Source organism: Ranitomeya variabilis, chromosome 2, assembly GCF_051348905.1.
Source record: "Ranitomeya variabilis isolate aRanVar5 chromosome 2, aRanVar5.hap1, whole genome shotgun sequence".
Lineage (NCBI taxonomy): Eukaryota > Metazoa > Chordata > Amphibia > Anura > Dendrobatidae > Ranitomeya > Ranitomeya variabilis.
The window spans coordinates 622,549,890-622,621,101 of NC_135233.1; the positions used below are offsets into that span (position 1 = coordinate 622,549,890).

Genomic DNA, 71,212 nt, shown 5'->3' on the forward strand with positions numbered 1-71,212 from the left:
TGCCTGGGGCCACTGTGCTCTGCCTGGGGCCCCATATGCTGCCTGGGGCCCCATATGCTGCCTGGGGCCCCTGTGCTCTGCCTGGGGCCCCTGTGCTCTGCCTGGGGCCCCATATGCTGCCTGGGGCCCCTGTGCTCTGCCTGGGGCCCCTGTGCTCTGCCTGGGGCCCCATGTTCTGCCTGGGGCCCCTGTGCTCTGCCTGGGGCCACTGTGCTCTGCCTGGGGCCCCATATGCTGCCTGGGGCCCCTGTGCTCTGCCTGGGGCCCCATGTTCTGCCTGGGGCCCCTGTGCTCTGCCTGGGACCACTGTGCTCTGCCTGGGGCCCCATATGCTGCCTGGGGCCCCTGTGCTCTGCCTGTGGCCACTGTGCTCTGCCTGGGGCCCCATATGCTGCCTGGGGCCCCTGTGCTCTGCCTGGGGCCCCATATGCTGCCTGGGGCCCCTGTGCTCTGCCTGGGGCCCCTGTGCTCTGCCTGGGACCACTGTGCTCTGCCTGGGGCCCCATATGCTGCCCGGGGCCCCTGTGCTCTGCCTGGGGCCCCATATGCTGCCTGGGGCCCCTGTGCTCTGCCTGGGGCCCCATGTTCTGCCTGGGGCCCCTGTGCTCTGCCTGGGGCCACTGTGCTCTGCCTGGGGCCCCATATGCTGCCTGGGGCCCCTGTGCTCTGCCTGGGGCCCCATGTTCTGCCTGGGGCCACTGTGCTCTGCCTGGGGCCCCATAGGCTGCCTGGGGCCCCATAGGCTGCCTGGGGCCCCATAGGCTGCCTGGGGCCACTGTGCTCTGCCTGGGGCCCCATATGCTGCCTGGGGCCCCTGTGCTCTGCCTGGGGCCCCATAGGCTGCCTGGGGCCCCTGTGCTCTACCTGGGACCACTGTGCTCTGCCTGGGGCCCCTGTGCTCTGCCTGGGGCCACTGTGCTCTGCCTGGGGCCCCATATGCTGCCTGGGGCCCCAGTGCTCTGCCTGGGGCCCCATAGGCTGCCTGGGGCCCCTGTGCTCTGCCTGGGGCCCCATAGGCTGCCTGGGGCCCCTGTGCTCTGCCTGGGGCCCCATAGGCTGCCTGGGACCCCTGTGCTCTGCCTGGGGCCACTGTGCTCTGCCTGGGGCCCCATATGCTGCCTGGGGCCCCATATGCTGCCTGGGGCCCCTGTGCTCTGCCTGGGGCCCCTGTGCTCTGCCTGGGGCCCCATATGCTGCCTGGGGCCCCATATGCTGCCTGGGGCCCCTGTGCTCTGCCTAGGGCCCCATGTTCTGCCTGGGGCCACTGTGCTCTGCCTGGGGCCCCATAGGCTGCCTGGGGCCCCTGTGCTCTGCCTGGGACCACTGTGCTCTGCCTGGGGCCCCATATGCTGCCTGGGGCCCCTGTGCTCTGCCTGTGGCCACTGTGCTCTGCCTGGGGCCCCATATGCTGCCTGGGGCCCCTGTGCTCTGCCTGGGACCACTGTGCTCTGCCTGGGGCCCCTGTGCTCTGCCTGGGGCCCCATATGCTGCCTGGGGCCCCTGTGCTCTGCCTGGGGCCCCATGTTCTGCCTGGGGCCCCTGTGCTCTGCCTGGGGCCACTGTGCTCTGCCTGGGGCACCATATGCTGCCTGGGGCCCCTGTGCTCTGCCTGGGGCCCCTGTGCTCTGCCTGGGGCCCCTGTGCTCTGCCTGGGGCCCCATGTTCTGCCTGGGGCCCCTGTGCTCTGCCTGGGACCACTGTGCTCTGCCTGGGGCCACTGTGCTCTGCCTGGGGCCCCATATGCTGCCTGGGGCCCCTGTGCTCAGCCTGGGTGTAGGACACTGGTGACGTCACTTATCTCCGGACATTAGCTCCGGACAAAGCCACGGAAGTTGGCACAAATTGCAGGAAGTAGTATTCTAGGCAATTAATCTCCGGACATTAGCTCCGGACATTAGCTCCGGACATTAGCTCCGGCCAAAGCCACGGAAGTTGGCACAAATTGCAGGAAGTAGTATTCTAGGCAATTATATATTAGATTACATTACAAACCAGACGTTTGCAGCTAGAATAAATGTACCACATTAACAATGTATAGAGTGTATTCCTGAATCATTTAATGTTAGCTTCATTGGAAAAAACTGCTTTTCTCTCAAAAATAAGGAAATTTCTAAGTGACCCTAAACTTTGGAACGCTAGTGTATATATGTACAGCCGGTATAACCTGGGCATCTCCTGTATATAATTATACATGTACAGCTGGTATAACCTGGGCATCTCCTGTATATAATTATACATGTACAGCCGGTATAACCTGGGCATCTCCTGTATATAATTATACATGTACAGCCGGTATAACCTGGGCATCTCCTGTATATAATTATACATGTACAGCCGGTATAACCTGGGCATCTCCTGTATATAATTATACATGTACAGCCGGTATAACCTGGGCATCTCCTGTATACAATTATATATGTACAGCCGGTATAACCTGGGCATCTCCTGTATATAATTATATATGTACAGCCGGTATAACCTGGGCATCTCCTGTATATCATACATGTACAGCCGGTATAATCTGGGCATTTCCTGTATATAATTATACATGTACAGCCGGTATAACCTAGGAATGTCATAATTATATATGTACAGCTGGTATAACCTGGGGATCTCCTGTATATAATTATACATGTACAGCCGGCATAACCTGGGCATCTCCTGTATATAATTATGTGTACAGCCGGTATAACCTGGGCATCTCCTGTATATAAGTATATATGTACAGCTGGTATAACCTGGGCATCTCCTGTATATAATTATACATGTACAGCCGGTATAACCTGGACATCTCCTGTATATAATTATACATGTACAGCCGGTATAACCTGGGCATCTCCTGTATATAATTATACATAGCACGCCCCTTGAAAAAGGAAAGATTTGTTTCCGAAACGTGCGTTGGGGAAGGAGCTGCGGTACAGCTTTCAGGACGTAATGATGGGTAATATACTTCATTAATATCACCTTATGTTGCACATGTTATTTATATATATATAGGCACCGCTGCAGTTGCAGTATTGGGATAGAGAGAGGAAATTATGTTGGTAGATATTATGTGCCATATACTTAATATATTTCCGTGTGATCCCACTGTTGGGTGATTTTCCCTCCTTCCCTCTGCATGGGAACTGTGCAATAGAGAAATTATCACTTACCTGTGAGTTTGCCCTATATATCCTGAGGCTACACCTCGCTCCTATTTTACCTTGGACTACTAGTCACTCACCTGCCATACTTTTGTACTTTTGTATTTATTGCTCTGTTCAATTGTGGGCTATTTTTGTGCTCTTCTAAGCCCTAGTTTTTAATATTTAATATTCTTTGTGTGATCTATTTAACCAATAAAAGGTGTTATTATATTTCTAATATTTAGCATGACTCTTTTTCTTCTGTGTATCATTTAATCGTGAGTCGCTTTCTTTCGCTATATGCAATGCAGCATATAAAGGCATATACATGCAATACAATACGTATTGAGTAAAAATGTTTTGGGGAATATGTGTACAAATATAATTATACATGTACAGCCAGTATAACCTAGGAATGTCATATATAATTATATATGTACAGCTGGTATAACCTGGGCATCTCCTGTATATAATTATATGTACAGCTGGTATAACCTGGGCGAGTATCTCCCGGCACTCGCAGTTGCTAGTGTCGCGCCTGGAGCAGCTGATCTTGAGATTCTTGGTGGCTTTGTGCCTCCGGCGTCTTCCTGCGGACAGAACATTTTGTGCGGCGGTGTCTGTGACATTCAGTGTTTATGACGAGTCTCCTCCATCTGCTGCAGTGAGCGAGACCGTGATGAGAGAACAGGGAATCATAGATAGAATCATAGAATGGTAGAGTTGGAAGGGACCTCCTGGGTCATCTGGTCCAACCCCAGGCTCAAGGTAGGATTCACTAAATCATCCAAGACAGATGTCTGTCCAGCCTCTGTGTGAAGACTTCCATTGAAGGAGAACTCCCCACCTCTCGTGGCCGCCTGTTCCACTCATCGATCACCATCACTGTCAAAAAGTTTTTTCTAATATCTAATCTGTCTCCTCCCATTCAGTTTCATCCCATTGCTTCTAGTCTTTCCTTGTGCAAATGAGAATAAAGATGGTCCTTCTAAAATGTGACAGCCCTTGAGATATTTGTAGACGGCTATTAAGTCTCCTCAGTATTTTTTGCAGCTAAACATTCCCAAATCCTGTAACCGTTCCTCACAGGACATGGTTTGCAGACCGGTCACCATTCTGGTCGCTCTTCTCTGAACTTGCTCCAGTTCGTTGATGTCTTTTTTTAAATGTGGAGCCCAAAACTGGACACAGTACTCCAGATGAGGTCTGACCAAAGAGGAGTAGAGGGCAATAATATCTTCATGTAATCTAGACTCTATGCTTCTGTTAATACATCCCAGAATTGTATTTGCCTTTTTTGCTGCTGCATCACTGTTGACTCATGTTCAGTCTGTGATCTATTAGTATACCCAAGTCTTTTTCACATGTGCTGTTGCTTAGCCCTATTCCTCCCATTCTGTATATGCTTTTTTCATTTTTATTGCCCAGATGTATCACTTTGCATTTTTCAGTGTTAAAAACCATTCTGTTAGTTGCTGCCCACTGCTCCAGTTTATTTATATCTTTTTGAATCCTCTCTCTCTCTTCTCTAGTATTAGCTATCCCTCCTAGCTTTGTGTCATCAGCAAATTTAATCAGTGTACCCTCAATTCCTTCATCTAAATCTTTGATAAAAATGTTGAACAATACAGGGCCCAGAGCAGAACCCTGCGGTACCTCACTTGAGACATTCTTCCAACTGGATGTGCAGCCATTTACAACCACTCTTTGGGTCTGATCACTAAGCCAGTTATGAGTACACCTAACAGTTGCCTTGTCCATTCCATACTTAGTCATTTTTTCAATAAGGATGGTGTGAGATACTTTGTCAAATACTTTGCTGAAGTCAAGATATACTATATCTACAGCATTTCCCTGATCCACCCAGTCAGTGATTCTGTCATAGAAGAAAATTAAGTTAGTCTGACATTAATAATTAGTTACAAACCCATGCTGACTGTTTCATCACTTCATTCTTATCCAGGTACTTGCATACATGTTGTTTAATAATTTGTTCAAAGATCGTTCCTGGTATAGACGTCAGACTCACCGGCCTATAGTTCCCTGGGTTCACCTTCTTTCCCTCTTCTGGGACTTCTGCTCTCCAAGAATTTTCCAAGATTATGGAGAGTGGTTCAAAAATTTCTTCTGCTATCTCCTTCAGTACTCTGGGGTATAATTCATCTGGACCTGGAGACTTGAACTCATTTATGTTAGCTAAGTGTTTCCTCACCATCTTTCTGATTATACATATCCTGGATTCTTCAATTCTTTTAATAGGACAGTGAAAATCAGGTGATGTCCACCCAGCTCGTGTGTGAGCTGGGTGGACATGCTGGGAGTTGTAGTCCTGTAATAATGAAGAGCCTCTGGTGGTGACTGTCGGAATTACAATCAGGCAATGAGTGTAAACTACAAAAAGTGTTTATTGTAAAAAGCAGATTATAACAACTAAGGTACGAGGCGTCTAACATTAAATAACTTATTACTGCTCCTCCGATAAATATCTACGCTTCTCGCTTTTTATTTCTTTTCTTTTTTTTAAACAATCAGGAGAATTAAACACGGCGGATAATAAAATAACCACAATCGTCCTACGGAGCTACGTGTCCAAAGCAACAATTTATACAAAAATAGTTCAGCTAATCCCGCTGGTTGTGCCGCGGCGGGGCGGTGCACGGGCGGCGGATCCTAATCCGCTGGTCCAAAAATAATAATAATAGAATAAAACGCAAAAACTATATTCTCTCAGAAAACGAAAATAGATTCTTAAAGGGAAAAACTTAATTTAAGTCACTTATATTCTACAGTTAAGACATTAGTTACAGTAGAACCGTTCAGGACGCGGAGGCCGCGGGGTTAAATACTGAGACGCCGGCGTTACGACAGCCACAATTAACCATTGAGGCGCCGGCTGCCTGTTATTGTACTGTAATAACGTAATACACGGCGGGGGATGACCGGGAGGGGACGCCGCGTGGTCACACCCCGCTCTCGCTGCGGCCGCCATCTTTCTCCAGCCGTCCGGCAGCTTGTAGGCGCTGCGGCAGCCGTTCCTCCTCGGATCTCACAATCTATGGCTTTCAGGGATGAGGCCACGTTCGGTCTGTGGCCATTCCTATAATCCGCATCTGCTGAGAGTGGAGGATGAGGAGACTTGCACTCCACGTCCCAGTGATGCCGGATCGGAGGGATTTGGGTGGATCCTGGTGCCGGCGCGGCGGTGACTAAGGCACTATATGGGAACATTCACACACAGGTGATATTATATCACTGATATATACAGAGTATCCACAGCCCACAGTGATTCTACAGTGTTCATTCCAGTGTCGGGGACCTCATGAGATCGAGAGCTCTGCTGGCAAGATCCATGATCAGCAATAAATAAGCCTGCAGGGTGGTGACAGTGACACTCTGTCATCTGTGCCCCCCGTCGTCCTGTGACGGTGCAGCGATCACCGCCAGCAATTATTCTGAAATGTAGAAGTGTGGCAAACAGGGAATGATTATTCTTTGTAGATGACGATGCTGGAGACGTATGGTTAACCCCTCCTCCAGGATGGCGGCTCCGTGTGGGAGGGGCTAAAAGCAGAAAATCGCCAGTTAGCCAATGAGGGACAAATACTGAGCAGCAGACCTCCCCCCGAGGATCCAGGACCCTCAGCTTTCCGCAGAGATGATCTCATGGCACTGGCCTGATCTGTGACTCGCAGCGCCCATTCTCGAGGGCTCACTGACTGGAGGGGCGACCATGAGACGACGTGACACCATCGCAGCGCTGGCTCGTCGGCGGTCAGTAAAGCCACCATTCCCAGAACTGTCCGCTGGTTACCAGGTCGGTCTCGGGTAGGTGCAATACATCTCCGCTTGCTGTCAGTAACACCACACACCAGACCTCATGGGATCGCCGCTCACTCCCAGGACTCGGTTCTTGGCATTGTCATAGCAGGAGGTGCGTTGCTTCTCGCGGTCAATGTGACAGGTGCAGGGCGTCCACGTCCCTCACAATGAGTTGTTGTAAAGGGTTAATCCTTGCGGACGCAATCACAAGCCGAGGTCACAGCTTATTCCAGGCGCCGGACGGTACGTGACTGAACGCGGCTCAGAGCGCTCCCCTCCCCCACTACAGACTGTCCGCCGGCCACAGAAGGGTTAATGCGGGTTAAGTGCTAATTCTCAGTACGGAGTCGCTGCGTCCCGGGCGAGCGGACAATAAATAATGGCGGTGTCCGGCTCTCTGTAGAAATGTATGGCAGACCCTCCGCTAGGAGACAAGTCTTTCTCGGTGGCTTCCTGGCGCTCACAGCTCGGTGACGTGCATGGGGTAGTTAGCCGGGTGCGGGGCAGGAATGCTCACGCTGATGCGTCGGATGTGGCAGCCGTGGCACAGGAGGTGGCCCTGCAGCGGGTAACAGCGGTGACCCTCCTCGTCATTCAGCTGCAGGTGACAGTCCTGCACGGAGAGAAGCCAGAGAACGGTCAGTCAGGTGAGAGGACGCTCACAGCGGGGTCTCATTATCAACCAATCCACCCGAAACCAATGATACAGAGAAACCGCAGTGTGGACAGGAGCGTGCGACAGAGAGCACCGCGGTCCGGCGACTCCCACCATGAGGGACAGGTCTGGTGCACAAGTGACACCTGTCAATCACACTGTCCAGCCGTGGACCAATAGTAAATCTGCATCATGATGGGCAAACCCCTCCCTGTGTCTCAGGTACCAGGACTTGCCCTTAGGCCTCTTCCACATGTCTGTGTCTCCTGTGTGGTGACAGTTTCCACACGTACCGGAGACACTGACACACGTAGACCCATTGAAATGAATAGTGTCTGTGCACATGTTAGTGTGTTTCCATGGACCGTGTGTCCGCGGGCCCCACATGTAGACATGTCCGTTTTTTACCGTCAGCACGGGTGGCAAAACGTCCCGCACACGGAACACACACATGGATGTCCTCCGTGTGACACGGACGGCTGCCGGGGAAGAAGCGCTACAGTAAGCGCTGTTCCCCGGCGGCGGGTGCTCAAGACGGCTCTCATCATTCTCCCCTGCTCTGCTGGCGATCGGTGCGACCAGAGAATGAGGAGAGTTATATTAAAGTCAGAATGATGACAGCAGGGCGGGCTTTTGGGACTCTTACTCCCATCATCCGACACCTGCTGCCGTTAATAACAGTAACAGTAGGTGCAGATGATCGGGGTATTCCTCAGCCGCTGCCTGCGATAGAATGAAATAAATGAATGAAAAACCCAGCGTGGTGTCCCTCCTATTTTCTTGAACCAACCAAGCAAAAATCATAGTTGGGGGCAGCAACCCTGTCAGCTTCAGCAAGGCTGGTTATCAAGAATAGAGGGGCCTCATGCTGTTTTTTTATTTAAATAATTAAAAAAAAACAAAAAAACAACGGCGTGGGGTTCCCCCATTTTTGACAACCAGCCTTGCTAAAGCTGACAGCTGGGGGGCTGGTATTCTCAGGCTGGTAAGGGGCCACTGATATTGCCCCCCCCCCCCTTCTTAAAAACAGCACATAATATACTATATGCACAAATTCTGGCACTTTGCCCGGCTTTTCCCATTTGCCATGTAGCGGTGGCAAGTAGGGTTCATAGTTGTGGGGTTGATGTCACCTTTGTATTGTCAGGTGACATCAAGCCCACCGCTTAGTAATGGAGAAGCGTCTATAAGACACCTATCCATTACTAATCCTATAGTTATATGGTAAATAAAGGCACAGCCAGAGTAAAGTCCTTTAATTGAAAAAATGATACAGACTCCTTTAATATCCTTAATTAAACCATACTCACTGCAACGTCTAATTCCACCGAAGCCCTCGATCTCCTGTAATAAACCAAAAATAAAAAACAACAATATCCCTCACCTGTCAGTCGTTCGGTCCAGCGCCGTAATCCATGTCTGGGGGCTAAATAGCTTTCAACGTGGACGGTGCCAAGATGTGACTGTACCGGCTGAGAGCGCAGCGTCAGGGACGTCATTAGGGTTATCCCACAGTACTGAGGTCACCGCAGCTCAGCCCGGCCTCGATGACGTTCCTGACGCTGCGCTCTCAGCAGCTCATTCCCCAGTGGCTCTCAGCCAGTACAGTCGCATCTTGGCACTGTCCAGATTGAAAGCTATTTTGCCCCCAGACATGGCGCGGGACAGAAAGACTGACAGGTGAGGGATATTGTTGTGTTTTATTTTTGGTTTATTACAGGAGATCGAGGGCTTCGGTGGAATTAGACGTTGCAGTGAGTATGGTTTAATTAAGGATATTAAAGGAGTCTGTGTCATTTTTTCAATTAAAGGACTTTATTCTGGCTGTGCCTTTATTTACCATATAACTATAGGATTAGTAATGGATAGGGGTCTTATAGACGCTTCTCCATTACTTAGAAGTGTGCTTGATGTCACCTGACAATACAAAGGTGTGAAGGAAACCGGTTCCTCCCACGTCACCAATCCATGACGTAACTACACAGGCACAGCTTTCCCCGGCGCCCCCTTTGTCTCTCAGGCCAATAAGGGAACTGCACCTACAGCAAATGGCCGCCGGGGTGACTGCCCCGTATCCAAGATGGCGGCTGCTCCCTCATCACAAAAGGTGACATGAATCCCACTAATATGGACCCCACTTGCCACCACTACAGGGCAAATGGGAAGAGCCGGGCAAAGGGCCAGAATTTGTGCATATAATAGATGCGCCTTTTCTGGGCGGCTGTGGGTTGCTGTTTTTATGCGGGGGGGGGGGGGGGGGGGGTGACCCCACGCCGGTTTTTTTTTTTTTACAAGAATTATTTAAATAAAAAAACAGCATGAGGACCACTCTATTATTGACAACCAGCCTTGCTGAAGCGGATAGTGAGGGTTGCAGCCCCCAGATGTCAGTTTTGCCTTGTTGGTTCAAGAAAATAGGAGGGACCCCACGCCGGTTTTATCATTCATTTATTTTGTTATATCGCAGGCAGCAGCTGAGGAATACCCCGATCATCCGCACCTACTGTTAATAGCGGCAACAAGCGTCGGATGATGGGAGTAAGAGTCCCAAAAGCCCCCCCGCTGTCATCGCTCTCCTCTGTTCACGCCAATCATCAACAAGAGCAGAGGAGAATGAGGAGAGCCGTCTTCAGCACCCGCTGCCGGGGAACAGCACTTACTGTAACGCTTCTTCCCCGGCGGCCGTCCGTGTGGTACTGATGTGGCACACGTGTGCCGCAGGTATTTAATTCACAAAACACTGACACGGATATCTCCGGTACCGGAAATAAAAGGACATGTGAAACCGGCCTTGGGCTGGGACATTAGTACAAGAACAGTGGTCTGAGACCCCACCGATCAGCTGGATGTAGGCCATGCTTTGTGCACCGCATAGCGGTCATTCTCGGTACTACAGCTTCACACATCTGTGCACCACGTAGTGGTCATTCTTGGTACTGCAGCTTCACACATCTCTGTGCACCGCGTAGTGGTCATTCTCAGTACTGCAGCTCCTCACATCTCTGTGCACCACGTAGTGGTCATTCTTGGTACTGCAGCTTCACACATCTCTGTGCACCGCGCAGTGGTCACTCTCGGTACTGCAGCATCACACATCTCCGTGCACCGCGCAGTGGTCATTCCCGGTACTGCAGCTTCACACATCTCTGTGCACCGCGTAGTGGTCATTCTCGGTACTGCAGCTTCACACATCTCCGTGCACCGCGCAGTGGTCATTCTAGGTACTGCAGCTTCACACATCTCCGTGTACCGCGTAGTGGTCATTCTCGGTACTGCAGCTTCACACATCCCCGTGCACCGCGTAGTGGTTATTCTCAGTACTGCAGCTTCACACGTCTCCGTGTACCGCGTAGTGGTCATTCTCGGTACTGCAGCTTCACACATCCCCGTGCACCGCGTAGTGGTTATTCTCAGTACTGCAGCTTCACACGTCTCCGTGCACCGTGTAGTGGTCATTCTCGGTACTACAGCTTCACACATCTGTGCACCGTGTAGTGGTCATTCTCAGTACTGCAGCTCCTCACATCTCTGTGCACCGCGCAGTGGTCACTCTCGGTACTGCAGCTACACACATCTCTGTGCACCGCGCAGTGGTCACTCTCAGTACTGCAGCTTCACACATCTCTGTGCACCGCGTAGTGGTCATTCTCGGTACTGCAGCTCCTCACATCTCCGTGCACTTCAAAAGGAGCTGCAGTACTGAGAACAGCCACTGCCCGCTGTATGGCGCTATCCTGAAACCAGGTGATCAGTGGGAAGTACACCAGACCCCCAAAGCTTAACATTAATATCTACGCAGCGGTAAAGGACCGTGCAGTCCTATGTAAATAACGCTCTGCAGCTTTCTAATTGTCTTCCACCATGCACAACAGATTTACTGTTCCAATGAAGTGACGTCTACAGACCCCTCTTGTGTACACACAACCACACACTGTAAGCGCACACCGAGGAATATCTGCACTAATGTGCAGGGACGTCTCCAGCACCACACATGACGGGTGCAGCCAATCACAGCAGTCCTGAGCTCAGTGATTGTTTACAGCGGTCATGTGCGTGGACCATAGAAATCAATGGACTAGTGCAGACTGACACCTGGTGCAGAAAGCTTCATAAATCTGCCCAAAGTCTATTAGGAAGGTGCCCTGGCCCTTTAATAACACACTGCTGCAGGCGGCACGGGGCAGGGTGTGCGGTGGCCTCGCCCGGGGTGCCGTCTCTTACCTCACAGTGATAACACTCCACGTGGTAATCTTTATCCATGGAAACCACTCGGATCGTTTCCTCCGACCCCTGGAGGAGAAGCGACAGCAGGTGAGGGTGGGCCGCGGTCACATTGTGGGGGGCTTATTCCCATAACCATACAGCAGGTACACGCTGGCCTGTGCGCCCATCATGGGTGGTAAAGGCACAGACCCACCGTCACTATAAGCACAGAGTCATTTCACAGGCCCCTTCCCTGGCGGTCAGACCACGTCACATGCCACGTACCCGACCCTTACTGCCAGCAAATAGAAACATCCAGAAGCCAAAAAAGCCCCCACCATGCTGTTTGTTACAATGTGTCAGGACAGGGCGAGATCTGTGCTGCACTGATACATTGTAACGATACATACTAGGTCAGCCAGGGAATCATCTCCTGCACTGGCGGCGGGCGGACATTACCTGAGCGGGCAGGATCGGCTGGCTGCACGAGGCACATTTAGGTGCAAAAACTCTGAAAGAGAAAGACAGAAGATTAATTTGAAGAATAGCAGGAAGGGTTAACATATGGCAGTATATACCGTATACGTCCAACGTACCCCTCCCCCACACGAGGCGGCAACACACGAGGCGGCGGCAGCAGAAAACAGCAGAGGAAGAAAGCGAGGATACGGCTGCCGGTACTCAGCAGTGGCCGCAGGTCCTACCCCTCCCCTCTCGCATGCGGCGGTGGGGATGCCTGTACTCAGCGGTGGCCGCAGGTCCTACCCCTCACATGTGGCTGCAGGTTTTTTTCTGGCTTCTTACGTGTGATAATCTTTGACACAGTAGATGTTGTTCTCCACGTCCACGGTGAAGGGGACGCCGTCCAGACACTCGTTACAGACGACGCAGCGGAAGCAGCCCGGATGGTACGACTTCCCCAGAGCCTGTAAGATCTGGAATATGGAAAAGAGATCAGCGGCGCACCCTGGTGGCAGTCAGAACAGCGGCCGGCTATTACACTGTGAAGGAGACGATCCCGTCAGTAACCGGCCGGACACGCAATCAATTGGCACGACACCGACCCGACAATGGCGGCAGCGGAGAGGGCGACAGCCGGGTGTGTGGAGGTCCGGCCCTAGCGGAAGGAATGTGAGGACGGACGAGTCCGCGTACATACGGTGAATATGGCACGTGAGGACGGACGAGTCCGCGTACATACGGTGAATATGGCACGTGTGCGGGAGCTGATGTAACGCGCAGCAGCATGTGGGGTCTCCGGCCGCGAGCAGCGATCACCGCCAGTAACTCACCATCTCCATGATGAGATGTCCGCACACAAAACACTTGTCCGCCGTCTGCTGGAAGCCGGAGTACTGCAAGAGGAAGCGGAGATCAGCGGCGCCAGGTCAGGAGAGGAGCCGCCCTGACATCACAAAACCCGACAGGGATAGCCTAGGATTACACAGCGCCCACCAGAGGTAGCACCCCCGCCGCCCACCAGCAACAGCGCCCCGCCGCCCACCAGCAACAGCACCCAGCAGCAACAGCACCCCCGCCGCCCAGCAGCAACAGCACCCCCACCGTCCAAAAAGCAGCACCGCCGCCCACCAGCAGCACCTGCCCACCAACACCAGCGCCCCCACCGCAGCACGCCCCCGCCATCCACCAGAACCCCACCCCCCCCACCCCCTGCCAACCACCCACCAGCGGCTCGCACGCCCACCAGCAGCGGCGCCTCCCAGCAACACCTTTGCAACGCCTCCGGCCGCCCGCAGGACCCCCCCACCAGAGGCAGCGCCCCACCACCCCAGCAGGAGCGCCCCGCACTCCCCCCATGCAACGCCTTTGCCGCCCACCATCTGGCACTGAGGTATCAGGATGGACCAAACCCAATGTGACCAGACCTTGTCTGTGGCTGCCGATAATCCAGAATATCTGATAATCCACAGGGGGCCCGGCCTGAATCACACATCACCATCTGTCCAATGTGGGTACAACAATCCTCCTAACTCTGCTGTGGCCCCTCAGGTAAGGGGCCCAAGAATCCTAATGACACCCTACAATGCAAATCTGCAAACTCCAGCAACTTGAGACTACAACTCCCAGCATGCATCACCCCCCTCCCCCAGCGGTCGTCCAGAATCTGATGGTCAAGAATGATATATCGCGTTATCACATTATACGGGTCACGCTTTAATAACAGGAGCGCGGAACAGCGACGCTGTAAACAGTATACGAAGAGAAAAGGTAGGCCTGACAAAACGGGAGTCACCACCATGTAAATACAAAGTAACAGCTTTATTACACACATATGCAAAAGACAGAACACTTAAAAACATTAAAAACAAGGGGATGTAACATATCCCTGAGTGAACCAAAAGCCCATAATAAGGCCACAGCACCGCACCACCCACAAAGGGTTAAATACACATGCCCAATATGATAAATAGCCTGCCCGAAAAGATGGTTTTAATGGCTGAAAATACCCAGCCCCCCCCCCCCCCCCGGTCCATGCAATAACTCAAATGCAAAAAATAATAATAAGGTGCATGCCTAATATCAACTAAACAAGCACCCCATGGTGACGGGAGATCTGAAAAAAACAAGAATACACACAATACTGAACATTATTGTGTGACCAGCTACATAAAATGCTGCAGGCAGACATGAATGGAATACCCACCAGAAGAGACCGGTGACCTAGAGCGCAGCGTGTCGCCACACTGCGGTGGCTTCGTTACACGCCGGGCCCGGCAGGTAGAAACGCCATTACAGTTACTCCATGCGGTCTATCTAGCCGCCCACACAGCTGTTCATCGGTAAGTCACCGCTGATTTCTTACTTAAGCTGAAGGCAGGGCATGCAGACATCACCCCTGACGAAGCCACCGCAGTGTGGCGACACGCGTTGGGTGTCTGCTGCCCGCACTCACCTCTTCTAGGGTACATATGCCCTTGCATGCATTCTTGCCGACCATTGGCATTTACGGGCTATTACATGCCCTTGCGCTCTAGGTCACCGGTCTTTTCTCTTCTGGTGGGTATTCCATTCATGTCTGCCTACAGCATTTTATCTAGCTGGTCACACAATAATGTTCAGTATTGTGTGTATTCTTGTTTTTTTCAGATCTCCCGTCACCATGGGGTGCTTGTTTAGTTGATATTAGGCATGCACCTTATTATTATTTTTTGCATTTGAGTTATTGCATGGACCGGGGGGGGGGGGGGGGGGCTGGGTATTTTCAGCCATTAAAACCATCTTTTAGGGCAGGCTATTTATCATATTGGGCATGTGTATTTAACCCTTTGTGGGTGGTGCGGTGCTGTGGCCTTATTATGGGCTTTTGGTTCACTCAGGGATATGTTACATCCCCTTGTTTTTAATGTTTTTAAGTGTTCTGTCTTTTGCATATGTGTGTAATAAAGCTGTTACTTTGTATTTACATGGTGGTGACTCCCGTTTTGTCAGGCCTACCTTTTCTCTTCATATACTGTTTGTAGCTGTCTTCAGGCCTAGGTTTGAGTCCCACTGATCGTGGTGCCCCCATTGCTTCTCTTGGTGAACAGCGACGCTGTAATAACAGGAGCGCGGAACAGCGACGCTGTAATAACAGGAGCGCGGAACAGCGACGCTGTAATAACAGGAGCGCGGAACAGCGACGCTGTAATAACAGGAGCGTGGAACAGCGACGCTGTAATAACAGGAGCGTGGAACAGCGACACTGTAATAACAGGAGCGTGGAACAGCGGCGCTGTAATAACAGGAGCACGGAACAGCGGCGCTGTAATAACAGGAGCGCGGAACAGCGACGCTGTAATAACAGGAGCGCGGAACAGCGACGCTGTAATAACAGGAGCATGGAACAGCGGCGCTGTAATAACAGGAGCACGGAACAGTGGCGCTGTAATAACAGGAGCGTAGAACAGCGACGCTGTAATAACAGGAGCGCAGAACAGTGGCGCTGTAATAACAGGAGCGCAGAACAGTGGCACTGTAATAACAGGAGCGTGGTGCCAACACTCACCAGGAAATCCTCCTCACAGTAAACTTTCCCATTGACGTTATAAAAGGCTTTACCGCGTAATCTTCTCCCTAAAAAATAAAACATGGTGATAATGAGTGCATCGCCGATATATACTGTGCCGCCCCTCCCCCCTAGGCATTATATGTACACGTCCTAGCACTATTGTAAACTGCCACCCGTCTCTCTTCCTGGTCAGCTGTTCTTGGTGCATCAGGGTCCCTCTTCCCGGTCGGCTGTCCTCGGTGCAGCCACGTCTCTCTTCCCGGTCAGCTGTCCTTGGTGCAGCCGCATCCCTCTTCGCGGTCAGCTGTCCTCGGTGCAGCAGGGTCCCTCTTCCCGGTCGGCCGTCCTCGGTGCAGCATGGTCCCTCTTCCCGGTCGGCCGTATCCGGTGCAGCAGGGTCCCTCTTCCCGGTCGGCTGTCCTCGGTGCAGCCACGTCTCTCTTCCCGGTCAGCTGTCCTCGGTGCAGCCGCGTCCCTCTTCGCGGTCAGCTGTCCTCGGTGCAGCAGGGTCCCTCTTCCCGGTCGGCCGTCCTCGGTGCAGCAGGGTCCCTCTTCCCGGTCGGCTGTCCTCGGTGCAGCTGGGTCCCTCTTCCTGGTCTGCAATCCTCGGTGCAGCAGGGTCCCTCTTTCTGGTCGGCCGTCCTCGGTGCAGCAGGGTCCCTCTTCCTGGTCTGCCATCCTCGGTGCAGCAGGGTCCCTCTTCCTGGTCTGCCATCCTCGGTGCAGCAGGGTCCCTCTTCCTGGTCGGCTGCCTCGGTGCAGCAGGGTCCCTCTTCCCGGTCAGCCGTCCTCGGTGCAGCAGGGTCCCTCTTCCTGGTCTGCCATCCTCGGTGCAGCAGGGTCCCTCTTCCTGGTCTGCCGTCCTCGGTGCAGCAAGGTCCCTCTTCCTGGTCGGCTGTCCTCGGTGCAGCCGCGTCCCTCTTTCCGGTCGGCTGTCCTCTGTGCAGCCGCGTCCCTCTTCCCGGTCGGCCGTCCTCGGTGCAGCAGGGTCCCTCTACCCGGTCGACCGTCCTCTGTGCAGCCGCGTCCCTCTTCCCGATCGGCCGTCCTCGGTGCAGCAGGGTCCCTCTTCCCGGTCGGCCGTCCTCGGTGCAGCAGGGTGCCTCTTCCCGGTCGGCTGTCCTCGGTGCAGCACTCTTTTTGCAATCTGTTCATGTCTTAATGCACCAACAGACAAAAAAAGGGAGAGTTCAGGGAGGACAGAACCCAGGAGGCTGCTGGGAGGAGAGCTCCGTCACCAGTAACTGGGGCAGGAATCCGCTGGGTGTTGTTACTCCTCTGATCACAGAAGCGGCTCCTGCAGCCAATCAGACACCGCGGCTGTCCGCCGGATACATTGTATCTACCAGTAACAGGTGACCTATTTATAAAGCACAGTGTACATGATGGGGTGGACGGGCTGCGGTGACCTGGAGTTGTCTGACACTATCTCCCCTTGAGACGATCATCTGGGCTGTGGGACTATAAGTGCCAGCAGTACTGGAGGGACAATGGAGATTCTCACGGGGCGGGACGGGCGCTCGTCTCTGCTAAACTTTACGTTTCACCCTGACTCCGGACTTTATACCATATCCTGTCTCACAGCGGCAAAAATAGCTGCTCCCCTCCCCCGAGCGCCATGTTTCCTGCCAAACTGCAGATGTGTCCAGAGCGATGACCCAGGATGAGATCGGAGCGAGAGGGAGACCGAAACACCTCCCTGCGGGAACCCGCCATCCGGACTGTGCGCAACGAGCAGCACGGAGCCGTCACGTGAGAAGAGACCGCCATCATTACACCGCAGCCAGGGATAATATGCTGGAGCCCAACCACACGGCCGGAGCCCCGGGGGTCACAGGAGAGGCCGGAGCCCCGGGGGACAGGAGAGGACGGAGCCCCGGGGGGCACAGGAGAGGACGGATCTCATCACTAATGGAACGTTCTGCCACTTCCTAACACAACAATGTCCCCTGACAGCAATCACTGGTGGATGAGCACAGACCCCGGTCACTGCCCTCGCTGTGATCCCGGCACTGGGGTCTTACCGCACGAGCAGCAGGTGAAGCAGTTGGTATGGAACAGGTTGCCCATGGCCTGGCACGCTTGGCTCGCCCCGTACACGCCCTTCCCACACTTGATACAAATACCTGAGAAAGAAAAGAGAAACTGTCACAACAAGCAAACATGGCAGAGAAAAGAGACAACATGGCCGCCGCCACCGCCGGAGGGAGCGTCACAGGTACCACCAGCAACACATCCAGCCAACCCAGGACACTGAGGGCTGCTCCACCTGTACATACCACTACTAGAGTAATCCGATCCTCCAGTCACCTCCAGTCACTATTCTGCTGTTACATCTTGTCTTATCCTCCAGTCACCCCCAAAGCTGCAGTCACTATTCTGCTGTTACATTGTGTCTTATCCTCCCGTCACCCCCAAAGCTGCAGTCACTATTCTGCTGTTACATTGTGTCTTATCCTCCAGTCACCCCCAAAGCTGCAGTCACTATTCTGTTACATTGTGTCTTAGGGTACCGTCACACAGTGGCATTTTCATCGCTACGACGGCACGATTCGTGACGTTCTAGCGATATAGTTACGATCTCGCAGTGTCTGACACGCAGCAGCGATCAGGGACCCTGCTGAGAATCGTACGTCGTAGCAGATCGTTTGAAACTTTCTTTCGTCGCTGGATCTCCCGCTGTCATCGCTGGATCGTTGTGTGTGACAGCGATCCAGCGATGCGTTCGCTGGTAACCAGGGTAAACATCGGGTTACTAAGCGCAGGGCCGCGCTTAGTAACCCGATGTTTACCGTGGTTACCAGCGTAAAAGTAAAAACAAACAAACCGTACATACTCACCATCTGATGTCCGTCAGGTCCCTTGCCGTCTGCTTCCCGCTCTGACTGACTGCCGGAAAGTGAGAGCAGATCACAGCGGTGACGTCACCGCTGCGCTCTGCTCTCACTGTACGGCGGCACTCACAGTCAGAGCGGGAAGCGGACGGCAAGGGACCTGACGGACATCAGATGGTGAGTATATACGTTTTTGTTTTTTTTTACTTTTACGCTGGTAACCACGGTAAACATCGGGTTACTAAGCGCGGCCCTGCGCTTAGTAACCCGATGTTTACCCTGGTTACCAGCGAACCTCGGCATCGTTGGTCGCTGGAGAGCGGTCCGTGTGACAGCTCCCCAGCGACCACACAACGACTTACCAACGATCACGGCCAGGTCGTATCGCAGGTCGTGATCGTTGGTAAATCGTATAGTGAGACGGTACCCTTATCCTCCAGTCACCCCCAAAGATGCAGTCACTATTCTGCTGTTACATCGTATCTCATCCTCCAGAGCTGAACTCACTATTCTGCTGTTACATGTCTCATCCTCCAGTCACCCCCAGAGCTGCGGTAACTATTCCCAGGTCCTGGTGCAGACTTGTCTTGGAATGTGGTTATGTGGGTGGAGATGGGACAGAGGGTTTGGGAAAATATTTTTGCAAACATTAACCCCTTCTGCTGGTACGAGGGGCCGGGCCATTTAAGCTCCGCCATGTCAGGATAGAGGGGCGAGCGGACACCTCCCAGATCTCAGGTCAATGGTCTTATAGGGGAGGTCTGAAAACAAGGCAGTCACAGTGTCACGATTGTCACGGATCCCTTCTCCGTGGTGTCACTTATTCGTCACGTGCCTGCTCTCAAAATTGACTTGGGGTTGTGCCTGCAAGGGTTAATCTATCTCGCCTCTCAGTCCAGCATTCGACCTGTCCTATGCTGTAATGGGAGCATAAATCACACACCGACCCAGGCCACACACCCGCTCATAAACGCTGCCACCACTCATCGAATACACGAGCGATGAGTCCCGGAACAAATAATACTAATAATGTCTATCACTCATAAGGCTCACACACCTTAGGCTATGGATTCTTTTAGAACATTCAAGGTTCAACTTGTTAAAGTTTTATACTTTAATAACAAAAGGTTCAATGCTTACAATAAGAAAAAGGTATAAAAATATGATAATAAAAAGACATACAACTTATGCAAAACAGTATAAAATAAAGAGGAGAAACTTACAGAGATTATCTAACTGGTAGTTGCTTTCTGCTCCCTGAGGGTAAGACGAATGTAGATTGGATCACATCAGCTTCTCAGGCTGCCCCCATCATGTGAACACAATTCTCTGTCTGCAGCCTAAATTTATAGCTTTGGTCTGGAGGTCAGGTTTCTAGACCGGCCCCTCAGGTTAATATCATAATTGCTGGCTTTTTGATTGGCCACGGCCGCGCTACTAATGAATATTATTTTTCTCTTGAGACACTTGTGAAAAGGTTCTCAGGAATAGATAACCTCAGACCGCAATTAACATCTCCCCTCCAAGCTAGTAGGTGTCAAGTGTTACCTTTCTTCTTGGCCCTAGCTAGACCTCCTGGTGAGATATGGAGACAATTTCTACTAGTCCCAAGTACCTATTAACACCTAGGTGCGACTTGCCTTCAGGACAGATGTTACATTATCACTAGACACACATATAACCCTAGACATATGTCACTACACACATATACATACACATATTTCACCACACCTCTCTCCTTATGAACGTGCATTGGGGTTGACTTACAGGTCAGCTCCCGAGCACGTATCTGGTTCTGCCCCATCTTGGCGAGATAAGCCATCAGCATTGCCATGATCAACTCCTTTCTTGTGCTGAATTGTGAAATCATATTGCTGAAGTATCAAACTCCATCTAAGCAATTTCCCATTGTCCCCAACTACTCTGTTGAGCCAACTCAATGGGTTATGATGTGATAACGGTTAAGTTGCGCCCATAGAGGTATGGTTGCAGCTTCTGCAGAGCCCACACAATTGCCAAACATTCTTTTTCAATGGTGGCATAAGCCACTTCTCTGGGCAGGAGTTTCCTGCTTAGGTACAGACCTCTACTTAGTCCCATGATGGTGAGGTACGATGCTTTAGCTAGCTGCTCTAACAGCTCATCTAGCCTCGGCAGGGGGTAGACATCACATGTAGTCAGTACATTTAATTTCCTGTAGTCTACACAGAACCGGGTAGTACGGTCCTTTTTTGGGACAAGAACCACAGGCGAGGCCCAGGCACTCTGGGATTTTTGTATCACCTTGAGTTTCAGCATCTCCTCTACCTGTTCCCTCATGTGTGCCTTCACCTCTGCTGACACACGGTATGCAGACTGCCGTACTGGGGGATTAGTACCAGTGTCCACATGGTGAACTGCTAAGTGGGTCCTCCCAGGCTCCCCTGTGAAGACTTCGGTGAACTCGCTGAGCTCCCCCATAAGCTCAGACCTCTGACTGTGGGATAGCTCAGGGTTAAACTCTGCTGACTCCAGGGACTCCATGTACTGAGTCCCGGCCCCTACATCCATTAACAGATCAGCCTCCCCCTCTTCAGGCAGGCTGCAGACAGGTAAGACACAGGCCTCTCTGGCATGATGAGCCTTCAACATATTTACACGAAACACTTTCTGACGCTTTGCATGCTCATCTAGTGTCACCACATAATTAACATCATTCAGCTGCTTATGTACAGTGTATGGTCCCTCCCATGCGGCCTGCAATTTATTCTGTAACATAGGGACCAACACCCAAACCTTCTGCCCTTCCTCGTAGGCCCTCAGTCTGGCATTAAGGTCGTACCAGACCTTCTGGTTGATTTGGGCCTGGGTCACGTTCTCATGGGCCAGGTTGCTCAGGTTTTGCATTCGCTCTCTGAGCCTCAGTACATATTCGACCACTGAGACTCCAGTAGTTCTGGGGTCATCCTCCCAACAGTCATTAATCAAATCAAGTGGCCCCCTGACCCTCCTCCCATAAGCCAGTTCAAAGGGGGAGAATCCAGTAGACGCCTGGGGTACCTCTCTGTAGGCAAACAACAGATGGGGGAGGTACCGCTCCCAGTCTCTCCCTTCAGTCTCCACCAGCATTTTGAGCATTTGCTTTAATGTTCCATTAAAACGCTCGCAGAGTCCGTTGGTTTGGGGATGATAGGCGCTGGCCACAAAATGTTGTACTTGTATTCTTTCACAGAGGCTTTCCATCAGATCAGACATGAACTGGGTTCCCTGATCGGCCAACATTTCCCTGGGGAAACCCACATGAGAGAACAGTCAGTAAAGCATCCGCCACTTTGTCTGCTCGGATGGAGGACAGCGCCACAGCTTCCGGGTATCGTGTAGCATAGTCCACCACTGTGAGGATATACTTTTTGCCAGAGCTGCTTGCAAGTGGCCCTAAGATATCCACAGCCACTCGCTGGAAAGGCTCATCGATCATAGGCAGTGGTATCAATGGAGATTTCTGTATATTCCCGGACTTCCCAACTCTCTGACAAACTACACACGATCGGCAGTAATTGGCAATATCTGTCCCTATCTTGGGCCAATAGAAGTTATGTGTCAGGCGAGCTTTAGTCTTTTGTATTCCAAGGTGTCCGGCCAAAGGAATTTCATGGGCAATCCTCAATAATTGTTCCCTAAATGGATAAAGGACGATCAGCCGCCGTTCATAGTCCCAAGATTCTGTAGTATCCGCTGGGGTAGTATCTGTATACAGTCTACCCTGGTCCCAGTATACTCTTTGTCAGAAGCTGCAGGGGGTCGGTCTGCAAGACATCTGAGCTCCTCCAGACTAACATCTGTCTGCAGGGCCTCCTGGAAGCTCTGACGGCCACCAATTGTCACGGATCCCTTCTCCGTGGTGTCACTTATTCGTCACGTGCCTGCTCTCACATGCAACTTGGGGTTGTGCCTGCAAGGGTTAATCTATCTCCCCACTCTCGGTCCAGCATTCAACCTCTGTCCTATGCTGTAATGGCAGCATAAATCACACACCGACCCAGGCCACACACCCACTCATACACGCTGCCACCACTCACCGAACACACGGGCGATGAGTCCCGTAAATAATAATACTAATAAAAATATGTCTATAACTCATAAGGCTCACACACCTTAGGCTATGGATTCTTTTAAAACATTCAAGGTTCAACTTGTTAAAGTTTTATACTTGAATAACAAAAGGTTCAATGCTTACAATAAGAAAAAGGTATAAAAATATGATAATAAAAAGACATACAACTTATGCAAAACAGTATAAAATAAAGAGCAGAAACTTACAGAAATTATCTAACTGGTAGTTGCTTTCTGCTCCCTGAGGGTAGGACTATGTAGATTGGATCACACCAGCTTCTCAGGCTGCCCCCATCATGTGAACACAATTCTCTGTCTGCAGCCTAAATTTATAACTTTGGTCTGGAGGTCAGGTTTCTAGACTGGCCCCTCAGGTTAATATCATAATTCCGGGCTTTTTGATTGGCCACGGCCACGCTACTAATGAATATATTATTTTTCTCTTGAGACACTTGTGAAAAGGTTCTCAGGAATAGATCACCTCAGGCCGCAATTAACATCTCCCCTCCAAGACCTAGGAGGTGCCAAATGTTACCTTTCTTCTTGGCCCTAGCTAGACCTCCTGGTGAGATATAGACACAATTTCTACTAGTTCCAAGGAATTACCTATTAACACCTAGGTGCGACTTGCCTTCAGGACATGTTACATTATCACTAGGTACACACATAACCCTAGACATATGTCACTACACACACACACAGAGAGATATATATATATATATATATATATATATATATATCTCTAATATATATATATATATATATATCTCTAATATATATATATATATATATATATATATCTCTGTCTCAGGTCTGTGGAGTCGACTCCTGGATTTTATCAGGTTCCGACTCCAACTCCCTCATAAATGGCCAATTCGTAACAATAAATTTAGGATTTGCATCAGGATTTGGTCAGGATTTTTCATCAGTATTTGTAAGCCAAAACCAGGAGTGGGTGATAAATGCAAAAGTGGAGCATATGTTTCTATTATACTTTTCCTCTAATTGTTCCACTCCTGGTTTTGGCTTACAAATACTGATGAAAAATCCTGACCAAATCCTGAACGTGGACACATACCCTAAGTGTAACCGAGATTTACCTTGTATGGGATGCAGCGAGAGGCCAGTAGTCCACCCCGACGCGCGTTTCGGAGCGACAAGCTCCTTCCTCAGGGGGCGCAGCCTCTCGCTGCATCCCATACAAGGTAAATCTCGGTTACACTTAGGTTTCAGGCCATGTTCTGGTGCGGTGCCACTGAGCTATGATATATGGGAATGTTTATCCTGCGGTGTTATATGAACACTGGTCTTTTATTTGTTATACTGCTTGTTATGGCTATGCAGTGATGGGACTATGTAGTCCTTGGGCTACTTACACCATCACATAGTGCTTTACCTTTGTCCTTTGTTGTCCATTTATCAGTTATTTATCGTAATATACTATATATTTAATAAATTTATACATTTTATGGGACTTGTTGACTGCATTCTCTTTGTGTGATGCTTGCTATATACAGGTCCTTCTCAAAAAATTAGCATATAGTGTTAAATTTCATTATTTACCATAATGTAATGATTACAATTAAACTTTCATATATTATAGATTCATTATCCACCAACTGAAATTTGTCAGGTCTTTTATTGTTTTAATACTGATGATTTTGGCCTACAACTCCTGATAACCCAAAAAACCTGTCTCAATAAATTAGCATATTTCACCCGTCCAATCAAATAAAAGTGTTTTTTAATAACAAACAAAAAAACTATCAAATAATAATGTTCAGTTATGCACTCAATACTTGGTCGGGAATTCTTTGGCAGAAATGACTGCTTCAATGCGGCGTGGCATGGAGGCAATCAGCCTGTGACACTGCTGAGATGTTATGGAGGCCCAGGATGCTTCAATAGCGGCCTTAAGCTCATCCAGAGTGTTGGGTCTTGCGTCTCTCAACTTTCTCTTCACAATATCCCACAGATTCTCTATGGGGTTCAGGTCAGGAGAGTTGGCAGGCCAATTGAGCACAGTAATACCATGGTCAGTAAACCATTTACCAGTGGTTTTGGCACTGTGAGCAGGTGCCAGGAAGCATGAAGTGCTCCAAAATCTCCTGATAGCTAGCTGCATTGACCCTGCCCTTGATGAAACACAGTGGACCAACACCAGCAGCTGACATGGCACCCCACACCATCACTGACTGGGTACTTGACACTGGACTTCAGGCATTTTGGCATTTCCTTCTCCCCAGTCTTCCTCCAGACTCTGGCACCTTGATTTCCGAATGACATGCAAAATTTGCTTTCATCAGAAAAAAGTACTTGGGACCACTTAGCAACAGTCCAGTGCTGCTTCTCTGTAGCCCAGGTCAGGCGCTTCTGCCGCTGTTTATGGTTCAAAAGTGGCTTTACCTGGGGAATGCGGCACCTGTAGCCCATTTCCTGCACACGCCTGTGCACGGTGGCTCTGGATGTTTCCACACCAGACTCAGTCCACTGCTTCCTCAGGTTCCCCAAGGTCTGGAATCGGTCCTTCTCCACAATCTTCCTCAGGGTCCGGTCACCTCTTCTCGTACAGCGTTTTCTGCCACATTGTTTCCTTCCAACAGACTTACCATTGAGGTGCCTTGATACAGCACTCTGGGAACAGCCTATTTGTTGAGAAATTTCTTTCTGGGTCTTACCCTCTTGCTTGAGGGTGTCAATGATGGCCTTCTTGACATCTGTCAGGTCACTAGTCTTACCCATGATGGGGGTTTTGAGTAATGAACCAGGCAGGGAGTTTTTAAAAGCCTCAGGTATCTTTTGCATGTGTTTAGAGTTAATTGGTTGATTCAGAAGATTAGGGTAATAGGTCGTTTAGAGAACCTTTTCTTGATATGCTAATTTATTGAGACAGGTTTTTTGGGTTATCAGGAGTTGTAGGCCAAAATCATCAGTATTAAAACAATAAAAGACCTGACAAATTTCAGTTGGTGGATAATGAATCTATAATATATGAAAGTTTAATTGTAATCATTACATTATGGTAAATAATGAAATTTAACACTATATGCTAATTTTTTGAGAAGGACCTGTATCAGTTGATGAGGGTGAAGATGTGGCAGGACGACCAAATTCTTCTTGTTCCTCCTGACTGTTCTGCAACCCTTTCATCCTTACTGCTATTTCAAACAGAGTTTCTTTTCCTTTAGTTAGCTGTTGATCATCTAGAAGAATCCGATGCATTGGGTCTACATAAACAGCTGCCAAAAGAATGTTATTTTGTAATAGTAGCTCCTCTCTCAGTTTCATTGATGTAGCAATGCCACTTGCAATTAACCCTCCTCTTTGGGACAGGCGAAACATCAGGTTCTTCCACTCCTTTAAGAAAATACCTGGAGTTAAGTCCTCTGTTTGTAATTTTTTAGTCACTGTAAATGGGTGCTCTAGCAATTTTTCCAGCTCAGTCACCTGATTCCACTGACTTTCATTTAGCGTCAGTTGAGGGTTAGCCATGTCTACAAGAAAGGTTTTCAGTTCAACCAAGCGCTGAATCATTAAGTACTGCCCCATCGTGTGGCTTGATCAATAATTGCCCCTTTTCCAGCACGTCTCTTCAAAATTGAGTCAACTTTAGGGGTTCAACAGTAGCCAATTTTCTCACCTTGCCAATCAGTGCAGCAGCATGTCCTTCTTGCAGACTGTCTCTTATAGCCAGCTGTAGCGTATGCACAACACAGTGCATGTGATGAATGAAAGAACGTATTGACACAGTTTCAACAAGATCATCTAAACTATCATGTTGCTGTTCATCTGAAGCAACTTCAGTTTGCTCCTCAGTTACAATAAATTTTTCGTCTATTTCAAACATTTCTGTGTCTGTGGACCCAGAATGTTCTTCTAGCTGCTGGTCACCATCATTACACTCATTCATTAGATTAATAGTACTTATCATATTTGAAGCATTGTCAGTTACGACAGAAAGAACTTGCTCTTTTTTAAGTTCATAGTCTTGCAGAACCTTTTCCACCAAGACCTGGAGAAACTCACTGGTGTGATGAGCTTTGGTGTCTTTTACTGCCAATGTCGTGGTAACTATTTCATTTGTCACAAACAAATCGGACATTGATGGCAAAATAGTTCACTCTGTGACGTGTGCAGGCATCCATTTTAAGAAACAGAAAGCGTCCCTTGAGAGTTTTTTTAAGTTCTTCCTTTTGTTTAAAAGCTTCTTCTATTACCAATTTTCTAATACTCTCTCTCTCCAGAGAAACACCAAGCTTGCGGGCCATTTCCCCATTCAGACACATAAAAGCTGGTCGTGAAAATAATGAAATAGGCACACTATCCTTTACAACAAGCTCTATGATCTGTTTTTTAAATGTATCTACTGTCATTGTCACAGTAACTTTGTCACTGACAAAATATCTTGCAACTGATGGCTGCAAAGTTCTTTGCTCCTTTGTTTGGCTGGAAGAGCTGGGCACTGGTTCATTGGTTTGGATGCAGTCTCTCTCATCCACTGCTTTCAGTACTTCTGGATGAAAGCGCTGTAAATGTCTCTTTAGATTAGAAGCTCTGGTAGGAGCATTTTTATCTTTGCCTGAATATGCACTGATCTTGGCTTCACAGCGTTTGTTTTCGTCTGGATCATTTGTCATACACTGACAGACATAATGTTTTCTATCTTGAGTGATGGTGAAATGTTCAAATACAGCTGATTTAATGTGACGCTTCTTTGACATTCTCAGGTTTTTAATTCTGCATTCACAATCCAAATGACAATTGTTTTTCCTAAAAACAATTGTACAAAATTATTACCAGGTCGTACAACTGATATAGTGGTCAGTAAGGGTGCGTGTCCACGATCAGGATGGCCGGCGGGAAGTGGACAACAGTGACACAAGAAGTAAAAAAATGTATAAAATTCATATGAAAGTTCAATTATGAAATATTAATACATTTTTTTAAAAAGCTGGAGTCGGTACATTTCTACCGACTCCGACCAAAACTAACTCCGACTCCACAGCCCTGATATATATAGATATAGATATATATATAGATAGATAGATATACACACACACACACATATTTCACCACACACAGAGTCCGATGGCCGAGACCCCTGGAGAAGCACAGGAAGAGACACCAGAGACCACTCACGCGCCAAAGACTGATATCAGTGACTCGGCAGAAGCGGACGCTGATCGCACACAGCAGAGGGTCCTGAGAATGTGAGGCCGCAGCCCCCTATACCCAGCAGGGACAGGTTTTCATGTAGCTGGGGTTTCGCTACAATGTATCAAGTCGGGATAATCACATGTGAAGTAACAGTCTGCACTGACAACAAGCATAGACCCTGACAACCATGAAGCGAGGAAGTCTGTGGGGACGGTGCTGAGACTTTACACAAAAAATTAAAGACCTCCCAAAAATACAGCACCTGGGGGTCCTATTCCCCCCGAACTACAGCATTCAACCTCTGTCCTATGCTGTGATGGGAGCATAAATCACACACCCACCCAGGCCACACACCCGCTCATACACGCTGCCACCACTCACCGAACACAGGGGTGATGAGTCCCGGAAATATTACTACTACTGTCTACCACTCATAAGGCTCACACACCTTAGGCTATGGATTCTTTAGAACATAAAAGATTCAACTTGTTAAAAGTTTTAAGCTTTAATACAAAAAGAAACAGTGCTTACAGTAAAGAAAAAGATAAAAAAATATGGTAATAAAAAGACATACAGGTATGCAAAACAGTATAAAATAACAGGAGAAACTTACAGAAATCATCTAACTTGGTGGTCTGCTTTCTGCTCCGAGGGTAGGATGAATGTAGATTGGATCACACCAGCTCGGCCGCCCCCATTATGTGAACACGTGTCTCTGTATACAGGTCTAATTTATAACTTTGGTCTGGAGGTCAGGTTTCTAGACCAGCCCCTCAAGTTAATATCATAATTGCTTGGTTTTTGATTGGACCACGGCTGCGCCCTCCAATGAATACCGTACAAGTGAGTATAAGCCGAGACCCCTAATTTTGCCACAAAAAAACTGGGAAAACTTAATGACTCGAGTATAAGCCTAGGGTGGAAAATGCAGCAGCTACCAGTAAATTTCAAAAATAAAAATAGATACTAATAAAAGTAAAATTAATTGAGACATCAGTAGGTTAAGTGTTTTTGAAAATCCATATTGAATCAGGAGCCCCATATAATGCTCCATACAGTTCATTAGATGCTCCATAAAGATATTTGCCCCATATAATGCTGCACAAATGTTGATTATGGCCCCATAAATATATTTGCCCCATATAATGCTGCACAAAAGTTGATTATGGCCCCATGAAATGCTCCATAAAGATATTTGCCCCATATGCTGCTGCTGTGATAAAAAAAAAAAAATCACACTCACCTCTCGTCACTCAGGCCCCCGGCACTTGCAATACTCACCAGCCCTCGTTCCGGTGCTGCTCCGTCTTTCGGATCCTCTGCACTAACGTTCAGGCAGAGGGCGGCACGCACTAACCACGTCATCGCGCCCTCTGACCTGAGCGTCACTGCAAAGGACGTGGAAGATGGAGCAGCGCCAGAAAGTGGGACAGGTGAATATTGCACAGTGCTCACCCCCCCATTATACTCACCTGCTCCCGGCGCGGTCCCTGGCAGCTTACCTGATGGTCTTCTCCGGGCGCTGATAGCTTCTTCCTGTAGTGAGCGGTCACCGGCACTGCTCATTACAGTAATGAATATGCAGCTACACCCCTATGGGAGTGGAGTCGGGTCCATATTCACTGCTGTAATGAGCGGTACCATGTGACCGCTCAATACAGGAAGAAGCTGTCAGCGCCCGGAGAAGCAGGGACCGCACCAGGAGCAGGTGAGTATGTCACAGCTGCCGCTCCCCCTCTGGGACAATGACTGGAGTATAAGCCGAGAGGGGCACTTTAAGCCTAAAAAAATGGGCTGAAAATCTCGGCTTATACTCGAGTATATACTGTATATTATTTTCTCTTGAGATCCTTTGTGTAAACATTGTCACAGAGATACTATCAGGCAGTAATTAACATCTCTCTTCCAAGAGCTAGGAGGTGTCAAATGTTACCTTTCTTCTCTGCTTCCAGCAGGACCCCCTGGCGAGATTGGAGGAGACAGAAGTCTGCTTGTCTCAAGAAAATACATATTAACACCTGGGTGCGAACCTGCAGCCTTCAGGACAGATGTTCAATTACTACTAGTCACACAATACCTATACATAAGGTCACTGCACATACATACATACATACATACACTTCACCACCACCCCGAACTACAGCACCAGGGGGTCCTATAACCCCGAACTACGGCACCCTGAGGTCCTATACCCCCAGAACTACAGCACCCGGGGGTCCTACACTCACCGAACTACAGCACCCGGGGGTCCTATACCTGCTGAACCACAGCACCCGGGGGTCCTGCCCCCCCAAACCACAGCTCTAGGGGCCCAAGCAGGAGCCACACTCACAAATCATTTCTGAGTGACCTGCATCCCCGAGGATGTAAACTCCTATAAAACAGGTGAAGAACTTAGAATTGGCCCCTGAGGGCCCAGAGATACAAAGTGCAGCCAAATGAATAGGGAACCTGACCCTAGACACAATGGGGGGAGGGGAACACAAACTGGCGGCAGAACGAACACCTGAGACGTGAAACACCTCGATAGCGCAAGCGGAACGTCAGCATCAAAGAGACAAGCCCAGGCGCGACAGCCCCGATCTCCAGACGAGGGGCGAATGACCACCCTGGCGCCCCGTGCCCGCGGGTAACATACTGACAGCCCACCGCTGACCCGGACCCTGCTCTGACTTCATAACATCTGCACTGGAGGGGATCACTGCAGCCTATAGAGTGTAAGCTCTTATGGTCAGTGGGGTCCTCTCTCTCCTGTAGAGTGTAAGCTCTTATGGTCAGTGGGGTCCTCTCTCTCTCCTGTAGAGTGTAAGCTCTTATGGTCAGTGGGATCCTCTCCCTCCTGTAGAGTGTAAGCTCTTATGGTCAGTGGGATCCTCTCCCTCCTGTAGAGTGTAAGCTCTTATGGTCAGTGGGATCCTCTCCCTCCTGTAGAGTGTAAGCTCTTATGGTCAGTGGGATCCTCTCCCTCCTGTAGAGTGTAAGCTCTTATGGTCAGTGGGATCCTCTCCCTCCTGTAGAGTGTAAGCTCTTATGGTCAGTGGGATCCTCTCCCTCCTGTAGAGTGTAAGCTCTTATGGTCAGTGGGATCCTCTCCCTCCTGTAGAGTGTAAGCTCTTATGGTCAGTGGGATCCTCTCCCTCCTGTAGAGTGTAAGCTCTTATGGTCAGTGGGATCCTCTCCCTCCTGTAGAGTGTAAGCTCTTATGGTCAGTGGGATCCTCTCCCTCCTGTAGAGTGTAAGCTCTTATGGTCAGTGGGATCCTCTCCCTCCTGTAGAGTGTAAGCTCTTATGGTCAGTGGGATCCTCTCTCTCTCCTGTAGAGTGTAAGCTCTTATGGTCAGTGGGATTCTCTCTCTCTCCTGTAGAGTGTAAGCTCTTATGGTCAGTGGGATCCTCTCCCTCCTGTAGAGTGTAAGCTCTTATGGTCAGTGGGATCCTCTCCCTCCTGTAGAGTGTAAGCTCTTATGGTCAGTGGGATCCTCTCCCTCCTGTAGAGTGTAAGCTCTTATGGTCAGTGGGATCCTCTCCCTCCTGTAGAGTGTAAGCTCTTATGGTCAGTGGGATCCTCTCTCTCTCTCCTGTAGAGTGTAAGCTCTTATGGTCAGTGGGATCCTCTCTCTCTCCTGTAGAGTGTAAGCTCTTATGGTCAGTGGGATCCTCTCCCTCCTGTAGAGTGTAAGCTCTTATGGTCAGTGGGGTCCTCTCTCTCCTGTAGAGTGGAAGCTCTTATGGTCAGTGGGGTCCTCTCTCTCCTGTAGAATGTAAGCTCTTATGATCAGTGGGGTCCTCTCTCTCCTAACGAGTGTAAGCTCTTATGGTCAGTGGGTCCTCTCTCTCCTAACGAGTGTAAGCTCTTATGGTCAGTGGGGTCCTCTCTCTCCTGTAGAGTGTAAGCTCTTATGGTCAGTGGGATTCTCTCTCTCTCTCTCCTGTAGAGTGTAAGGCTTCTTTCACACTTCAGTTGTTTGGCGTCAGTCTGCTCTGACATAGTGACAGATCGACGGATCCGTCACAATTGTTGAGAAAACGGTTGTAACGGATCCGTTTTTTTGACGGATCCGTTACTTGGGGGTTGTCTGGGAAAAGCATCTACTTTTTGGAGCATGCGCAATTGAAAAAGCGGATTGGGGCGACGGATCCGCCGAAATGACGGACGCGACGGATCCGTCGCCCATAGACACCCATTCTATGGAATGGCGGACGCGACAGATCCGTCGCGAACCGCCATTTCGGCGTAGACAAAAAAAACGTTATAATGTCCGTCTATGTCTACATGACGTCCGCCAAATCTCGACGGATCCGTCACATGGCGGATGGAACGGACGACCATCCGTCACAATCCGTCGCTAATGCAAGTCTATGGGAAAATAGCGATCCGCCCCCAAAAAATGGCGGTTCCGCTATTTGATGAAAACGGCGGATTCAAACTGATGCCAAAAGACTGAAGTGTGAAAGAGGCCTAAGCTCTTATGGTCAGTGGTGTTCTCTCTCTCTCTCTCCTGTAGAGTGTAAGCTCTTATGGTCAGTGGGGTCCTCTCTCTCCTGTAGAGTGTAAGCTCTTATGGTCAGTGGGGTCCTCTCTCTCCTGTAGAGTGTAAGCTCTTATGGTCAGTGGGGTCCTCTCTCTCCTGTAGAGCAGAGGTCCCCAACCTTTTTTGCACCAGGGACCGGCTTTAAGCAAGACCAGTTTTCCATGGCCCGGTGGGGCAGGGGCGGGGCTTTGGTCATATGGGGGTGGAGTTTCCTGATCATTCCATAACATTTCCTCCGGCACGGCGGTGCGGATGTAGCAGACCTGTGTTAGTCATTGATCATGTGCTCTCAAGAGAAGTTATCGGTCCACACTGCACTGATAAAAGTACCACAAAGCTTTAGCATGAGGCCAGATGTAGCAGAGAGGAATGTGTCACTTGTAGATTTCATACACAGTGATTCATTTGTCGGGTTTATGAAACACTGAACACAGATGTAGCAGAGCTGATGGTGTCACAGCAGAGTACATTCATTAATGATTAAAGGGAACCTGTCACCACGTTTTTGGAAGATGGGATAAAAATAGCGTTAAATAGGGGCAGAGTTGGGCGTTACATTACTGTGTTTGTTATGCGTTTATTACCCACCTAAGTTGCCGAAATACCTTTGCAAAGTCTCCGTTTTCGCCTGTCAATCAGGCTGGTCTGGTCAAAAGGGCGTTGTCTTCCCCCAGATTTTGCGTAGTTTTCCGTTGGTGGCGTAGTGGTGTGCGCATGCCCAAGGTCCCGAATCCTCTGCCAGGGGATTTAAAAGAGCGCGCTGTTCGTTATTTCATTGGTGATCGGTGGGCGCGGCCATCTTCCTTTGGCCGCGCGTGCGCAGAAGCGGCGCTCTGCTGGCCGCGGCGCTCTGCTGGCCGCGGCTTCAGGAAAATGGCCGCCGCGATATCCATCTGCGCACGCGCGGCATCCCGCGGCCATTTTCCTGAAGCCGCGGCCAGCAGAGCGCCGCGGCCAGCAGAGCGCCGCTTCTGCGCACGCGCGGCCAAAGGAAGATGGCCGCGCCCACCGATCACCAATGAAATAACGAACAGCGCGCTCTTTTAAATCCCCTGGCAGAGGATTCGGGACCTTGGGCATGCGCACACCACTACGCCACCAACGGAAAACTACGCAAAATCTGGGGGAAGACAACGCCCTTTTGACCAGACCAGCCTGATTGACAGGCGAAAACGGAGACTTTGCAAAGGTATTTCGGCAACTTAGGTGGGTAATAAACGCATAACAAACACACTAATGTAACGCCCACCTCTGCCCCTATTTAACGCTATTTTTATCCCATCTTCCAAAAACGTGGTGACAGGTTCCCTTTAATGAATGTACTCTGCTGTGACACCATCAGCTCTGCTACATCTGTGTTCAGTGTTTCATAAACCCGACAAATGAATCACTCTGTGTATGAAATCTACAAGTGACACATTCCTCTCTGCTACATCTGGCCTCATGCTAAAGCTTTGTGGTACTTTTATCAGTGCAGTGCAGTGTGGACCGATAACTTCTCTTGAGAGCACATGAGTAACAAACAGTAAATAACAAACTCAGCTCTGCTACATCAGTAAAAAACCAATTGATTAATGATTAATCAATTTTTTTTTACTGATGTAGCAGAGCTGAGTTTGTTATTTATTAAGTTTCATGGCCACTTCATGAAAAAAATATTCAGCACTGCTACATCTATACCCCAGCTCCCCACACATGGACCCTGCACAGCCACCGGTAATACCTTCATTCAGAGGGGCCCAGCCCGCTGTTCCCGCACAGGCCGGATATGACTCACCCATGGTGACTCCGGAAATACATGGTGACGTCACGGAATGGGAGGAGCTGCGGCTGTGGAAGCCGCCCGCCCTGCTCGTACAGCGGGAGATGGAAGGAGGGAGTGGCGGATGAGGGGGAGGAGACTTCCGCCCGAACTCCACGGCCGCCCACCAAAGGGGGAATGACGAACGCTGCGGCGCTGGAGTGTGACGAACGCTGCGGCGCTGGAGTGTGACAAGCCGCACAACCGGCGTGTTTAGCCGCTGTCAGCGGCGCCGCGGACCGGCTGCAAAACCTCAACGGCCCGGTCCTGGTCCGCGGACCGGCGGTTGAGGACCTCTGCTGTAGAGTGTAAGCTCTTATGGTCAGTGGGGTCCTCTCTCTCTCCTGTAGAGTGTAAGCTCTTATGGTCAGTGGGGTCCTCTCTCTCCTGTAGAGTGTAAGCTCTTATGATCAGTGGGGTCCTCTCTCTCCTGTAGAGTGTAAGCTCTTATGGTCAGTGGGGTCCCCTCTCTCTCCTTTAGAGTGTAGGCTCTTATGGTCAGTGGGGTCCTCTCTCTCCTGTAGAGTGTAAGCTCGTATGGTCAGTGGGGTCCTCTCTCTCTCCTGTAGAGTGTAAGCTCTTATGATCAGTGGGGTCCTCTCTCTCTCCTGTAGAGTGTAAGCTCTTATGGTCAGTGGGGTCCTCTCTCTCTCCTGTAGAGTGTAAGCTCTTATGGTCAGTGGGGTCCTCTCTCTCCTGTAGAGTGTAAGCTCGTATGGTCAGTGGGGTCCTCTCTCTCTCCTGTAGAGTGTAAGCTCTTATGATCAGTGGGGTCCTCTCTCTCTCATGTAGAGTGTAAGCTCTTATGATCAGTGGGGTCCTCTCTCTCTCCTGTAGAGTGTAAGCTCTTATGATCAGTGGGGTCCTCTCTCTCTCTCCTGTAGAGTGTAAGCTCGTATGGTCAGTGGGGTCCTCTCTCTCTCCTGTAGAGTGTAAGCTCTTATGATCAGTGGGGTCCTCTCTCTCTCTCCTGTAGAGTGTAAGCTCTTATGGTCAGTGGGATCCTCTCTCTCCTGTAGAGCGTAAGCTCTTATGGTCAGTGGGGTCCTCTCTCTCCTGTAGAGCGTAAGCTCTTATGGTCAGTGGGGTCCTCTCTCTCCTGTAGAGCGTAAGCTCTTATGGTCAGTGGGGTCCTCTCTCTCCTGTAGAGCGTAAGCTCTTATGGTCAGTGGGGTCCTCTCTCTCCTGTAGAGCGTAAGCTCTTATGGTCAGTGGGGTCCTCTCTCTCCTGTAGAGCGTAAGCTCTTATGGTCAGTGGGGTCCTCTCTCTCTCCTGTAGAGTGTAAGCTCTTATGGTCAGTGGGGTCCTCTCTCTCTCCTGTACAGTGTAAGCTCTTATGGTCAGTGGGGTCCTCTCTCTCCTGTACAGTGTAAGCTCTTATGGTCAGCGGGGTCCTCTCTCTCCTGTACAGTGTAAGCTCTTATGGTCAGCGGGGTCCTCTCTCTCCTGTAGAGTGTAAGCTCTTATGGTCAGTGGGGTCGATCTTGTGCTGGGAAATGACACTACACAACTGCGACCCCCAAGGAGCAGACACCCAACCTGACAGATGATATTGGGGAGCAGGTATGTGGGGTCTTCAGCACATCGATCCCATGCACCCCTCAAGATGCTCCATAATGACGGACATTTCTCACCTCATGCATGACTGCGGCCTGTGTCTGGATTTTGACAGGTCAGCAGGGTCTATGAGGCAGAACCCCAGATAATCACTAAAGAGACCCCCAAAATCTGCTGATGTTACAAGATGATGAGTGTTGGAGGGGTCCACACAAGCCCCCAACAAAAGAACAAAAATCAGTCACATGCACATCACCTCCGGCCGGTGCCGCATCAGCTCTGCTCCATCTACAACGCCACAGGAAATAGGACACAAGGGACGGAGAGACGAGAGCGTCAGCTCCTGTGCGCAACACCGCGAGACGCTGCAACGTGGGCAACAAGGCCGACCAATCAGATCTGTGCAAGTGGCCACCGCCGGGCAATGTCGTCTGTCAGATCAGAGCACAGTCGTCATCAAGGACAAGCGACAGACGACGCGGCTGGAGATGAAGCCCGATGCACAAAGGGTTACACAGGCCGGCGCCAGGACCCTCTATCCTCTCCCTGAACCTCCAGTCCTCCGGACACCCCGGTTACCCCAGTCTCCCTGGACCCCCCAGTCCCCCTGAGACCCCGGTCCCCCATCCTCCGGACACCCCCGTCCCCCGGACACCCTATCCCCCTGAGACCCCAGTCCCCCATCCTCCGGACACCCCATCCTCCGGACACCCCCGTCCCCTCAGTCCTCCGGACACCCCAGTCTCCCGGTTACCCCACTCCCCCTGAGACCCCGGTCCCCCCAGTCTCCCGGTTACCCCAGTCCCCCATCCTCCGGACACCCCCCGTTCCCCCAGTCTCCCGGGTTACCCCAGTCCCCCCCCCCCGTACACCCCAGTCCCCCTGAGACCCCGGTCCCCCATCCTCCGGACACCCCTGTTCCCCCAGTCCCCCCCCCCCCCGTCCTCCGGACACCCCAGTCCCCGAGACCCCGGTCCCCCATCCTCCGGACACCCCTGTTCCCCCAGTCCCCCCCCCCCCCGTCCTCCGGACACCCCAGTCCCCGAGACCCCGGTCCCCCATCCTCCGGACACCCCCGTTCCCCCCCATGCTCTCCGTCCCCGGGCTCTTACCGAAGTACTCCTTCTTCATGTGCATCTCCAGCTCCCGCTCCAGCTCCAGGGTCAGGGCCTCCAGCCTCCTCTCCGCCGGGCTGGGGCCGCTCTCCTTGCAGGGGGTCACCTGGTAGGGCAGCTTGAAGCGGTGCAGGGTGGCGGAGCCGCGGGCGGAGCTGTAGCCGTACGAGGCGGTGGCGGGCTCGGCCGTGAGCTGCTCGTGTCGGGGGGGAGAGTGCGCCAGCAGCTTGTAGCCGCCGACCTCCGCGCCCTCCCCCGGCAGCGCCTCTTCCTGCAGCCCCGGCGCCAGCATGGAGGAGCGTGGCGAGGGCCCCATGGAGCCGCGGGAGCTCCGGGAGCTGTGGCTGGAGATGCTGGAGCGCGGGCTGGCCAGGGTGGCGGCGCGGCCGTCCTGCAGGCTCAGGCTGGTGCGGGCTCCGTCCGCCGCCGCCGCCTCCCCGGGGCAGTAGCTGGAGCGCGGGCTGACGTGCCGCTGGTCGTAGCCCAGGCTGATGCCGCTGGTGCGGGCGCTGCTCGGCTTGGAGCCGCCGTCGTGCAGGCTGGCCCGCGGGCTCGAGTGCTTGCTGGTGTCGCTGGCGGTGCTGGCGTAGCTGGAGCGCGGGCTGGGCGCCTCGTACTGGGCCAGGCTGCAGCGGGGGCTCGGCACCACCAGGCTGGAGCGAGGGCTGGACAGGCGGCCGAGCTCCGGGCAGGCGGTGCTGGAGCGGGGACTACTGCCGCTGCTCCCGGGGTACATGCCCGGTCGGCCCGGGTAGCAGGGCAGCGCCACCTCCGCCTCCTGGCGGCTCCGGTACGGCTCGGCCGGGCAGTGGTAGTGCTGGAGGCCCGCGCCGTTCAGCCTCCGGGGCCGGCCCTCCTCCAGGCACAGCTCGTCCATCAGCCGGCCCACGTCCTCCTCCGGATACTGCTCCATGCTGGCGAGGGGGGAAGCTTCATCCCAGCCGGGCTGCGAGGTGCGGGGCTCCGGGGGCAGCTGGGACCCCGCCGGGCGGAGGAGAGGGCAGGGGGCGGGCGGACTCTTTTCCTGCTGCCGCCGCTGCTCTTCTGTGTCTGCGGCTCCCGGAGAGGAATGTGCGGAGGGAGACGGTGGTGCTACGTCACGGAGGAATGTGCTGCGGCGGGATCAGTGCGCCAGAGCGTCGGGACCCGAGAGCAGTCCCCGAGTGAGGAGACCCAATGTATCCCCCCCACAGAGCAGAGGAGACCCCAATGTATCCCCCCACAGAGCAGAGGAGACCCCAATGTATCCCTCCCCAGAGCAGAAAATACCCCAATGTATCCCCCCCCCCACAGAGGAGACCCCAATGTATCCCCCCCACAGAGCAGAGGAGACCCCAATGTATCCCCCCACAGAGCAGAGGAGACCCCAATGTAACCACCCCCACAGAGCAGAGGAGACCCCAATGTATCCCTCCCCAGAGCAGAAAAGACCCCAATGTATCCCCCCCCCCACAGAGGAGACCCCAATGTATCCCCCCCACAGAGCAGAGGAGACCCCAATGTATCCCCCCACAGAGCAGAGGAGACCCCAATGTAACCACCCCCACAGAGCAGAGGAGACCCCAATGTATCCCCCCCACAGAGCAGAGGAGACCCCAATGTATCCCCCCACAGAGCAGAGGAGACCCCAATGTATCCCTCCCCAGAGCAGAAAAGACCCCAATGTATCCCCCCCCCCACAGAGGAGACCCCAATGTATCCCCCCCACAGAGCAGAGGAGACCCCAATGTATCCCCCCACAGAGCAGAGGAGACCCCAATGTAACCACCCCCACAGAGCAGAGGAGACCCCAATGTATCCCTCCCCAGAGCAGAAAAGACCCCAATGTATCCCCCCCAACATGTCCCCCCACAGACCAGAGGAGGCCCCAATATATCCCCCCCGAGCAGTGGAGACCCCAATGTAACCGCCCCACAGAGCAGAGAGAAGACCCTCAACATGTCCCCCAAAAGAGCAGAGAGAAGACCCCCAATGTATCCCCCCCAGAGCAGAGGAGACCCCAATATATCCCCCCCACAGAGGAGACCCCAATGTATCCCCCCAGAGCAGAGGAGACCCCAATGTATCCCCCCCAGACCAGAGGAGACCCCAACATGTCCCCCCACAGACCAGAGGAGACCCCAATATATCCCCCCCACAGAGGAGACCCCAACATGTCCCCCCACAGACCAGAGGAGACCCCAATATATACCCCCACAGCACAGAGGAGACCCCAATATAACCCCCACAGAGCAGAGAGGAGACCCCCAACATGTCCCCCCACAGAGCAGAGGAGACCCCCAATATAACCCCCCACATAGCAGAGGGGAGACCCTCAACATGTCCCCCCACAGACCAGAGGAGACACAATATATCCCCCCCACAGAGGAGACCCCAACATGTCCCCCCCACAGACCAGAGGAGACCCCAATATATCCCCCTCAGCAGAGAGGAGACCCCAACATGTCCCCCCACAGAGCAGAGGAGAACCCAATGTAAACCCCTCACAGCACAGAGGAGACCCCAACATGTCCCCCCGCAGACCAGAGGAGACCCCAATATATCCTCCCCACAGAGGAGACCCCAACATGTCCCCCCACAGACCAGAGGAGACCCCAATATATCCCCCCCACAGAGGAGACCCCCAACATGTCCCCCCACAGACCAGAGGAGACCCCAATATATCCCCCCCAGAGCAGAGGAGACCCCATGTCCCCCCACAGAGCAGAGGAGAACCCAATGTAAACCCCTCACAGCACAGAGGAGACCCCAACATGTCCCCCCACAGACCAGAGGAGACCCCAATATATCCTCCCCACAGAGGAGACCCCAACATGTCCCCCCACAGACCAGAGGAGACCCCAATATATCCCCCCCACAGAGGAGACCCCCAACATGTCCCCCCACAGACCAGAGGAGACCCCAATATATCCCCCCCAGAGCAGAGGAGACCCCATGTCCCCCCACAGAGCAGAGAGGAGACCCCAATATAACCCCCCACAGAGCAGAGAGGAGACCCCCAACATGTCCCCCCACAGAGCAGAGAGGAGACCCCAATATAACCCCCCACAGAGCAGAGAGGAGACCCCAACATGTCCCCCCACAGAGCAGAGGAGACCCCAATATAACCCCCCACAGAGCAGAGAGGAGACCCCAACATGTCCCCCCACAGAGCAGAGAGGAGACCAACATGTCCCCCCACAGAGCAGAATGGAGACCTCAACATGTCCCCCCCAGAGCAGAGAGGAGACCCCCACCATGTCCCCCCACAGAGCAGAGAGGAGACCCCAATATAACCCCCCACAGAGCAGAGAGGAGACCCCAACATGTCCCCCCACAGAGCAGAGGAGACCCCAACATGTTCCCCCCACAGAGCAGAGAGGAGACCCCTAACATATCCCCCCCACAGAGCAGAGACCCCAACATGTCCCCCCCACAGAGCAAAGAGGAGAGCCCAATGTATACCCCCCATAGCACAGAGGAGACCCCACCATGTCCCCCCACAGAGCAGAGGAGACCCCAATATAACCCCCCCCAGAGTAGAGAGGAGACCCCAATATAACCCTCCACAGAGCAGAGACTCCAACATGTCCCCCTCACAGAGCAGAGAGCATACCCCATTGTATACCCCCCACAGCACAGAGGAGACTCCAACATGTCCCCCCACAGACCAGAGGAGACCCCAATATATCCCCCCCCACAGAGGAGACCCCAACGTCCTCCCACAGACCGGAGGAGACCCCAATATATCCCCCTCAGAGCAGAGAGGAGACCCCCAACATGTCCCCCCACAGAGCAGAGAGGAGACCCCAATGTATACCCCCCACAGCACAGAGGAGACCCCACCATGTCCCCCCACAGAGCAGAGGAGACCCCCAACATGTCCCCCCACAGAGCAGAGAGGAGACCCCAACATGTCCCCCCAGAGCAGAGAGGAGATTCCCACCATGTCCCCCCCACAGCAGAGAGGAGACCCCAATATAACCCCCCACAGAGCAGAGAGGAGACCCCAACATGTCCCCCCACAGAACAGAGAGGAGACCCCAACATGTCCCCCCCAGAGCAGAGAAGAGATTCCCACCATGTCCCCCCCACAGCAGAGAGGAGACTCCAATATAACCCCCCACAGAGCAGAGAGGAGACCCCCAACATGTCCCCCCACAGAGCAGGAGACCCCCAACTTGTCCTCCCCCACAGAGCAGAGAAAAGTCCCCAATATAACCCCCCACAGAGCAGAGAGGAGACCCCCAACATGTCCCCCCACAGAGCAGAGAGAAGACCCCAATATAACCCCCACAGAGCAGAGAGGAGACCCCAATATAACCCCCTCACAGAGCAGAGAGAAGACCCTCAACATGTCCCCTTACAGAGCAGAGAGAAGACCCCAATAACCCCCCACAGAGCAGAGAGGAGACCCCCAACATGTGCCCCCACAGAGCAGAGGAGACCCCAATATAACCCCCCACTCAGAGCAGAGAGGAGACCCCCAACATGTCCCCCCCACAGAGCAGAGAGAAGACCCCAATATAACCCCCCCACAGAGCAGAGAGGAGACCCCAATATAACCCCCCCACAGAGCAGAGAGGAGACCCTCAACATGTCCCCCCCACTGAGCAGAGAGAAGACCCCAATATAACACCCCACAGAGCAGAGAGGAGACCCTCAACATGTCCCCCCCCCACAGAGCAGAGAGAAGACCCCAATATAACCCCCCACAGAGCAGAGGAGACCCCCAACATGTCCCCCCACAGAGCAGAGGAGACCCCAATATGACCCCACACACACTGAGCAGAAAGGAGACCCCCAACATATCCCCCCCTGAGCAGAGAGGAGACCCCAATATAACCCCCCACAGAGCAGAGAGGAGACCCCAACATGTCCTCCCCACACAGCAGAAAGGAGACCCCCAAAATATCCCCCCACAGAGCAGAGGAGACCCCCAATATATCCCCCCCACACAGAGCAGAGAGGACACCACAATATATTTCCCCCCACACAGAGCAGAGAGAACACAACATGTCCCCCCACAGAGCAGAGAGGAGACCCCAATGTATACCCCCACAGCACAGAGGAGTCCCCACCATGTCCCCCCACAGAGCAGAGGAGACCCCAATATAACCCCCCACAGAGCAGAGAGGAGACCCCCAACATGTCCCCCCACAGAGCAGAGAGGAGACCCCAATATAACCCCCCCACAGAGCAGAGAGGAGACCCCAACATGTCCCCCCACAGAGCAGAGAGGAGACCCCAACATGTCCCCCCCAGAGCAGAGAGGAGATTCCCACCATGTCCCCCCACAGCAGAGAGGAGACCCCAATATAACCCCCCACAGAGCAGAGAGGAGACCCCAACATGTCCCCCCACAGAGCAGAGACCCCCAACATGTCCCCCCCCACAAAGCAGAGACCCCAACATGTCCCCCCCACAGAGCAGAGGAGACCCCAATATAACCCCCCACAGAGCAGAGAGGAGACCCCCATCATGTCCCCCCACAGAGACCCCCAACATGTCCCCCCACAGAGCAGAGAAAAGACCCCAATATAACCCCCCACGGAGCAGAGCGGAGACCCTCAACATGTCCCTCCCACAGAGCAGAGAGAAGACCCCAATATAACCCCCCACAGAGCAGAGAGGAGACCCCAATATAACCCCCTCACAGAGCAGAGAGAAGACCCTCAACATGTCCCCCCACAGAGCAGAGAGAAGACCCCAATAACCCCCCACAGAGCAGAGAGGAGACCCCCAACATGTCCCCCCACTCAGAGCAGAGAGGAGACCCCCAACATGTCCCCCCCACAGAGCAGAGAGAAGACCCCAATATAACTCCCCCACAGAGCAGAGAGGAGACCCCAATATAACCCCCCCACAAAGCAGACAGGAGACCCTCAACATGTCCCCCCCCCCCCCACAGAGCAGAGAGAAGACCCCAATATAACCACCCACAGAGCAGAGAGGAGACCCTCAACATGTCCCCCCACAGAGCAGAGAGAAGACCCCAATATAACCCCCACACTGAGCAGAGAGGAGACCCCAATATAACCCCCCCACAGAGCAGAGAGGAGACCCCCATCATGTCCCCCCACAGAGGAGACCCCCAACATGTCCCCCCACAGAGCAGAGAAAAGACCCCAATATAACCCCCCACGGAGCAGAGAGGAGACCCTCAACATGTCCCCCCCACAGAGCAGAGAGAAGACCCCAATATAACCCCCCACAGAGCAGAGAGGAGACCCCAATATAACCCCCTCACAGAGCAGAGAGAAGACCCTCAACATGTCCCCCCACAGAGCAGAGAGAAGACCGCAATAACCCCCCACAGAGCAGAGAGGAGACCCCCAACATGTCCCCCCACTCAGAGCAGAGAGGAGACCCCCAACATGTCCCCCCCACAGAGCAGAGAGAAGACCCCAATATAACTCCCCCACAGAGCAGAGAGGAGACCCCAATATAACCCCCTCACAAAGCAGACAGGAGACCCTCAACATGTCCCCCCCCCCACAGAGCAGAGAGAAGACCCCAATATAACCACCCACAGAGCAGAGAGGAGACCCCCAACATGTCCCCCCACAGAGCAGAGGAGACCCCAATATAAACCCCCACAGAGCAGAAAGGAGACCCCAACATGTCCTCCCCACACAGAGCAGAAAGGAGACCCCCAACATATCCCCCCACAGAACAGAGGAGACCCCCAATATATTCCCCCCCACAGAGCAGAGAGGAGACCCCAATATATTTCCCCACACACAGAGCAGAGAGGAGACCAAAACATGTCCCCCCATAGAGCAGAGACCCCAACATGTCCTCTCCACACAGAGCAGTGAGAAGACCCCAACATGTCCCCCCCATGTGTGATCGGGATACCCCAATATGTCACCCCAGAGAGCAGGGAGGAGACCCTGGAAACGTCACCCCAGAGATCAATGAGGAGACCCTGGACACGTCACCCAAGAGAGCAGTGAAGAGACCCCGGACACGTCACCCAAGAGAGCAGTGAAGAGACCCCGGACACGTCACCCCAGTCCCAGAGATCAATGAGGAGACCCCAGAGAGCAGTGAGGAGACCACAAGGATCTGTACTGGGAGCAGTGGGGACTGTGGGAATCTGTACTGGGAGCAGTGGGGACAGCGGGGATCTGTACTGGGAGCAGTGGGGACTGCGGGGATCTGTACTGGGAGCAGTGGGGACCATACACTGACTTATACTGGATACAGCAGAGCAGACCTCAGTGTAACATGTCGGGCATTGTTGCACCTCTCGGTCCGTCCTTGTGGCCCCTTTACTTCCCCTCCGGAGCCGCGCGGTGCTAGCGATTACAACACGGCGGGTATATGACACCATGGGGGGCACGGACGGGGTACATTATATCAGGGTTTTGTCCTGTACCCCTCCCCCATAATCAGATCTGTGCAGTGTAACTTTGGGAAGGCTTTTCTGTCCTTTGGGGGTCTCCGCGGTGCAGGTCAGGACTTAGAGGGGCACGGGGCCGGAGCCATGAACGATGGGCCAGTGTTCACATAGGAAAGTAGCTGATATGACGGAGGAGGCTAGGAAGCGCCGGGCAGTCCCGGGGGCCGCTGCATAGTTTGTCTCCTATTTCTATCTTTTCCCACAAGCCGGTGGTGTTTATAGTGAGGGAAGGGTCCGCACTGCAGCCGATGGATTCCCAATATGTTGCCCCCTCCTGGTGGAGAGGCGGTGGTGCCAGGCTCAGCTCTGATACTCTGTGCTGTGCCGCAGATATAAAGATGCGCACTCTGGCTTGGGAGGTGCTGACTTAACGTGAAAATATTCCATTGACCGTAATCCAGAGGATGAACAGTCGCACTCAGAGTCTCATATAATTTGCAAAAAAAAGGATTTATTGCAATCACCAAATAAAGAAAATTGCTTCACCGCAGTAGAGAAATGCAAACCTCTATTATAAGGTCTGATAAAGACCAGGGACATGGTGGAAACGATACTTTATGGAATAGTTTCACCAGAGCCAGCTACACACGCCGCCGCAGGAAATATAACTGGCACTGCCTGCACAATGCAGCGCAGGGAAATAGCAGAGCCGATACCACAATGAGGCAGAGAAAGTTAACCCCCGACATGACCAGACTGAAAAAGGAGAGACAAGACCCAAAACCTGGCCTGGATCATGACAGAGGATGCAACCCAAATCAGATTCATAATGGCTCCCAAACAGCGAACAACCCCTCGAGATGATCTCTGTAATAAAGGGGGAGAAAGAAACTGAGAACCAAGTCAGAGTCATTACCATCTCCACAATCGGTGGCCAGTGTTACTAGTGGACCTGAAGAAATGCCAGATCTAGTGGAACGCAGCCACCAACCACCCAAAACCTCTAAAAAACCTGTCTGGAGACCAACCGATTTTATCCCTGCGGCCATTGCAGAGCCCGCTGCAGTATATACAACAGCGAGACTTGACCCAACACTGGTGGAGGTTGCCCCTGCGACATCAGACACCATGTATCCTGGGCCTCCAAGGCCGGAGTATACTGTGCAGGATGCCCATGTGGACACATACGTGGCTTTGACCACATGGGAATGAAGAAGTTGCACTAAGTAGCATGGCCGCGGCACTGAGAAAGGCCTGACCACGGAGGATCATCGCTACCGAAAACCTTACCGAGACACTGCCATCAGCGTCACCAAAGCAACGCGTCTTCTAAAAGTACCGGCTACAGACATGGTTTCCTTGGGCCCTAGAGGGGTAATTGGGGTCAGTCTCTTGCCAAAATGGAAAGCAAATAGATTTTTGGAGTAGGGGGCATCACCCCATATGGACTTAACGAGAATTTGTGTTTAGCGCAGTTCTGTAATCTTTTCAGGAATCGCGGTTTCATTCTGGTGTTTTAGAGGGATGAATGGAGGGGGCTGGCTGTTTTTTTGTATTTTAGCTTTTTTTTATTCATCTTTTTGATTTTCAGATTCCACCGTCACCGCTCTCTCTCTCTACCCCATACTTTCTGGATGCTGGTGGATGTTGTCCTTGGTGCAAACTTTTGTCCTTTTTCTCATGGCTCTGACCATTCATTATGAGAATATACACAGAAATCATCATACATTTTTTCTTTGATGATAAATATTAGAACGTCTACGTAACAGATTCACCTACGGTGAGACAGAAAAGATGCCGTATATCATGACTGTGGATTAGTTTAGTGCTGCACCTCTGTACACGCGGATTGTGCTCCTCCCCACATCGGTCCGTTAACGCAGCCGCACAACTCGCCCAATTTACACGGACAGAATATTCAGCTCAGGATTCATTCACATTATGCCGATTGCCATTTAGTCCCAGTACTGGTGTAACCCAGGGAGAATCACTGGTATTGTCATTTCTGTCACTGTCCCTTATTATATCTTACCGTTCCTGCAGTAATAAGCTCATTTACATCCACATAAACCATAATCAGGCTGCCCATAGTATTAGCACTAATCTCCACACACTGCATCGCATATTCCCCTCACATTTAGGAAATTTCCTATATAACATCTTCGCACATGATATGGTTCACGTCTATTAATTGAACTCACATTTAAGGTACAGAGACGCTCTCCTGTGACACGTCCCCCGAAGAAGTGTGGACGAAATGCGCGTCGGGGCAGAGGGATGCACTACACTAATAAGTGGCAGCCTGTATACCGGGCACTACACTAATAAGTGGCAGCCTGTATACCGGGCACTACACTAATAAGTGGCAGCCTGTATACCGGGCACTACACTAATAAGTGGCAGCCTGTATACCGGGCACTACACTAATAAGTGGCAGCCTGTATACCGGGCACTACACTGCTCTCAATTACTCATCTTTACAGCAGACCCCAAGTTGGTAACACATGAATATTACGTCCATTCATGACCCCAGTATCTTCTGCCCCCATCTTACGTCTCAGGCGCTATTCTCACTCTTCGTCTCCTCCCCGCAGGATGTCGTCCCCTCACTAGAGGACATAGTTATCACCTGGACGCACGTTACCTGATCGCTGCACAGAACGGCAGGCGGCCATTCCCTCTATACAGATCTGTGATTAGGGAGACTGTGTCACATCGGATGTTCAGTGGGCTGCATCCTCGTCCCTCTCTGCAGGCGCCATATTGATCTCCATCATCTATGTATGTTCCATATGTGCAAATAATGACATCTAGGTCTCCTGTGTGTAGTGGTCGCAGCGTTCAGCGAGTCCCCCGGGGTCCTCACCCGGCGAGGCGACATGTGGTTTACATATTAGCACTGTGCCACTATTAGATGGGGACAATTACACTGCGCAAGAAATTTCAGGGAAGTTCTTGTCCCGAGAAAACATTACTGTATCTTATAGATTTTGATCTGCTGAACACGAATATTTGCTCCAAAAGTCTGTGTCACGTAAGGTTTTTAACTCCATGACCGGAGCTTGTTTCGATTTTTTTGCTCCCCTTCCTTCCAGAGCCATAACTTTTTTATTTTTCCGTGTGAGGGCTAATTTTTTGTGGGACGAGCTGATAATTTTATTGATACCACTTTTGTGCAAATACGTTCTTTTGATTGCCCGTTATTGCATTTTAATTCAATGTCGCGGCGACCAAAAAAAAGCAATTCTGGAGTTTTGATATTTTTTTTTATCCCTACGCCGTTTAGCGATCAGGTTAATTTTTTTTTATTGAAAGATCAGGCGAGAAGTAGAAAATGCATTTTGAGTGACATATTGCATTCAATCAAATGTGCTGCGAGCATGTTGTCCACGAGTTGTTCACAGTTGTGGCCAAGGAAGCTGAAGGTCACATCTTTGAAGGCTCTCCATGCCACATGTTCAGTACCTTGGAAAGATCATCAAAGCTACCGTCATTCATTATATCTGTGGGCCAATAAAAATACCTGCTTTAATCTTTGCATCACTTATTTTTGGAAACTTCTGTCGCAAGTAAGAAAAGGCTTCTGATTCTTTGTTCATTGCTTTGACAAAATTCTTCATAAGCCCAAGTTTAATATGCAAAGGAGGGAGAAATATCTTTGCTGGATCAACGAGACAATTATGTTTAACAATCTTCTGTCCAGCAACCAGGTTTTGGCGGAGCGGCCTGTCCTATCTGAAATGGTGCATTTCTCGTGCCCGACTGTCCCACTCACAAATAAAACAATACTTGGTATATCCAAGAAGAAGTGCAACAACTTCTAGATCACCACGTTGTAATTTCTATAATTAATGTGGGTCAACAGTAACTCCATATTCTCCTACGTTGCTTCCATGTGTACGGCGTGTCCAGTAGGTATAGAAGGATAGATATTTCCGTTGTGTAGTATAGCAGCCTTCAGACTTAAAACTGACGAGTCAATGAACAGTCGCCATTCCTTCGGGTCATGTTTGCATCCAAGAGCACCAAACAACCCCAAGACGTTGTTGCAAAAGCTTAAACTGTCGACATGGTTGAAAATTTAATTAAGGTCTTCTTGACGACTACGAAAAATAGAAACTCTTGTTCCTGGTAATAAGAGATTCCGTTCTTGTAGCCTTGATCCCATTAATTCCGCCTCTTGGATAATTTCATATCTCTGACCAAGTCATGCCGATCAGCTTGACCGGACAGCTGTGGATTATATGTAGAAGGCTCAGAATCCGGGTCTGCAGCAGCTTCATTATCCACAGACATTGGAACATGAAGACTTTCATCGTGTGGCACTGGTCTTATGGCTGAAGGAAGTTTAGGATATTCTATTGATTTCTTGTTCTTTGCTGAAGATCCTGTCACATTTATAAGGCAGCAGTAGCAATCTGTGACATGATCTCTGCTCTCCATATCATTGGGACAGCGGACGGCATTGAAGGTCGTGATCCATTCCGCCATGCTCTAAGGCTTCTAGAACAAGACGCACAGCGCATATGAGGGGCCACGGTTTGTCCTGATCTCCAACTGAACATTCAAAGAATAGTTCATACGCTTTCTCAACAAGTGGAGTAATTTCCTTCTTTTGGGCTTTCATTGTATATTCTCCGCAGATGTAGCAGAAATTATCACTGCTGTTGAAATACCGACGCAACATTTCAAAATAAATCTTCAGTTTTTACAATGAAAAGTATTCAGGCGAATCGCATATATGATAGTAACTAGATGGAGGCCGGATGCTATCGCATCAGGAGGGCAGTAATGTCGCGATGGGAGCGCAGTGCTACCACATCAGGAGGGCGGTAATGTCACTATGGAGGCCCAGTGCTATCACATCGGGAGGGCGGTAATGTCGCGATGGGGGCCCAGTGCTATCACACCGGGAGGGCGGTAATGTCACGATGGGGGCCCAGTGCTATCACATCAGGAGGGCGGTAATGTCACGATGGGGGCCCAGTGTTATCACATTGGGAGGGCGGTAATGTCGCAATGGGGGCCCAGTGCTATCACATCAGGAGGTTGGTAATGTCGCGATGGAGGCTGGATGCTATCGCAACGGGAGGGCGGTAATGTCACGATAGAGGCCCAGTGCTATCGCATCGGGAGGGCGGTAATGTCACGATGGGGGCCCAGTGCTATCGCATCAGGAGGGCGGTAATGTCGTGATGGAGGCCCAGTGCTATCGCATCGGGAGGGCGGTAATGTCACGATGAAGGCCCAGTGCTATCAAATCGGGAGGGCGGTAATGTAGCGATGGCGGCCCAGTGCTATCACATCGGGAGGGCGGTAATGTCACGATGGAGGCCCAGTGCTATCACATCAGGAGGGCGGTAATGTCATGTTGGAGGCCCAGTGCTATCGCATCGGGAGGGAGGTAATGTCACGATGGGGGCCCAGTGCTATCGCATCGGGAGGGCAGTAATGTCACGATGGGGGCCCAGTGCTATCGCATCGGGAGGGCGGTAATGTCGCGATGGGGGCCCAGTGCTATCACACCGGGAGGGCGGTAATGTCACGATGGGCGCCCAGTGCTATCGCATCGGGAGGGCGGTAATGTCGCGATGGAGGCCAGATGCTATCGCAACGGGAGGGCGGTAATGTCACGATGGAGGCCCAGTGCTATCGCATCGGGAGGGCAGTAATGTCACGATGGAGGCCAAGTGGTATCACATCAGGAGGGCGGTAATGTCACGATGGAGGCCCAGTGCTATCACATTGGGAGGGCGTTAATGTCGCGATGGAGGCCCAGTGCTATCACATCGGGAGGGCAGTAATGTCGCGATGGAGGCCGGATGCTATCGCAACGGGAGGGCGGTAATGTCACAATGGAGGCCCAGTGCTATCACATCGGGAGGGCGGTAATATCACGATTGGGGCCCAGTGCTATTGCATCGGGAGGGCGGTAATGTCGCGATGGAGGCTGGATGCTATCGCAACGGGAGGGCGGTAATGTCACGATGGAGGCCCAGTGCTATTGCATCGGGAGGGCGGTAATGTCACGATGGGGGCTGTGAAGGAAGCCCCTTCCTTCCACGTCACCAATCCGTGACGTCACTACACAGGCACAGCTCTCCGGCGCCCCCTTTGTCTCTCAGGTCAGTAAGGGAACTGCGCCTAGAGCAAATGGCCGCCGGAAGGACCGCCCTGTTACCCACACTGGGTATTCTAAGATTCGCAATCAGAGTAAAAGGATCAGCCCAAAATTAATTTATGATTTAATTGCCTTAAGGGCGCACTAGGTAATTACAAGAAATATACAATCACAATATATCAAGAGTTACAGTCAGAGTACAATATAACAACAATGATACAAGGCTTAAGGTATAAAGCTGGAGGTCACTTTACCAGGTTAGAGGTCGCTTGTGGAAGCCGGGGGGCGCAGCGTTCCGCAGGTCCAAAACTTTAGTTGCCGGGCAGCCCCCAGAAAGCGTGTGCTTGCCCCCGTCTGGCTGGCATGCCCTGTTTCTTAGCTGGTCATCTTCTGTGTCTGTCACTCTCCACATGTTCCAGCTCTTAACCCTGCCGTGTCCCTCCCCCTGTAGCTGGGTGGGCTTAGCAATCCCCACCCCTCTGCCTCCCTGCGATATTTGTTCCAATATCTAATAAATGGGATAACTGCTCTCAGGATGATCGGATCAGCACACGGGCAGTACCAGCGCCTGTGGTTTGTTCTGCCGGTCGTACTGGGATCAAACCTGGACCCATTCGGTCCCTGTGGGAGGCTGATCTCTATATCTCGGGTTTCAGACCTCCCACGGATACAGGAGTCGCACCATTAGATGCACCATTTCTTTAGGACGAGGGGAATATTTTTTATGAGCCGGTACCTCGGACGATGCGTCCATAATTCACGATTCCATGTCAGAGACGGTTCGGCTGGACGACCATACTAGATGTGTATCCAGTGGCTACTTGACATGCGTGCTTTAATTAAGCCCCCATGCATTTCCAAGCCCCCTGCTGGTGTGGTTTCCTCCCTGAGCTTTGAAGTACCTTCTGCAATCTCCTCTGAGCTCAGCCGATTACCATACTAATAGGCACTATGTTCATTAGAAAAGGTGGGGGCCAGGAGCACTCCTCTCTGCAGACCTGTGACCAGGAGGCAAAATGGAGTCACGCCAATCTCTGTTAGTATGCCCGTCCAAGATGGCGGCTGTTCCCTCATCACACCTCCCTGCTTTAGAGGGCGCTAGGGGGCATCACATTCCTGTGTTCCCCCGTGCGCCCTTCCGCACTTTCTCCTTGCCGGGACAACCCATCAGCATTACCATGGTCTCTGCCCCCTCCTCTGCCTCTCCCCGAGGCTGTCTCTGCCTCCTCTGTCTCTCTGAGGCAGTCTCTGCCTCCTCCTCCGTCTCTCTTTGAGGCTGTCTCTGCCCCTCCTCTCTCTGTCTGAGGCTGTCTCTGCCCCCTCCTCCTCCTTTCTCTGAGGCTGCCTCTGTCTCCTCCTCCCTCTGTCTGAGGCTGTCTCTGCCTCCTCCTCTGTCTCTGAAGCTGTCCCTGCCTCCTCCTCTGTCCCTCTCTGAGGCCGTCTCTGCCTCTCCCTCTCTCTTTCTGAGGCTGTCCCTGCCTCCTCCTCTGTCTCTCTCTGAGGCTGTCTCTGCCTCCTTCTCTCTTTCCCTGAGGCTGTCCCTGCCTCCTCCTCTGTCCCTCTCTGAGGCTGTCTCTGCCTCTCCCTCTCTCTTCCTGAGGCTGTCCCTGCCTCCTCCTCTGTCTCTCTCTGAGGCTGTCTCTGCCTCCTCCTCTCTTTCCCTGAGGCTGTCCCTGCCTCCTCCTCTGTCTCTCTCTGAGGCTGTCTCTGCCTCCTCCTCTCTTTCCCTGAGGCTGTCCCTGCCTCCTCCTCTGTCTCTCTCTGAGGCTGTCTCTGCCTCCTTCTCTCTTTCCCTGAGGCTGTCCCTGCCTCCTCCTCTGTCCCTCTCTGAGGCTGTCTCTGCCTCTCCCTCTCTCTCTGAGGCTGTCTCTGCCTCTCCCTCTCTCTTTCTGAGGCTGTCCCTGCCCCCTCCTCTCTCTCTCTCTGAGGCTGTCTCTGCCTCCTCCTCTCTGTCTCTGAGGCTGTCCCTGCCTCCTCCTCTGTCCCTCTCTGAGGCTGTCTCTGCCTCCTTCTCTCTTTCCCTGAGGCTGTCCCTGCCTCCTCCTCTGTCCCTCTCTGAGGCTGTCACTGCCTCTCCCTCTCTCTTTCTGAGGCTGTCCCTGCCTCCTCCTCTGTCTCTCTCTGAGGCTGTCTCTGCCTCCTCCTCTCTGTCTCTGAGGCTGTCCCTGCCTCCTCCTCTGTCCCTCTCTGAGGCTGTCTCTGCCTCTCCCTCTCTCTCTGAGGCTGTCTCTGCCTCTCCCTCTCTCTTTCTGAGGCTGTCCCTGCCTCCTCCTCTGTCTCTGAGCGGATAGGGTACCCCTAACTGTCGGTCCCTGGGCCACGCCTCCGGTGAACCCTGCTGGACCGTTACCTGGAACAGCCATCCCTGGTCCCAGACCACCCGCTCGCGGTCTGACTCCCCAGGAGGCTGTGCCGCCTGCTCCTTGAGAGCTTTCAGGCTAGCATCAGCTTCCAACGCTGCCTGAAATCCCTGACTCGATGTGGCGAGAATGGACGACACTGCCACATCCGCTGTCAGCTCCCCGGGATCTGTCTCCTGGCCGCTGTCTGACTCGGCAGCCACTTGGTCAGAGAGGGGGAAGCCGTCGGACCTCTGCAAGGCTCCTTGGGCTCCGGCGCTCCCACTCCTGGTGACAGCGGCCACGACCGCTGTGCCCATGGGTAGCGCCTGCTTCCCTCCGGCTCCTGACCAAGCCGCCGGGTCAGGCAGACTTCCCTGCCATCCTGACATCCCGGGTGTGGGGAACTCCTGCCCTGGGGTCTTACCTTGTGGCTCCTCTCCCGGGACGCCTCCTCCCCCCATGGCCTGTTCCTCTTCCTGCAGGGGCCCTAGACTCAGCAGGCTGGATTCACTTAGGGGCCCTACACTGCCCATAGCAGCCCCTCCCTCCACCTCTGAGCTCTCCCCTACAGTCTCCTCACCTGTCCTCCCTGTGAGCCCTGTGTGTGTGGTGTCAGTGCAGGTATTACCCTCAGGTTTCAATCCCCCCTCCACTGTTGGAGGCACATTCAACACATCAACATCCACAGTAGAGTCATGACATTCTTGGGGAGCCGAACTTGGGGGTTCAGTGGCCACATACCGAGACACTATCCGCCCCAAATCGGTCCCAAGTAATACGTTGGCAGGAATATTTGACGTTACTCCCACCTCCCGCACTCCCCTCCCGGCGCCCCAGTCCAAAAACACCTTTGCGACAGGCAGCGCCGGTTCCACGCCTCCAATTCCGGAGACGGAAAGGGTTCTCCCCGGCACCAAGTCTTGAGGGGACACCACCTCAGGACGTACCAGGGTTCGTTCAGCGCCTGTGTCCCGCAGTCCCATGACCGCTGAGCGGCCGATAGTGACGGGTTGGTAATTGTCCAGGGACCTCCCACCACCCCCTCCCACACATAAAACAGTGGACGGTTCCAGGGACAGGGATGGGGCCTTAAGACGCTGGGGACATGCAGACTTGAAGTGTCCCAGCTGGTTGCAGTGATGACAACGTCTGGGTTCTGTGCCTGGCCTGGAGAGGGCAGCAGGGGGGTACACCCCTTGCACTCTGGGGGCTGGGGAAACAGGGGCAGGATTGGGCTTACCCCCTCTCCAGGTGCTGCTGGCAGGCTTCTTCGGCTCAGGCGCCCTGTTATTGGCATACTCATCTGCCAGGGCGGCTGTAGCAGAAGCCCCCTTTGGTTTCCGGTCACGGAGGAACTGCTGGAGGTCCTCTGGGCAGTTCCACAAGAACTGCTCCGTGACGAACAGTTCCTGGACCTCCTGACGGGTGGTGAGCGCTAGACCCGAGGTCCAGTGCTCTGCAGCTCTCAGCAACGCCCGCATGTGGTCGGTCCAGGTGTCCTTTGGGCCCCGCTGCAGGCTCCGGAACTTCTTGCGGTAGGACTCCGGGGTGAGGTTGTAGTGCTGGATCAGGGCCCGCTTGATGCTGCTGTAGTCCTGCTCCGCCCCGGCAGGTAAGTCCCCCAAAACTTCCAGGGACTTACCCCTCAAACGGGGGGTCAGGTATCTTGCCCACTGATCCGGGGCCAGATGGTGTTGAAGGCAGGTCCTTTCAAAGGCCAGCAAGAAGGAATCCAGGTCTCCATCCTTCTCAAGCAGAGGGAAGTCCTCGGCCCGGACTTTGGAAACCCTGGACTCTGGTGGTGCTGGGGCGTCCAGCGGGAGCCCGTGTTGAGCCATCTCCAGTCGGTGCTGGCGCTCCGCTGCTCTCTCTGCCGCCGCTTGCTCCGCTGCCCGCTCTGCAGCTTTCTCTGCCCGCTCCGCTGCCTCACGGCGTTCTGCACGCTCGGCCTCCGCTTGCTCCGCTGCCCGCTCCGCTGCCTCACGGCGTTCTGCACGCTCGGCCTCCGCTTGCTCCGCTGCCCGCTCCGCTGCCATGAGTCTCATATAGGCGTCTTCATTACCCGCCTCGAGACGTGCCACTGCCGCTGCAACAAGGGCCTCTGAGGTGGACAGGCTGGGGCGGGTAGGTGGTGGGTAGTCCCTTGCCGGACTAAGCACAGGTGGCTGGCTCCTTGGGGAGTCTGGGCTGAGCTCCCCCTCGCCTTGAACAGTACCATCCACCACCACCTCCTCCTCGACCATAGCACTGGCCTGCGCCCTCACTGCACTCCTGGTGCCCTCTGCCATCTTTGGAACCTCTGGTTACTGACACAGCTGTAACCCTGGCCTTGCACACAACTTATTATATTTACACTCTGACCGTCTAGTGCTGGGCTGACCTTAAGACCCCAGCAGTGAAAGTTACCACTGGCAGTCTTTAGTGTTTGGGAGTAGGAGTCCCACGCACACTATTACTCTGATCCCACGTACGCTGCCACCACTGTGAAGGAAGCCCCTTCCTTCCACGTCACCAATCCGTGACGTCACTACACAGGCACAGCTCTCCGGCGCCCCCTTTGTCTCTCAGGTCAGTAAGGGAACTGCGCCTAGAGCAAATGGCCGCCGGAAGGACCGCCCTGTTACCCACACTGGGTATTCTAAGATTCGCAATCAGAGTAAAAGGATCAGCCCAAAATTAATTTATGATTTAATTGCCTTAAGGGCGCACTAGGTAATTACAAGAAATATACAATCACAATATATCAAGAGTTACAGTCAGAGTACAATATAACAACAATGATACAAGGCTTAAGGTATAAAGCTGGAGGTCACTTTACCAGGTTAGAGGTCGCTTGTGGAAGCCGGGGGGCGCAGCGTTCCGCAGGTCCAAAACTTTAGTTGCCGGGCAGCCCCCAGAAAGCGTGTGCTTGCCCCCGTCTGGCTGGCATGCCCTGTTTCTTAGCTGGTCATCTTCTGTGTCTGTCACTCTCCACATGTTCCAGCTCTTAACCCTGCCGTGTCCCTCCCCCTGTAGCTGGGTGGGCTTAGCAATCCCCACCCCTCTGCCTCCCTGCGATATTTGTTCCAATATCTAATAAATGGGATAACTGCTCTCAGGATGATCGGATCAGCACACGGGCAGTACCAGCGCCTGTGGTTTGTTCTGCCGGTCGTACTGGGATCAAACCTGGACCCATTCGGTCCCTGTGGGAGGCTGATCTCTATATCTCGGGTTTCAGACCTCCCACGGATACAGGAGTCGCACCATTAGATGCACCATTTCTTTAGGACGAGGGGAATATTTTTTATGAGCCGGTACCTCGGACGATGCGTCCATAATTCACGATTCCATGTCAGAGACGGTTCGGCTGGACGACCATACTAGATGTGTATCCAGTGGCTACTTGACATGCGTGCTTTAATTAAGCCCCCATGCATTTCCAAGCCCCCTGCTGGTGTGGTTTCCTCCCTGAGCTTTGAAGTACCTTCTGCAATCTCCTCTGAGCTCAGCCGATTACCATACTAATAGGCACTATGTTCATTAGAAAAGGTGGGGGCCAGGAGCACTCCTCTCTGCAGACCTGTGACCAGGAGGCAAAATGGAGTCACGCCAATCTCTGTTAGTATGCCCGTCCAAGATGGCGGCTGTTCCCTCATCACAGGGGCCCAGTGCTATCACATCGGGAGGGCGGTAATGTCGCGATGGAGGCCCAGTGCTATCGCATCGGGAGGGCGGTAATGTCACGATGAAGGCCCAGTGCTATCACATCGGGAGGGCGGTAATGTCACGATGGGGGCCCAGTGCTATCGCATCAGGAGGGCGGTAATGTCGTGATGGAGGCCCAGTGCTATCACATCGGGAGGGCGGTAATGTCACGATGAAGGCCCAGTGCTATCACATCGGGAGGGCGGTAATGTAGCGATGGCGGCCCAGTGATATCACATCGGGAGGTCGGTAATGTCGCGATGGAGGCCCAGTGCTATCGCATCGGGAGGGTGGTAATGTCACGATGGGGGCCCAGTGCTATCGCATCGGGAGGGTGGTAATGTCATGATGGAGGCTGTGGTGAAATATGTGTATATATATATATATCTATATGTGTGTAGTGACATATGTCTAGGGTTATATGTGTGTCTAGTGATAATGTAACATCTGTCCTGAAGGCAAGTCGCACCTAGGTGTTAACAGGTACTTCCTTGGGATTTGTAGACATTGTGTCTCCCTATCTCACCAGGAGGTCTAGCTGGGGCCGAGAAGAAAAGCAACATTTGGCACCTTCTAGGTCTTGGAGGGGAGACGCTAATTGTGGCCTGAGGGAATCTATCCCTGAGAACCTTTCCACAAGAGAAAATAATATATTCATTGGGGGCGCGGCCGTGGTCCAATCAAACAGGCAGCAGTTATGATATTGGCTTGAGGGGCCGGTCTAGAAACCTGACCTCAGACCAAAGTTATAAATTTAGGCTGCAGACAGAGAATTGTGTTCACATGTTGGGGGCAGCCTGAGAAGCTGGTGTGATCCAATCTACATTCGTCCTACCCCAGGGAGCAGAAAGCAACAACCAGTTAGATAATTTCTGTAAGTGTCTCCTGTTTATTTTGATACTGTTTTGCATAAGTTGTATGTCTTTTTATGATCATATTTTTATACCTTTTTCTTATTGTAAGCATTGAACCTTTTGTTATTAAAGTATAAAACTTTAACAAGTTTAACCTTGAATGTTCTAAAGAATCCATAGCCTAAAGGTGTGTGAGCCTTATGAGTGATAGACATATTTTTATTAGTATTATTATTAGTCCGGGACTCATCGCCCGTGTATTCGATGAGTGGTGGCAGCGCGTATGAGCGGGTGTGTCGCCTGGGTCGGTGTGATTTATGCTCCCATTACAGCATAGGACAGAGGTTGAATGCTGGACTGAGAGTGGGGAGATAGATTAACCCTTGCAGGCACAACCCCAAGTCACGTGTGAGAACAGGCACGTGACGAATAAGTGACACCACAGAGTAGGGAAACGTGACAATTGGTGGCGAGCGGTGGGATAGAATTATTTCTATTAGAGCATTAGTGCATGGTTTAAGCAATTATTCCATGTACTACTGGTATCCTTGCGAGGAGTGCACCAGTTCTTCAAGGTACAACTCAGTGCTTACTTAGACATACTTGCAAACAGTTTCCCCTCCCCGTTATTCTTTTCTATCTTTTATTTGGCAAAGGCTGTTCATCGATATGGCAGCCCAGTACAAGAAGCAGAGCAAAGAAGCTCTGACCAGCCTCTGTGAGCAGAGAGGAATAGAAACAGCCGACAGATCCAGGGAGCTGCTGATACGCGCCCTGGTCGAGCAGGACATAGAGCAAAGTGCTGGATCATCTGGGCAAGGAGAGAGCCCACCTCAGAGAGACCCAGCAATGCCAGCTCTTGCACCGGAGATGCCTGATGGAAATGTCAGCAATGCCAGTGCTGAGGAGCCTATGGACTGTACTTTGCAAATGGACTTACAACGGCTGGGAACAAGTGATCCCAATCTGCGCATGCAGCTGATTCTACAGTACCGACAGGCTGCAGACCGACAGGCTGAGAGAGAGGCTGCAGAACGCCATGACCGGGCTGAGAGAGAGGCTGCAGAACGCCAGTCTGCTGCTAGAGAACGCCGTGAGGAGAGAGCTTTCCAGCTTCAGATGACTCAAATAGAGCGGGGTTTCAGTCCTCAGATAACTCCCTCCCAGGACATAAATCCAAGGAGACCACGTCTAGAAAACTTCCCTGTGATGGAGGATACGGACTTAGATACTTTCCTGCGGGGATTTGAAAAAACCTGCAGGCAGTACCATCTACCCCGTGAGCAGTGGGCACAGTATCTAACCCCAGGGTTGAGAGGCAAAGCCCTGGATGTTTTTGCTGGCCTCCCACCAGAGCTAGATGCGAACTATGAGGCCATAAAAGAGGCCCTGATCAGGAAATACAACCTGACACCAGAAGTGTATCGTAGAAAGTTCCGGAACCTACAACGTGGATCAACGGACAGCTATGCGGATGTCGTGAGCACCTTGAGGACCACGTTCCACCAATGGATTAGGGGACTTTCTGTTAACAGTTTTGAGGACTTAACGGATCTTATGGTCAAGGATCAATTTCTTCACATGTGCCCCACGGATGTACGACAATTTGTGTGTGATCAGGAGCCACAAACTGCGGGTCAGGCTGCAAGGATTGCGGACTGCTATGTGGCTAACAGGATGCCTGAGGTGCGGAAGCCATCGGGATCCAGCTGGAGTGGAGGTTAGCCAAACGGGGACCCGTCCTCCTCTGCCGGCCGATCACCAGTGCTGTCCAAGCCCACCTTCTATGGGGGCCCGGGGAATAGACATTCTCTAGGCGATGCACGCCGGTGCTTCTCCTGCAACAAAGTGGGACATCTTAGCGCTGTCCGCCCAACTCCCACCACAAAGCCGTCTGTGCCCCCATCTGTCCTCTTTGTAGCCGGCTCTGATGCGAGGGCGAATGAGAACTGCCAATCTGTCACTGTTGGCAATAAAGTCACCATTGGTCTGAGACACTGGGGCAGAGGTGACCCTGGTGCGTCCAGCCATGATCACCCCTGCCGATATCATACCAGGAAAGACAATGTCTATAACCGGGATTGGAGGGGTCAGCCCTGCCGTGCCCATGGCCCGTGTGTACCTAGACTGGGGAGCAGGGAAAGGACTGAGAGAAGTGGGAGTATCAGAGGCTATTCCCACCAATGTGTTGCCAGGCACGGACCTGGGGAGGATGGTGTCCCACTAGGTTCCTCCCTTGCAAGTAAATGATGCAGAGAAGGTGGAAGAGACCCACCTGAGATCCCGTGCGAGGGAAAATGTCCTAATGCACAGGACTGTAATTATGTGGCGGCTGTGACCCGGAGTCAGGCTGTGGCTCAGACTCAGGCCCAGAGAATAGAGGATGAGTCTCAGACAGAACTGTCAAGACAGAAGGCCCATACTGTGGTCCCGGAGCCTCCATACATGGCAGACCCACCAAGGTACCTGATAACATACACTGAAAACTCAGCTTCAGACCAGGGCCTGGCAGTCACACTAGGCCAGGGCCTGCCGGCTGACTGTCAAAGCTTCCAGGAGGCCCTGCAGACAGATGTCAGTCTGGAGGAGCTCAGATGTCTTGCAGACCGACCCCCTGCTGCTTCTGACAAAGAGAGAGTATACTGGGACCAGGGCAGACTGTATACAGAGACTATCCCCACGGATACTACAGAATCTTGGAACTATGAACGGCGGCTGATCGTCCCTTATCCATTTAAGGAACAATTATTGAGGATTGCCCATGAAATTCCTTTGGCCGGACACCTTGGAATACAAAAGACTAAAGCTCGCCTGACACATAACTTCTATTGGCCCAAGATGGGGACAGATATTGCAAATTACTGCCGATCATGTGTAGCTTGTCAGAGAGTTGGGAAGTCCGGGAATATACAGAAATCTCCATTGATACCACTGCCTATGATCGATGAGCCTTTCCAGCGAGTGGCTGTGGATATCTTAGGGCCACTTGCAATCCCTAGCAGCTCTGGCAATAAGTACATCCTCACAGTGGTGGACTATGCTACACGATACCCGGAAGCTGTGGCACTGTCCTTCATCCGAGCAGACAAAGTGGCGGATGCTTTACTGACTGTGTTCTCTCATGTGGGTTTCCCCAGGGAAATGTTGACCGATCAGGGAACCCAGTTCATGTCTGATCTGATGGAAAGCCTCTGTGAAAGAATACAAGTACAGCATTTTGTGGCCAGCGCCTATCATCCCCAAACCAACGGACTCTGCGAGCGTTTTAATGGAACATTAAAGCAAATGCTCAAAATGCTGGTGGAGACTGAAGGGAGAGACTGGGAGTGGTACCTCCCCCATCTGTTGTTTGCCTACAGAGAGGTACCCCAGGTGTCTACTGGATTCTCCCCCTTTGAACTGGTTTGTGGAAGGAGGGTCAGGGGGCCACTTGATTTGATTAAGGACTGTTGGGAGGACGACCCCAGAACTACTGGAGTCTCAGTGGTCGAATATGTACTGAGGCTCAGAGAGAGAATGCAAAAACTGAGCAACCTGGCCCATGAGAACGTGACCCAGGCCCAAATCAACCAGAAGGTCTGGTACGACCGTAATGCCAGACTGAGGGCCTATGAGGAGGGACAGAAGGTTTGGGTGTTGGTCCCTGTTACAGAATAAATTACAGGCCGCATGGGAGGGACCATACACTGTACATAAGCGGCTGAATGATGTTAATTATGTGGCGACACTAGATGAGCATGCAAAGCGTCAGAAAGTGTTTCATGTAAATATGTTGAAGGCACATCATGCCAGGGAGGCCTGTGTCTTATCTGTCTGTAGCCTGCCTGAAGAGGGGGAGGCTGATCTGTTACTGGATGTGGGGGCCGGGACTCAGTACATGGAGTCCCTGGAGTCCGCAGAGTTTAATCCTGAGCTATCCCACAGTCAGAGGTCTGAGCTGATGGGGCGCTCAGCGAGTTCACCGAAGTCTTCACAGGGGAGCCTGGGAGGACACACTTAGCAGTTTACCATGTGGACACTGGTGCTAATCCCCCAGTACGGCAGTCTGCATACCGTGTGTCAGCAGAGGTGAAGGCACACATGAGGGAACAGGTAGAGATGCTGAAATTCAAGGTGATACAAAAATCCCAGAGTGCCTGGGCCTCGCCTGTGGTTCTTGTCCCAAAAAAGGACCGTACTACCCGGTTCTGTGTAGACTACAGGAAATTAAATGTGCTGACTACATGTGAAGTCTACCCCATGCCGAGGATAGATGAGCTGTTAGAGCAGATAGCTAAAGCATCGTACCTTACCATCATGGACCTGACTAGGGGATACTGGCAGATACCCCTGACCAGAGAAGCTCAGGAGAGGTCTGCCTTTATAACGCCATTCGGGCTGTTTGAGTTTCTGGTGATGCCCTTTGGTATGAAGAACGCCCCTGCGACCTTCCAGAGGTTGGTCAATCACTTATTAGAAGGATGTGATGGTTTTGCCGTTGCTTATCTTGATGATATAGCCATCTTTAGTGATTCTTGGGAGGAACACCTCGTACATCTCTCGCAGGCGTTGCAAAAGCTTAAAACTGCAGGTCTTACTGTTGAGCCAGGGAAGTGTCAGGTAGCCATGCGGGAAGTACAATACCTGGGACACCGGGTGGGGGGAGGACTGCTAAAACCTGAGCAAGGGAAGTTAGAAGCCATTACAGCCTGGGCCACCCCACGAACCAAGAAGCAGGTACTATCCTTTCTGGGTACGGCTGGCTACTACAGTGCTCTGGCCAAACTGTTAACTGATCTGACCAGGAAGAGACTTCCTAAAATTGTCTACTGGAGTCCTCAGTTTGAGGAATCATTTTCTGCCCTAAAGTCGGCATTGGTTAGTTCACCCGTCCTGCAGGCCCCAGATTTCACTCGCCGGTTTGTAGTGCAGATAGATGCCAGTACCTATTGGCTAGGTGCAGTTCTCAGCCAGGTGAACCAACAAGGAGAGGAACACCCAATTCTGTACCTAAGCCGGAAACTCCTGCCCAGAGAAGTGGCTTATGCCACCATTGAAAAAGAATGTTTGGCAATTGTGTGGGCTCTGCAGAAGCTGCAACCATACCTCTATGGGCGCAACTTCACCGTGATCACAGAACATAACCCATTGAGTTGGCTCAACAGAGTAGTTGGGGATAATGGGAAATTTCTGAGATGGAGTTTGATACTTCAGCAATATGATTTCACAATTCAGCACAAGAAGGGAGTCGATCATGGCAATGCTGATGGGCTTTCTCGCCAAGATGGGGCAGAACTAGATACGTGCTTGGGAGCGGACCTGTAAGTCAACCCCCATGCACGTTCATAAGGAGGGAGGTGTGGTGAAATATATGTGTATATATATATATATATATATATATATATATATGTGTGTAGTGACATATGTCTAGGGTTATATGTGTGTCTAGTGATAATGTAACATCTGTCCTGAAGGCAAGTCACACCTAGGTGTTAACAGGTACTTCCTTGGGATTAGTAGACATTGTCTCCCTATCTCACCAGGAGGTCTAGCTAGGGCCGAGAAGAAAAGCAACATTTGGCACCTTCTAGGTCTTGGAGGGGAGACGCTAATTGTGGCCTGAAGGAATCTATCCCCGAGAACCTTTCCACAAGAGAAAATAATATATTCATTGGGGGCGCGGCCGTGGCCCAATCAAACAGGCAGCAGTTATGATATTGGCCTGAGGGGCCGGTCTAGAAACCTGACCTCAGACCAAAGTTATAAATTTAGGCTGCAGACAGAGAATTGTGTTCACATGTTGGGAGCAGCCTGAGAAGCTGGTGTGATCCAATCTACATTCGTCCTACCACAGGGAGCAGAAAGCAACTACCAGTTAGATAATTTCTGTAAGTTTCTCCTGTTTATTTTGATACTGTTTTGCATAAGTTGTATGTCTTTTTATTATATTTTTATACCTTTTCCTTATTGTAAGCATTGAACCTTTTGTTATTAAAGAATAAAATTTTAACAAGTTGATCCTTGAATGTTCTAAAGAATCCATAGCCTAAAGGTGTGTGAGCCTTATGAGTGATAGACATATTTTTATTAGTATTATTATTAGTCCGGGACTCATCGCCCGTGTATTCGATGAGTGGTGGCAGCGCGTATGAGCGGGTGTGTGGCCTGGGTCGGTGTGTGATTTATGCTCCCATTACAGCATAGGACAGAGGTTGAATGCTGGACTGAGAGTGGGTAGATTAACCCTTGCAGGCACAACCCCAAGTCACGTGTGAGAGCAGGCACGTGACGAGTAAGTGACACCAGAGTAGGGAAATGTGACAGAGGCCCAGTGCTATCACATCGGGAGGGCGGTAATGTCACGATGGAGGCCCAGTGCTATCACATCGGGAGGGCGGTAATGTCGTGATGGGGGCTGGCTTTGCAGCGTTGAGAATCTCACCCACCTGTCCATTCTCTTTCCCCATGTGCTGACTTCTCCCATCTGTGCTCTCTTGAGATCGCAGAGGATACATTTTGTGAAGTAAAATATTGTTTAAAAACAGTCAGTGAAATATTTTCCCTCCCCCAATGTCTCCTCTGTGATCCCCTGCTGTAATGTCAGTGTTGTCTCTTGTTTCTTCGGTCAGCAGAATGATTCACTGCGTGGAAGTCACATTATAAATGCCGGCATATGTGTAGATCAGCGATTTATGATATTTCAGTGGAAAATTCAGAATATTCTGTTTTAGAAGAAGTTCATATATGAGTTTTTAGAATTATAAACAGATTATTATGTTTTGTATCATTTCTCAAATACCTTACGTGATCGGAAAAATCAGAATTAATTTCTGAAATCAGGACGAAAAAAATCTATCAGGAACACTCAAAATGGTCCGAGGGACAAAACCTTTGTAACACAGTGTTATCTATGGATTTAATATGGTGTCAGGTGGAGGTGTCATGGCGGCACAGTGGTCTCTGCCCGGCGGCACGTCACTGGACGTAGGTATAAGATGGTGTTTATTTGGTCAGATACAGGAGGAATCGGCCATTTTACAAAAGATCAAATATAAATAACCTGGGACGACACAGACGGTGGAGCGCAGAGATGGCAGCCGAGCCCTGCAGTCCCGTCTGTGGCCCCCACAGGGTGGGGCGGACGCTTGACGTGGCACTTAGTAGAAATCAGCCATTACTTAACATTCGGGTGTGAGAACACAACGCCCGTAACCCTAGGGACATAAATACAGAGAGCAGGGGGCCGGGACTGCCCCAAAACACACGACCCGATGGATAGACATGGCTTCCATCCCAGGGGCAGAGCAGCTGGGGCCATGGCAGTGTTGTGGGGGACAGAGCAGCGGGGTCCACGGCAGTGTTGTGGGGGCCACAGCAGAGCAGCGGGGCCCGTGGGTGATGACATTTATCACATAACAGGAAATATAAAAATACATTAGTGAGCGGAGAGCAGCTCTGAGCCTCAGTCCAGCGCAATCACGTCCTCGTCCGGCTCCATGCGCTTCCGCTTGTTGCTCACAGCCTCCTCTTCAGACAGCTTCCTCTTCAGCGTCACGGCTTCCATGTTGATGTCGCTGCCACTCTGACTATCCTCCTCCGAGTCCACGATTAACACGTCGTCTGCTTCTTGCGCTGTAGAAACAGAAACGCCACCATAAAGTGTCACAGCAAAACCCAGCCGGGATCCCACACAGAACCGCGTGTCCTGCCTGCTGATGGTCTCCGCCTGTTGACAGCTGAGGGTTTGTTACAGTCCTGCCCAGTCTGCATACAGCCTGACCTCCAGACTAACACAATGTAACAAACCCTCAGCACAGATGAGCGATTTCCGTGCCCATTCTATCAGGAAGCAGAGACCCTAAACAATCAGACATGGCGTATGCCTGCAGCCCGCTACCTGCGGATGTTGATGGTTGTGCTCCGTCGTCGCTGCCATTGGTGATACTTTTCCCGCTATCCTTCGGGGGTTTCTGAGGGGCTTTTTCTGGAGCGTCGCCGACAACCTCAAACTCCACATCCTTCTCCAAATCTTCACTGTAGAGTTCAATATACAAAGGTGAAGATGGCCGACCCCGAACTCAGATGTCACGAGGTGCTGGGCGTCCTACAGGCCCCCAATCGCTGCCCGCGGACCCCCAATGGTGCTCACCTCTGTAGCACATTGATCAGCAGGGTGTAGTCCTGCAGAAAGTCGTCTGCCTGCAGCCGGGTGCCATTCCGGATGCCGAAATCTGACAACTGTCGACTGTTGTTTGCTGGAAAAAAAAAGATTAAAAAAACTCTGTGAGTGAAGCCCAAGAACACAAGAAAGCGTGAACGGGGCAGAAGGAGGTCGCGGGGGCACGAGAGGGTGTGAAAGGGGCAGAAGGAGGTCACGGGGGCACGAGAAGGTGCGAACGGGGCAGAAGGAGGTTGCGGAAGCACGAGAGGGTGTGAACGGGGCAGAAGGAGGTCGCGGGAGCACGAGGCGTGTTAATGGGGCAGGAGGTGGTCACGGGAGCACGAGAGGGTGTGAAAAGGCCGAAGGAGGTCACGGGAGCACGAGAGAGGGTGAACGGGGCAGAAGGAGGTCGCGGGAGCACGAGAGGGTGTGAACAGGGCAGAAGGTTACGGGAGCACGAGAGGGTGTGAACGAGGCAGGAGGTGGTCACGGGAGCACGAGAGGGTGTGAACGAGGCAGGAGGTGGTCACGGGAGCACGAGAGGGTGTGAACGAGGCAGGAGGTGGTCACGGGAGCACGAGAGGGTGTGAACGAGGCAGAAGGAGGTCACGGGAGCACGAGAGGGTGTAAACGAGGCAGAAGGAGGTCACGGGAGCACGAGAGGGTGTGAACGAGGCAGAAGGAGGTCACGGGAGCACGAGAGGGTGTGAACGAGGCAGAAGGAGGTCACGGGGGCACGAGAGGGTGTGAACGAGGCAGAAGGAGGTCACAGGAGCACGAGAGAGGGTGAACAGGGCAGAAGGAGGTCACGGGGGCACGAGAGGGTGTGAACGGGGCAGAAGGTCACGGGAGCACGAGAGGGTGTGAACGGGGCAGAAGGAGGTCACGGGAGCACGAGATGGGCTCACTAGAGGAGGAGAATATTGGGGGGTACATATTACAGGATCACCGGTTGCACCCCATGTCCAGGCAGCGTTTCCTAGAGCAATGTGTGAAGGGGGCGGCAGAAGATACGACACCACCAACCACTTAGCGCAGTCACCTGGTCCACTGGAGACCAATCCCTGCTGCCGCCCATCACTGACAGCACGGCGCCCTCTACTGGTGCACATCAGGGACACATTTACTGACTCCCTCCAACACATCTGAACTAAAACAATGAAGCCATTTGCAAATAATGATTGCAAATTTCCTCACGTTATGTGTCTCCGGCACCTTATGCGCTTCCATAGTTACAGATAAATCCACCCTGCGCAGCCCACTCTGCAGTCGTCTCCCTCATGTCACTCACCTTCCGTCTCTCCCTCCTCCGAGGAGATGAGGATGGTGCCTTTCCCGTCTTCAATCTGCACGTCGGGGGCCACCATGCCGAACTTCTCCTTTATTATCTGGAAGACGTAAAACATCCATTACTGTGAGTCGCTGTGGGGCTGACCTACAGGGCGGCTCATCTCCACCTCGGACCCCCTACGGAGACCGGCCTCGAGTGGGCTCGCCGTGGGCACCAACCTTGTCCTGCAGAGTCTGCACTGTCACTTTGTGAACATTTAACTTGACGGTGACCTCGGGGCGGCTGGCGCACACGTAGCAGTTGGCGTTGGGGGGGTCCAGCACGCATGGCACCAGCAGCTTCTTGCGGGGGTTCGGCTGCTTGTTCAGAAACACCTAGAAGATGGAGCACAGGGTCAGGGTCTCGCCCCCAATCTGAAGCCAGACCTCCAGGATGAAAGACAAGCCCCGCACCGTTCTACACTGCTCCAGGTTCCCCGACAGGATCTTCAGCCCCTCCAGCACGATCAGCCCCGATATGACAGCGTTGGTTGTGGCGATCGCTGGAATGATGTTCCCGGCCATTGCTGTGTGAACAAGACACGGCCTTTACTGACGGCATCTATAAGGAAACACTGGGGAAGCTGAGCGGACGCCCAGCACACTAGGAGCGGGCACAGGACCTTACACTTTATATCAAACCGGCTCTTCATGGCCATACTGAAGATGTACATCCGGAGGTTAGCAGCGGAGGTGACGAAATCCATCGCTGGGGGGTCGTCCTACAGAAGGGAACCCTGGGATTAGATGGGGGGGGGGGGGGGGGGGGGGCGACACTATCATAGCGTTATATCACACATCTATAGCGGATCTGATGGCGGCTCACATGCAGCGTAATGGACGCACGTACACTCCGACAGAGGTTCTGTCGCTTATCCATGTTATGTAAATAAAAGCTTATAACCTGACGTTAGAACAACTAGAACAGTTTGTAGGATTCTGTCTCGAAATGGTCGAATCTGTGCCCAGAAGCCAGCACTAAGACGGCATCCTGTGCTATTCCTGATGACTTCATTAATAAATTGTATGAATCATTGTTGAACCGCATGGATGCAGTCCTTCAAGATCATGGAAGTCGCACAAAATATTAAATATGACTAATAGCACCACAACTTCATTCACCAATGTTCTGCAACAGATATTTGTATTTTAAGCTAATTATTTGAATATCACATTACTTTCTGTGGGCGACAACTTTTGTCTTGCCAAAATCTGACTATTCTGTGTCCATTAACTGATCAATATTTCTGCATTGATGCCAATTTATTTTCTTAACCAAAACCACATTTCAGAGGGTTTCAGCTTTCAAAAGAATAATTTATACAACCAATGGATGAATTTAACGTCAGGTTATAAGTTTTTATTTACATAATATGGATAAGCGACATAACTTCTGTCAGGGAGTGTATTCACCAGCGTTTCTGCTACATACGGACTTCCACCGATCCATAGTAAAGGGGCCGCTTTCTCAGGATCAGGTGGGGCCGTGTCAGCAGCACATATAACAATATGGATGGTCAATCAGAAAAGACAGACGCACCTTGTCCCAGATGAGCTCAGCGCCGTCTCCCTTTTTCGATATCTGATCCCTTAAAGTCTCAACACTATGAGAAAACAGCTGAGCATAGCCAGCGACGTCCAGAACCTGCTGGTCCTTCAGGCCGACCCCTGAGGACTTCGTCCTCTGATCTGCAGAATCTTTCTCTACGGAGGAAAGTAATGATAAAAGGGAAGACTGCGGAAGAGACCGGAAGCATCAGAAGAGAAAACTGCGGAAGAGACCGGACGCATCGGAAGGGGAAACTGCGGAAGAGACCGGATGCATCAGAAGGGAAAACTGCGGAAGAGACCAGACGCATCAGAAGGGAAAACTGCGGAAGAGACCGGATGAACCAGAAGGGGAAACTGCGGAAGAGACCGGACGCACCAGAAGAGAAAACTGCGGAAGAGACCGGATGAACCAGAAGGGGAAACTGCGGAAGAGACCGGACGCACCAGAAGAGAAAACTGCGGAAGAGACCGGACGCACCAGAAGGGAAAACTGCGGAAGAGACCGGACGCATCAGAAGGGGAAACTGCGGAAGTGACCAGATGCACCAGAAGGGTAAACTGCAGAAGAGACCGGACGCATCAGAAGGGGAAATGCGGAAGAGACCGGACGCATCAGAAGGGGAAATGCGGAAGAGACCGGACGCATCAGAAGGGAAAACTGCAGAAGAGACTGGGCGCATCAGAAGGGGAAACTGCGAAGAGACTGGACGCATCAGAAGGGAAAACTGCAGAAGAGACTGGGCGCATCAGAAGGGGAAACTGCGAAGAGACTGGACGCATCAGAAGGGGAAATACGGAAGAGACCGGACGCATCAGAAGGGGAAACTGCAGAAGAGACCGGCGCATCAGAAGGGGAAATGCGGAAGAGACCGGACGCATCAGAAGGGGAAATGCGGAAGAGACCGGACGCATCAGAAGGGAAAACTGCAGAAGAGACTGGGCGCATCAGAAGGGGAAACTGCGAAGAGACTGGACGCATCAGAAGGGAAAACTGCAGAAGAGACTGGGCGCATCAGAAGGGGAAACTGCGGAAGAGACCGGACGCATCAGAAGGGGAAACTGCAGAAGAGACCGGCGCATCAGAAGGGGAAATGCGGAAGAGACCGGACGCATCAGAAGGGGAAACTGTGGATGAGACCGGACACATCAGAAGGGAAAACTGCGAAGAGACAGGACGCATCAGAAGGGAAAACTGCAGAAGAGACTGAGCGCATCAGAGGGGAAATGCGGAAGAGACCGGACGCATCAGAAGGGAAAACTGCGGAAGAGACTGGACGCATCAGAAGGGGAAACTGCGGAAGTGACCGGACGCATCAGAAGGGGAAACTGCGGAAGAGACCAGACACATCAGAAGGGAAAACTGCGGAAGAGACTGGACGCATCAGAAGGAAAATACCTGAGACCAGTACTAAGTGTGATCATTACCGCTGCTCTGCAGGCCGGCCCAGTCCAGGGGCACCGGTGGCTTCCTTTTCCTCCACAACTTGTCCATAGTCAGAAGATAGCGAATATCATCTTTGAAAAGCTGTAAAAAGGGACATCATGATCAGAACAGCACACGTCACCGGCCCCCTCTTACCAAGAGTGGCCGATACAGCACCTGTCACCCCCAAACGGCACCTGCTATTCCCCCCACAAGAAACAGTACCTTGAAACCCCCCAAACAGCGCCCCCTTCATTCTCCAAATGGCACCAGAAAACTCAAAAGGTGCCCAGTGCTTCACTCCAGACAGCCCCCGGCACCCCATCTCTGCTCAGAGTCCTCGTAAAAAACCCTCACTCCCTCAAACAGCACCCGACACCTCCCCTAACAGCTTCCAGCACCCCTCCCCCCCAGGATAAGACACCAACAGCACAGGAGCTAATTACCTTGTTAAAGAGCTTAACGGGGTCGTAGCCGGTGGACTTGGCCCACTGCTTGGTGGAGACGCGTTTGATGTCCCCGTCCTCGTTGGAGGCGTTGGCCCTCTGTGCAGCCTCCGTGGGCTCCCCTGGAGGACAGAGAACAGAACGAGGAGAACAGTCGTCTCCTGGGGATGGTCGCCCCCCAGATATGCTGGTATTGGGGGCGAGCGCTGGATACTCACAGGAAGCCTCCGGGTCGGCAGTGTCTGGGGAAACTTCCTGATCTGCATCCTCCTCCCCGAATAACTGGCTGCAGAGGAGACAACAGAAGACATCAGTGCCGGCCCCCCAGAGTGGTACACCAGGCACCGGGCCCAGCCATGGGGGCTCCCAGCACACAAGGTTGCGTGGCCCTGATCTCAGGCTCCAATCATGGTGGGGGGCATCTTACTTGAACAGGTACTTTGCCCACACGATGCAGTGGATGGGCTCGGAGGGAGTGTTGCGGATGGTGCAGCCGGGGAAGGTCTTCAGGGTGGGTTTGGGCTGACATTCGTAGCACTCTGTGACCCCCTGATGAAAAAATAAACCATGAGGAGTGTGACGGGCCACGCTACGTGCCCCGGTTCAGGGGGCGGCCGTCACATGGGAGCTACAAACCTTCTTGATGACGGTGACCTGGCCAAGGTACCCGGCTGTGCCGCTCTCTATCAGGGGGACGTCTGCCGCCAGACACATCCGGTTCACGTGGTTCCGTGCAGCTGAAACCAACAGGATAGAAACTCAGCAGTGATTAAAGATGGCACCCACCGCATGGCATACAGACTGTCCGGTAGGGCCACAATGGACTCCTGGAGGACGGACCGTCCCCCACAGCTGCAGCCCACTGGCACGGACCCTCAGCACACCAGACCGCACCTCTGTTATCCAGGGCGTTCATCACCAGCGTGAACTTCTTGAAAAACTCAACATCGTATTCGGCACTGAGGAGACAAAAACCCAGGAGGCCGATGACTCCGGCACAAGATGGAGGGGCGGCTGATGACACAGAACAATAGCTCGCAATCACTGCCTAATGCTGACGAGCATGCTCAATGACTGTCTGGCTAT

At 52.2% G+C, this 71,212-nt stretch overlaps 2 protein-coding genes across 3 annotated transcripts in view; both read right to left on the reverse strand.

The window, feature by feature from the left end:
• Nucleotides 1-5,518: 5,518 nt before the first annotated feature.
• AJUBA (ajuba LIM protein) lies at nucleotides 5,519-37,979 on the reverse strand. 2 transcript variants are annotated; one of them, XM_077288906.1, is made up of 8 exons: nucleotides 36,904-37,979; nucleotides 17,842-17,943; nucleotides 15,815-15,882; nucleotides 13,101-13,163; nucleotides 12,613-12,743; nucleotides 12,268-12,319; nucleotides 11,827-11,895; nucleotides 5,519-7,563 (listed from the first exon to the last, which is right to left on the reverse strand). In XM_077288906.1, the coding sequence occupies exons 1-8, from the start codon at nucleotides 37,817-37,819 to the stop codon at nucleotides 7,411-7,413; spliced, it is 1,554 nt and encodes a 517-aa protein (XP_077145021.1). In that variant the 5' UTR covers nucleotides 37,820-37,979; the 3' UTR covers nucleotides 5,519-7,410. The 2 variants fall into 2 exon arrangements, with proteins under 2 accessions (XP_077145021.1, XP_077145022.1); XM_077288907.1 differs by lacking the exons at nucleotides 17,842-17,943; nucleotides 36,904-37,979 and adding an exon at nucleotides 16,816-16,992 and having other exon boundaries at nucleotides 15,815-16,380.
• A 25,120-nt stretch (nucleotides 37,980-63,099) lies between these two features.
• LOC143807403 (SUMO-activating enzyme subunit 2-B-like) overlaps nucleotides 63,100-71,212 on the reverse strand; it is a 10,343-nt gene continuing 2,230 nt past the window's right edge. The window contains exons 4-17 of the mRNA XM_077288908.1: nucleotides 71,021-71,085; nucleotides 70,763-70,863; nucleotides 70,554-70,675; nucleotides 70,345-70,412; nucleotides 70,127-70,248; nucleotides 69,683-69,782; nucleotides 68,247-68,410; nucleotides 67,335-67,428; nucleotides 67,121-67,233; nucleotides 66,887-67,042; nucleotides 66,669-66,765; nucleotides 65,366-65,471; nucleotides 65,114-65,250; nucleotides 63,100-64,848 (exon numbers count right to left, since the gene is read on the reverse strand). Coding sequence (XP_077145023.1) covers nucleotides 64,679-64,848; nucleotides 65,114-65,250; nucleotides 65,366-65,471; nucleotides 66,669-66,765; nucleotides 66,887-67,042; nucleotides 67,121-67,233; nucleotides 67,335-67,428; nucleotides 68,247-68,410; nucleotides 69,683-69,782; nucleotides 70,127-70,248; nucleotides 70,345-70,412; nucleotides 70,554-70,675; nucleotides 70,763-70,863; nucleotides 71,021-71,085 — 1,615 coding nt within the window. The 3' untranslated portion in view covers nucleotides 63,100-64,678. The remainder of the gene's footprint in view (nucleotides 64,849-65,113; nucleotides 65,251-65,365; nucleotides 65,472-66,668; nucleotides 66,766-66,886; nucleotides 67,043-67,120; nucleotides 67,234-67,334; nucleotides 67,429-68,246; nucleotides 68,411-69,682; nucleotides 69,783-70,126; nucleotides 70,249-70,344; nucleotides 70,413-70,553; nucleotides 70,676-70,762; nucleotides 70,864-71,020; nucleotides 71,086-71,212) is intronic.

Coding starts and splice junctions, on each gene's coding strand:
- AJUBA (XM_077288906.1), bottom strand. CDS start 37,819: ATGGAGCAGTATCCGGAGGAGGACGTGGGCCGGCTGATGGACGAGCTG. Junction 15,883..17,841: donor CTTCACCTGCTGCTCGTGCG/GTAAGACCCCAG, acceptor TTTATTTTTTAG/GGAGAAGATTACGCGGTAAA. Junction 7,564..11,826: donor TGGAGTGTTATCACTGTGAG/GTAAGAGACGGC, acceptor CTCTCCGTGCAG/GACTGTCACCTGCAGCTGAA.